This window comes from Eretmochelys imbricata, chromosome 6, assembly GCF_965152235.1.
Source record: "Eretmochelys imbricata isolate rEreImb1 chromosome 6, rEreImb1.hap1, whole genome shotgun sequence".
Taxonomy (NCBI): domain Eukaryota; kingdom Metazoa; phylum Chordata; order Testudines; family Cheloniidae; genus Eretmochelys; species Eretmochelys imbricata.
In genome coordinates this window covers 41,453,674-41,525,762 of record NC_135577.1, presented here as the reverse complement: position 1 = coordinate 41,525,762, position 72,089 = coordinate 41,453,674, and the positions used below count along the sequence as shown (strand labels likewise).

At 39.4% G+C, this 72,089-nt stretch overlaps 2 long non-coding RNA genes across 2 annotated transcripts; both read right to left on the bottom strand.

Moving 5' to 3' along the window:
• Positions 1-28,424: 28,424 nt before the first annotated feature.
• LOC144266682 (uncharacterized) lies at positions 28,425-33,474 on the bottom strand. The gene is made up of 3 exons (XR_013346490.1): positions 33,401-33,474; positions 33,211-33,265; positions 28,425-28,547 (listed from the first exon to the last, which is right to left on the bottom strand). It is a non-coding gene; the product is annotated as an uncharacterized LOC144266682 (long non-coding RNA).
• Positions 33,475-45,702: 12,228 nt separating this feature from the next.
• LOC144266681 (uncharacterized) lies at positions 45,703-62,703 on the bottom strand. Its single transcript, XR_013346489.1, has 3 exons — positions 62,634-62,703; positions 47,986-48,031; positions 45,703-45,848 (listed from the first exon to the last, which is right to left on the bottom strand). It is a non-coding gene; the product is annotated as an uncharacterized LOC144266681 (long non-coding RNA).
• Positions 62,704-72,089: the final 9,386 nt, after the last annotated feature.

The window sequence follows — 72,089 nt, the reverse complement described above, 5'->3', positions numbered from 1 at the left end:
TTCTTGTAATCAAAGTATATATTTAAAATCTGCTGCCATAACAGAGAATAGCCAAACTTGCACCCATCTTTTTTTTTAAAGTGCCAATGGTGATCCTAAAAGTTATACATCATGGGCCAGATCCTTGGATCTGTCTGAGCTGTCTGTGGTGTAGCCCTAAGGGTACAAGATTGGCTCTAAATTATCTCTAACTCTCCTGAATTCTGTGGCTGGCTGGAGGCCGATAAAGCCCCTAACATAAGTTAGAGCAAGTCAGGGTTTCTCTAAGTCAGTGGTCCCCAAACATTTTATATTGCAACCCCCCTTACCCGTAATAGAATCTGTCTGCGTCCCCCTCTCCACAGGAGCCGGAGCTGGGAGCCAGGATCAGAGCTGCGTTCGGGACAGAGCCACAGTTAGAGTCAAGGGCCAAGGCCGGAGCTGCAGCTGAGGCCATGGCCGGGAGCAGAGCTGCAGCTGGAGTGAAGCTGGGGGCAGAGAGGGGCTCCCTCCCTGCCCTCCATGGGGGCTGGCCCAGGCCCCCCAAATGTTTCTCTGCACTCCCCCAAGGGGGCATGCCCCACAGTTTGGGGGCCACTGCTGTAAGATATGCCATAAATAACTGCCCCATAGAAAAAATTCTGTGAGTCAAGATAACCGGGGGGCTGCAGTGTTAAGCCATGCCCCTTCCCACCTCTGACCTGCTCCCAAAAGCCTTCCTTCACCAGAAATGCCAGGAGTAGATGGTGTAGAGCTGGCCATACCAGCTTTGCATCACTCGAATTCCCCCTACACAAGGGAAATACCTAGAAATCTCATTAGGGCAGCTCTCCAGGTGCGTTCTGCTGCCTGAGCAGAGCAAAGAAACCAGATTGGGGAGGGCATTGAGAACCTGGCCCTGAGCAAGTCTTTGAGAAAATATTTGAGAAAATAACTAGAGACGTATGAATCCAATAAACTAATGCAACATGATAGAGACAAAGCAGCACAGCATGTGAAAGGGTGAGTCTGATAGATCCTGCCTAAAATGTCAGAATGGTTTGAAAATGTAAACGAAACTGTGAGTAAAGGAGAACTGGTGGTATAATTTAGGTGGACTTTACAAAGGTCTTTTGATAAAGCCCCTCTTCTATTCCCCAGAGCCTATTAATGAAATTAATTTGATTATAAATTCTTCCTGGCAGGGATTGAGACTTCTGATTCAGGGATGTGGGCACTAACACACTATAAATATTAAATAATAAACAACCACTGCCACCCTCACAGGGTGAGAATTAAAATACTATCATGTACTAAATCCTGGTGAAGACACAGGAAGCAAAGTATAGGGATAATGGACCAGTTCTCAGCACAGAGATTAAAAATGGGATTGTTCATGTATTTCTTTATAATGTGGAAGGGGAGTAAGTGTTAATTTTTAGGTGGTAAAATTTGCTGCCATCACAAAATTACATGTATTAGTAAAGACTAGGAAGAATATTCTGAGGATCTCCAGAAGCACCTAACAAAGCCATATAAGAGGGCAACACGATGGCAGGCAAATATCAACATTAACTAGACCAGCAACACACTTTGAGAGGAACAATTTAACTATCTGTACAATATACGCTCATTGGTTCTGAAATTAGTTGCAACCTTTCATGGAAGAGATCTAGGCATCGTTATGGATCATTTTAACGTAGGCATTTGCCCATTGTGCAGCCATCGTAAATTAAAATTAACAATACAATTAGGATGTATTAGAGAAGGAAGAAAATGCCATTATATTAATTGCTGGTTTATTTTCACCTTGGCCCCTCATCTCAAAAGACACAGAAGTTCTACAGAACTTTATGAATGGACATAGGATTTTCATGGAAAGAGAGATTAACAAGATTAGGACTACTGATTATGGAAATGTGAAGAGTAATAGGAGATGATACATATGGCCAGTTGGATACTTCTGCTATCCCTTCTCATAACTCATGAACAAAATGGCACAAGGAGAAATTAAAATGCAATAAGATTAATACAGATTAAAAAAATTAAAAATATATTGGATGTAGCAGTAGAACCATTAGAGGAAATATACCATTAGAGATTAGAGATATTACAGATATTTTTGATACCAATATCTTAGTAATATTTAAAACAAGTTTAGTCATTGACTTGAAGGAGAGAACTTCTGCATTTGCAATATATTAATCTGGATAAAAATTCAAATGATATTTTTGCTCATACTTTAGGCCACAAAGAGAATGAATTGAGTTCAGGAAAAAATTCCATCTCAATACAATATTGCATAATCGGATGCATTCTGGGAAATATGCACCTTCCACAAAAGTTTCTAAGGGTCACCCCCACAAGATACTGCACTAGATGACCTAGTCCCTTAGATCATCACAGAGTTCTACTGAACCTAGTTCAAACAGGAATTATCTCAAGGAAGTTCTGATTTGTGTTATGCAGGAGATCAAACTAGACAATCACAGTTGTCCCTTCTGGCCTTATACTTGTATGACTTGTAAGAATAAGGACAAAGAATTTAGCAATTTCATTCATTACTAATATGGCTCATTCTGTAGCAGATACCTATTATCAACACAATTATAGTTTACTTCATCAACTTTACTAGACACAGCAAACAAAATGTAGGTAGCCAGGTTCTTTACAGGCAAGTATCATATGAAAACAAAAAGATAAGGTCCTGGAGTCTGGAAGACATGGGATTTTTTTTAATAGAGAAAACACTTGAGAAAGTATGTTCCTTAAAAGCATAAATAAATAAGTTTCTGATACAGAATGGGCCACAGTGGAATTTGTAAGTTTGGTGTGTGCGGCCCATTAGAGTTCATGTAATGATCTTTATGCAAAATACAATAATGTAAGGGATATTGGTAAGCTTAGGTGGCTAATACAGTATGCTACAAGTAACTAAAAATCTATATAGGGAAAAAAAAAGTCCAATCCTACACCTGTTTGGGAAAATAAAATCCATTTTAGGTTACATGCTTTCTGGCAATTATTTAATTGAGTTGAAGATGGAATTAGTAGTTGATTTGAGAATATCCTTCTATGAACTCTTTTGTAAACTGCGAAGTGCAAATGATGGTTTGAACCCCATTTAGAAACAAAACAGAACAGCAAATCTTCAATTATGATCTTTTCAAGCAGAACAAGTGAAGAGTTATGGGAAGTTCATGGCACTTCTAAGATGTTTAACACAAGTACCATAATTGTCACTTAATGGGTCAGGAAACAAAGACAGACTTGTCTCCATGGTGTTGTCTGTTCTCTATAGATCACACTTATTTCACTTCCATATTTAGGAAATGTAATTATGTCTAATTCAAATTACAAGAGAAAATAACAACACAAAGCTATTCCTTCTTTACTGTTAATCCTCTGAATACTTTATTTGCCCAGTATACCATTTTCTAAAAAGAAAACATTAATTTATGTGGCCCATATGGAATTTAATTGTACTGTATTCTAACATGATTCATTGTAATTTATTACATTAATTAGACAGATTATGTGACAATTAACTCTCTCCCCAAAGGTAAAAGGTTTTTTCGAAAAGAAAATGTACAATGAGCCACTTTCCCCCAGTTGTAGGAGACAGCAGGGTTGAATCCAGACTTGCACCTATTTATATCAATGGCTCAGAGGTTTTCAAGAGCCCCAGTGTGTGCATCTTCATGAGATCACAGTCTACACTGAAAATGAATACTGGAAACATTTGGGAGTAAATTCTACACTCTTGATTTAAAAACAATGTACAGTACTCCAACTAGCAGGCAAAATGATATTTAAAGAGAATCCTTAACCACTCCACAGCTCAGTGTGTGTAAATCCTTTTTTGGAAGTTGGTCAAGGAACCAGACCAATAAGGAATTTCACAGAAAAACAAATTACTAAAAGTCTGATTAGAGAGAGAGATCACTATACTCAAAATGCTTCCCTTTGAGTGTTCTTCTTCTACAAAATACCAAGTAAGCCCCACTGCCCCGCGTTATCATTTCCATCTTCAGATTAAAGAAAGACTTTTTCTATTCTTTATAAAAGAATCAAAGCACTCCACTTCTTCTCCACGTTTGTCACCAGTGGAGGTCACCACGCATGGTTACATATAGGGAATGCTCTGTCATGTAGTCTCAGAAGCCAAGGCAGGAAAGATAACTCCAGCAGCAGCACCTGGACTCTTGGCAACTTCTGTATTCAGCTCTGGAGTTGTCCCTGGGTCTTTTGTTTTGTGTTTCACATTGGAGACTTTTTGTTTGTATGAGAATAATGTACTCACATAATATTTATCTGCATGACCCTTTACTATCAGGATGAGATATCTTCAGAGGCAAGCGTCTGCTTCCATGTTCAGAACTTTGAACTAAACACATTCCAGCAAGTGGCCTCCCTTAGTTCTCCAAATTCTCTCTGTGAGCTGACAGTGAAGTCCACTTTTGATGGCTTCAAAAAAATCACCCATTTTTTAGCCCAACGCCACACTAGGTCACACAGAACAATATTTTGTGATGAGCAGGATACAAGGCAACACACAGTCATACAGATTAAAATGCTGAACTACTGATGTGAATATGTATGCATACCCTGTATTGTACAGTATAACCTTGAAATAGTGTTTTGCCACCAAAAGAGTCACTACAAATAGAGTTTCACTATAACAGAAGAACCTACTGATTGCCGGGCAATCTCATGGACAGTGTCAGGGCCTTATTTTCCCCTTCCACAGTTACTAGGGGGCAACCATTTGTATGGGGAGGAGAGGAAAGAGAGAGAGAGAGGGTTCCAGAGGGATAATTTTACTCATACAAAGCAGCAGAAGTAAGACAGGCTCTTTAGCTAACAAGTAAATTTCTATCCTGAGTATATTTCCCCATGCATCACATCTCACCGAAGATGATATAGTTTATGGATACAGCCCAACTGTAAATATCTTGGCACCACTGAAGTTGGCCCAAACGTCAAAGGTCCTTGTTTAAATTAGTCCCTAAATATTATTTTAATATTTGTATTCTTTTTCCCCCGTGGTGGTAATGTTATACTGAGATCAGAGCATTGTGGGAAATCCTGCTGTGCTCACATCTATTTTTTGAGACTCAGCTAGCATCCAAATAGAAGTTTCAGATAATCCTGATTTTTTCACCTAACCATAATGATTATAAAAACATGTCTTAATTTTCAAAATAAACAAAAGAGGCTGACTTGCTACGACTTGTCACCATGTTCCCAAGTCAAATCTATTTCCATTTGTAGGCTTTGTACTTACAGGCTTACATGACGTTAATTACACTTAAAACATTTTGAAGTAACACCACATGGCTTGGCTGAAATTGTGCCAACATGTCAAGGTGGGTCAAGGTTTTATTTTTGTTTGCATTTCTAAGGACAATGGAAAGACTGTTAAGACATAAATGTTTACCTACTGTAGGTCACAGGCAGGCAAACCTCACACTGGCTCCACTGGGAGTTTGGCCAGCATTAGATCTATCAAATCTAGCACTAAATTATTAAAGATTATGAACATATAATTTAACCAAATCCCAAACATATATTATATACCACATCTGCATCTCATAATATAGAAACAAAATCCCAGCCCAAATTTGGCTTCCAACATACAGTTATATTTCCAAGTGTTGCACACACATACTTGGGGTGGGATGGGGTGAAATTTTACGGTAAACTGGTCATTTATGTTCTTTCTTTTATTATAAAATGCAGCTATGATCAATTTAAAATAACTGCACTTTTGAAATCTTTATAGTAAGAGTTAAATATAATCTTAACATATTACTGTAGTACTTTTCATTTCAACAAATAGTTAAAATATGTGAATCAATGTTTTAGAGCTCTGCAAATATAATGAACAAGAGTCTCATATCCAACTGAAACAGCAAGACTGACAAGAGATTCAGTTAGTCAAAATATAGTTGCTCAAGTTGGAATTTGACCAGGACATCAGAACAACTATCTTACTCTTCTGAAAAGTACCATATCATAAGCGACAAGTCGTAAGGGATTCTGACTTACATCTCATTGTCCCTAGCATCTTGTGGCATCTAGCATTTCCTTGGAAGTCTCCCATGCAAATGCTGGCCATCCCAACCCTGCTTAGCTTGTGAGATAAGAAGGTCACAGCTGAAAGTGGTCTGCAGGCTAATATGGTTTAGCTCTTGATGTAGTCAATTTTAAGTCTATCAGTTTTGACAGTGTGCCTTTAAGTAGCTGCTCTTGTTTTAATACCCCTTAGTCAAAGTCTGTAGAAGTAAACAGAAATGATGTGACAATCATATGAATAGGCAGATAATGTTTTCATCACCCTTTAAATGAAACATTCTTTTGTAAGGTCTCTCAGTTGAGAGGTACAGACTATTACAAAACATAATCTGTTTTGGCCACTGACTAAATTGCCATATGGCTGACACATCAATGTGCCACAGTCCTGACCTGGGGGAAATTCTTCTAGGGATCAAAGGGCAGTCTCCATGACCTATTCAGTCTGATCTCTGTGCTGAGACTGTAGTCAATGTGGCCAATTAGTCCTAGGGAATGGGCTAAAATCAAACAGCCATCGTGTGACAGCAATTTTAATTCACTACTCTGTATCACGTAATACATACCCTGAGCTTTCCAATTCAACAAAAACACTAGCCTGGCTTGTGCAACATGGGGGAAAACAAAGATCTTGACAGATTAGGATTTCTCATGAGTAACCCTAGAACATCAACCTGGACAACTGCTTTTCTGAGTACAATCACGCTGCACCCCACACATGCTACTGACTAGTGCTTGCTGCTCACTACTGCATACTTGCTACCTGGGGGTGAGGTAAGAGGCAAGACACCCACCCACAAATCTTCAGATCACATCCCCTTGTGAACAAGAATCACAAGACTTCATGTGAGCTTGCTCTCTCTTTGTATTCCTTAAGTACTAAGGTAAGAGAGGTCTGGCATGCTGTTTACATGCAAGAGGTTCCATGCATTTTTCTGTAGCATACCAGTGGGTATGATTTATATCATACTTTGAGTTACAGGAGTTTAAAAAGTCAAGAGAAATTCAGTTTCTCTGGATTGGGGACCCTAGAATGTGACAACTATTACACATACATGAGTTGTCGGGGGAAAGGGTTGTTTGTTTTAATATAATTTTATGAAAAATTCTTCCAGAGAAAACTTGTATGCCAAGTTTCAGGAGTCCCAATAATGGATTTTTAACAGAGTGCTGCTATAATTTTAATTGCGGTGACAATGAAGAACACATATTCTTTCCATCTGATACCATACACTTCAACACACTACTGACAGTCCTCAAAAGTTGTGCACTGAAATGGTTGTCTAGCTATATACTTAAAACAATTAAGTCATCATTAATTCAGTAAGTGCCATAATAGACTTTATAAGAATTACAAAAGAAGCCTGTCTAGAGCTGTACCATCAATATTGATATTTGTCTAACCAGGAGGTGTCCTTTTCATACAATGGTTTCAACGTTTTCTGAAAATACATGGTAACAAAATGCACAAGTGAACAAAGTTATCCTACTTAATTCTTTGACACTACAAGTTGGGAATTTCCTGACATGGCAAACTAATTAAAAATGCATTAGCGCTGACATAGGACCTTCCAATTCACCTGGCACCAAGGGGTTAATCACACACACTTAATATCCTATCTCAAACAGCAATAATTGTAGCAAGGAGCAAGCTTTTATGGTAACCTTAGTAAGATAGTGCCGCTTCTTCAGAACACAACAGTAAAAAAGCCATGCAAATGGAGATGAATGGAGCACAAGCCACTGAGGTAATTAAAAATGTATTTTCCATCTCCTAGTAATTGAATTGTGTACAAGCTGCAAGTTAATGAGGTCATCCACCTCGAGCACTGACAGGAAAGCAGGAATAATTATCTTTCAATTTTTTCTTATGTAGCAATTAATTTTAACCATTCGCCTGCACCCCACTCCCACTTCACTCATTCCAGTCAGTCAAAGTCATAGCTAAGCTGAATTGACAAGCAATTGATATGGTAGCAGCACAAAGCCGCTGAGGCGGGCAAGGTAATCAAGGGGCTGCAGCTGTTGAGGGCTAAGCGCTTCCAGGTGAATGTCACCTGAGATTTTGCATTCTGCCACTTGGAGGACTAGGGACATACAGTGGTGGCTGACAGCACATCTGGTGCCAGGTGGGCAGGGATGGGACATTGCTGATTCGGGAAGGGAACAGAAGGATGGACTAGGATTGATGAATGGACAAGACTCTGAATCAAAATGTCTTTTTTTTTTTTTTAAGGCTCATCTACTAGTGTCCATAGTATCCTCTTGGAAAATCTCATATCCTTGGCTTCGAATGAAAATTCAGGAACACCCACTAAACTCAAACTCTGCTTCTCCTGGAATTATGTAATGTGGCTCTGTAACGTAAGATCACTTTAAAAGATGCAGACTCAGAACAGGAGCCTGGGAAGTGAAGTTTGGTGGGTTCAACCTGTGAAATGCCTCAAAAGCTCTGAGCGTGCGCGTGCATGCCTGCTCGCACACACACACTTGGAACTGGCTTAGCAAGCTGTGCAGTTATTTTTTTCCCTCCCAGGCTGCTTCCATTGATTAGAAAGATCATTTTTGTTCACTACAAAGATGGAGAATCAGGCTTTCTTCCTGATGGTTATAACACTAACAGGTGTACAAAGTTATATAATTCAACTGTTTCACTGAAGTTATTGGAACTATATATAGGAAACTAAGTTTTAGACCAAATAGCATACAATGTAAATGTATTCTTGTTAATGCAATTCCCTCCTTTGCTCCCAAAACACATTACTGGAAACATTTTCAGCACATTGCAAGAAGTGGTGCACGATTCTTATTCATTAGGTGATTTCTGCCCATAATTCTCTGCAAACCAGAATGACAATTTACCAGTACTTTACAGTTCCCGTATTTAGCGCTCATAGCTTGCATTAATTCATATTTCTTCTATAACTTTCACTTATTTTGTTTTGATTTTTTACAACATGAATTAATCATTAATGGCTTTTCACTTCATGAGTTATCCAAGTGCTCATGTGTTAATCACTTTGCTCCGTCATATTCTCAGAAATGATAACTAGAGGTGAAATTCCTTTTCACGTTAAGACAATGGGCTACATTTTGTTCTCACTGTCCTAAATGCAGAGCAACTTTATCAAAGTTAGTGAAGCTATTTTGCATTTACAGTTGTGTAATAGGAAAAAAACAGTCCTTTGGGTTGGACTGCAAAGCTACAGCCCAGTCGTTGGTTTTCCTTTTGTTCCCAAGGGCCAATCCAAGTTTTATTGAAATAGACTTCAATGGTAATTGCCTCACGCCATCAGTAATTTGCAGTAACCTTATTTACAGGTGCAAGGTTGTGCTTTTTAAAGTGAAGTTTGGTGAAGAATGTGACAGCAGACTCAAGAGCAGCAGTTTGACCCAAAAAGCTCAATTTGATTAGGAATGCAACTTTGTGCTTTGTAGTTTGGATCAAATTCAAATTTAGTGTACAATTACTGGAAAAGGTCAAGGTGGCTTCGGTCTAGTACCCCACATTCAAACACTATTTTTCCTTGGGTGCTGTTAGAAGCTAATGGCACTGGGAAATTCTTATCCCAGCTAAGGTAAAGTATAATAGGCGTGGAAATGGAGCCAGTTTTCCCTGGAAGACAGAATTCTTCTTTTTAGTGGGATACGCCACCTTTCTGCCACCACCCTTTGGTGATTTCTGCTGCTTATGGAGATATGCATAGCACATAACTGCAGCATATGATTAGCTTTATAGTGCAGATCTAAGAAAACAGTCTCACTTCAGCTCTTGCTTTTCCCTTAATGGTAGAGCTGCACTCTAATGACAAATGATGACAGGAGGGTCTCACCTTAGTGATTCACAAATTAAAACAAAGAAAACTAATTTCTGTTTAATGTGTTTAGCCCATCAGAGGCAGACACTTTAGGGCAGTCATGAAAGAAAATCAGCTTTTGTTTGGGACTGAAAGAGGAAGCTTGCACCCAAAAAAGCACAGGCTGTCTGTAACTATCTTGCAATCAGGCGCCAACCTGAGATAGTTACTAGCAGAATGTCAGGAGTGACAAGCATAAATAGAAAGATCTCTAACACAGTTTTACAAAGATAAGCACATCCTCAAAACTAGTCTTCGTCACTCGTATTAACCACATTCTAAAATACTATACACATGGACATGGTGGAAAGACATGTATTGTACTACAAAGACAGAATCATTCTTAGTAGTTAGTTAAGTGTTGTCAGTCAATTCTAACCATACCTTAGCCATCTCTCTCTCTGTAATGGCAGATTAAACTTGGCAGATTTGATGAGGCATGATATACTCTATGTAGTTTCCACTCTTCCTGCAACAGCTTCTTGCAATGCTGGGGCATGTTCTCCCCTCCAGATCTACTTCAAAAATCCAGTATAAAAAAAAAAGGAGATCAGTTCCTATGTCCTCTAGAGTCTCTGCTAGTTTCCTTGGAGGCTAAAAGTGCAAGAATGTCTACACAAACTAAGAAAGTTACTTTAGCATCTCCTGTGTCTGCAGTAAAACTAATATAGCAGTGCAAAAATACAGGGCTAGTGAACAACCATCTGAATCTGAAGAAAGATCCCATTGTTTTAGTTTCTCCTCTTCTTGCCCTACTTCAGATTTAAAAATTGCTTTCTTACATTGTGCCTACAAAGTGTCCATTTCTGCTCTTCTAAAAGTGATACCAGCAACAGCAAGGATGAGACAGTTATCATCGGAACTCTGGATTCAATTAAGAGAACTCAAGAGAAACAGCTTTTTCAGAACATCTGATCCCAGCTGCTAGATCCATCTCAGTCTCACTTTCCTACCTTCCGATACTCTCTTCTACTACATCACTTCTAATCTAGGGTCCATCAAAAAACCACAAGGACAAGACAAGAAAAGCTAGATCTTCTGATGGGAGTCATGCAGAGATTTTTCAGTTTGCATAGGATAGGCACAGTCTGAGAGACGAGAGAAGGACCAACTCAAGAAAACTCTTGCCACCAAAGCTGAGGGTGTATACCTTGTCATAATTTCAAATACTCTGGCTGAAGTATAGGCGACGTCCAGCATGGACTGCAATGAAGTCTTAGCCACCAATCAGCCTTTGGTGACAAATCCCCCAAAATCCTCTCTCGAGGCATTGGGCAGCTGGTTTAAACCTGGCGAGGATATCACCAAGGAAATACTTAAACCACAGCTAACTAAACTAACACTCTACTAAGAGTACTAATTAACTATATACAACTAGAAAAATCACTAAAAATAGAGGGATTTTGAGGTGAAAAAAAATCACATAGAGCTGCGACTCCAGCCACACAAGGTAAGAAGGAACTGAAAGGAAAGGGGGTGGCACTACCTCATATAGCCAGAGTAGGGGCTGTGCCCACGAGGTGCGAACTCTGCCCCTTTATGGGTACTGCTAGGCAAAAGTCTCTGACTCTGGCACACTGGGTGCCCAGACACCTAAATGAAACACATGGCTCCATCTACTTGAAGAAGAAACTAAGCTAACTGCAAGTCTTAGATAATAATGCAACTGGCAAGATTTTAAAGTATTACCATTGCACATAAGAATTGCAGAGAGATAAGGCTTCCTCTACCTGCCTATTCATCAAATCTCTTGGAAAGTCCTAGCATCATCACCCACATAAACCAAGTCTGTAGGAAACTATATGAGAGGGCAAACAAATACAGCAAACTGAGCTACAGTTTGACTGTACATTGATTCTGTTACAGTTAATCCCTCCAGAAAAGGCAGTTCTTCAGAAATAAAACAATTTGTGCAAAATACTTTTGATATAAATTCTTTAGCTGCCAAAATAGTGCTAAATTTATGAAGGTTACAGCACTTTACAAAAAAAATTAGCATGACATTTGTCATAAATATAAAGGGAAGGGTAAACCCCTTTGAAATCCCTCCTGGCCAGGGGAAAGCTCCTCTCACCTGTAAAGGGTTAAGAAGCTAAAGGTAACCTCGCTGGCACCTGACCAAAATGACCAATGAGGAGACAAGATACTTTCAAAAGCTGGGAGGAGGGACAGAAACAAAGGGTCTGGGTCTGTCTGTATGCTGGTTTCTGCAGGGGATAGACCAGGAATGGAGTCTTAGAACTTTTAGTAAGTAATCTAGCTAGGTATGTGTTAGATTATGATTTCTTTAAATGGCTGAGAAAAGAATTGTGCTGAATAGAATAACTATTTCTGTCTGTGTATCTTTTTTGTAACTTAAGGTTTTGCCTAGAGGGGTTCTCTATGTTTTTGAATCTAATTACCCTGTAAGATATCTACCATCCTGATTTTACAGGGGGGATTTCTTCATTTCTATTTACTTCTATTTTTATTAAAAGTCTTCTTGTAAGAAACTGAATGCTTTTTCATTGTTCTCAGATCCAAGGGTTTGGGTCTGTGGTCACCTATGCAAATTGGTGAGGCTTTTTATCCAACATTTCCCAGGAAAGGGGGGGTGCAAGTGTTGGGAGGATTGTTCATTGTTCTTAAGATCCAAGGGTCTGGGTCTGTAGTCACCTAGGCAAATTGGTGAGGCTTTTTACCAAACCTTGTCCAGGAAGTGGGGTGCAAGGTTTTGGGAAGTATTTTGGGGGGAAGGACACGTCCAAACAGCTCTTCCCCAGTAACCAGTATTAGTTTGGTGGTGGTAGCGGCCAGTCCAAGGACAACGGGTGGAATATTTTGTACCTTGGGGAAATTTTGACCTAAGCTGGTAAAGATAAGCTTAGGAGGTTTTTCATGCAGGTCCCCACATCTGTACCCTAGAGTTCAGAGTGGGGGAGGAACCTTGACAACATCAGACAATATGAACATTAAATAGGTTGAATATGGTCCCCTTTTAAGTTTTTCAGAATCTAACAAAGTGGCAGCTGAACCCTTTAGCCAACATCCTTGCCTAGCTTACCTGTTTTTGGAATTTTAATAGCTAACACCATATTAATTAGGCACTGATCACTCTACAATTTATAAGAAACTAACAAACAAACTAATTATTAACTTTAAAGTTGCTATTGTGCCAAAGACGGAATATTACAGTTTAAAAAAACTTAAACAACTAAAAGTATGGAAATAAAAATTAAAGAAAGAATTATACATATTCAGAAACACAATTTACAAAATCTATTAAACAAATATACATATGTAAGGTATTACATTGCAAATTCCTAAAACAACCTTAATGATTCCAAACTTTAACCCACAAATCAGTAATCGGCTTACATCGACCCACCATACACACACACACATTCAACCACACACACACTTTAAATTGGGCTACAAATTTTCAGAAACCACAAACCATCCTCCAGTTCACTCACCCATTCTTAAACAGACATACCAATATCTTGCCTCTTATTCTTCAGATGCAGATGAGAGACTCAACCCTGCCCCACTGAAACTCCCTACTGTAGCAAAGGGACCACAACATATCACATCTTATTTTCCACACACAGTCTAGTTATACTCTGTTTACCTCAACCACTAGTCCACTGAGAAAATCTACTCCACCCCATTCCATATTATTAGAATACTACTGAGAACATTCCTAGACACCTTCCCATTTCCAGTCAGAAGTCCAAACTTTCAGGTAGAGGTTACATGCCAGATCTTCATCAGATATAAATCAATGTAGCTCCACTGACTTCTACAGGGTCATGCTGATTTTCACCAGCTGAGGATACAGTCTTTCATATTTATCTTCAGAAACTCCACTTTACACACATACTGTAGGCTGAAGACCTCAGACTAACCTGTTTCACCATCACAGAGAATGTGTCTGTAGATGTATTACATTTCCATTTTTAGTTAATGACTTCAAATGACTAAGATTTGTGGTGGTTGTTACAGAAGCAAATCTCTGATGAATGGTAGGTGCCTTTACTGGTACAGAATTAAGTTTGTTTTTGAAGTATCTTACACTGGTTCATTTACATAAGAGACTGTATGAACAGTATTTGAGAATGTGTCCACTCTTCTTTTCAATCCTGTGAAATGTTTAGTTTTTTAACTGAAACATTACTTAGCATTTATACATTGTAGCAACACTTATGTTAACTTTTTTTTTCCAGTTAATCTCTGTTTAAAATACGGGCTCATTTTGAATCTTAGGCAGTCCACAGAGTCCACCGACCCTCATTCCTTCCTCCACCTCTCCTGAATGCAGAACTTTGGAGATCCACATACCTCTACTCCCTACTGCTCTCCTTGATCTTTGGAATTTCAGAAACTCTGAAGCATCCTTAGCTCCCCCAAACATCATTGCCCTGAAGAGCTCTCGAGCTCCACAAGGTCCATAGTTTCCCCTACCTCTTTCCCTGCAGAGCTCAGTAGCTCTAAGATTCCCTGGATCTCTAGCATTTCCTGCCTTGCATTGTCCTGCCTTCCACAGTTTAGAAGGAATCCACAGGAGTTCCCATTTCTCTTTTGTTTCTCATTGCCTTGCAGAGATATTACGAGTCTCCTATGGGGCCATGCTGACTTTATAAAGTTTGAATTGCTGATTTTAAATTATTTTAATTACCATCTCCTCTAGATCTTAAAAAGATATTTAAGATTAAATTTAAAGATTAACTTCACACTATAAGAGGAGTTACACAAAGAGAGATTTGGAAATGAAAACATTAGGATGGAAGTCAACATTTGTGATGTGGCTGACTAAATCCAAGCCACACAACTTTAATGGTTTGGGTACAAGCAGAGGATGAATGAAGAGGACCTAGTAAAGATAGCATGGCAGGATAGGGTTGCAGGAAAGAGACCCTAAGGAAAGTCGAGGAAGCAATGCATGGTTTGCACTAAAGAAGATGGTAAGCAGGTGGACTTTAGTGCCAACTCGGACAGACAAAAATGGCAGATGCTTGCCTGACAATCTGACCCCAGTTAATGGTATAAGGGGAAGGAGAAAAAGGTTCAAGATTCAATTTAATGTTTCCATTCTGAAGGTTGCCAATGAATCATTTCTCTTTTTTGTTTTTTCAGCTTGCGGAACTCAAAAGGGAACTGGGAAAGACTAAGTAACTGGTCTATTTTAAAGTTATGAATGCTTAAAAATTATTTTGAAATTTACTCAAAGTATAGGAATTTTTAGGCATCCATAACTTTAAAATGAATTGACCAATTGCCTACAGAATCTCCCCCCAAATTTTTTAGTTTACCTTTAAGAGCAATTGCTCCTGTGCCAAGTTATAAGAGGAATGAATATGGAGTGAATAATGGAACCCAAGTTGCAACATTAACTATGGAGCCTCACTAACAAATCCGGGTACTTCAGACCACAGATAACTGCAATATAAACCTAACATGTACATGAGGAACTAGCTGAGGCTAGAAACATTGTCCAGCTTCAGCAACAAAACACTTCACTTCCTGTGCTAAATAATTCTTTGAGTTAGAGGAAGCTGATGATCCCTATAGCCTATTTGGGTCAATCTCTAGAGGGCAAGATCTCTCTCTCTCTCTCTCACACACACACGCACGCATACACACTCTGTTACCAAGTTGCTCCATATTCAGGAGAATTCATAAAGCAAATGTAATTCTCTTCATGCTGTGCAAATCACAAGCCACTACCACCTGAGCTAAGGGGAAATCTCTCCTGTAGTGCTGAAGTATAAAAGTCTCTAAACTGCAACCAGCCACCAGAGGCCAAATTGCTCATAATACACTAGAACAATTACTATTTGATATTAAAAGTGTTAATAATTCTGTTTAAATACAATCTACTTTCTTCAATTAAAGTCTGTGTACAAGATGTGAGGTGATTGGACTATGTGGAAAGTTTGAAGGGCATTTTTGAGCTGCCGGAACACAAAGAAACAGATACGTCAAAATGCAAATCAGGGTATGTGTTTTTTTAAATGATGCTGGGTGCAACCCCATAACTATATAGAGATTAATATTTTGCTAATTCTATTTTTTCTTAACAAGGCAATATCCCTATTTCTTTTGTTTGCCTCTTCTGTGTATGCTCACTGTATTTTCCTATTTAATTTTCTCTTCACTATTATATATAGTTACTGTGTTTCACACTTGTGACACCCATAAGACACTAACAGAAGTGACTTAGCCAGCTGGCTATCCAACCCTTTATTATATTGGTACTGTGGTAGTATCTAAGGGCCCCAGCCATGAAACACAGTCCCAATGCACTGTAAAATTGCATAATAAACAATGGTCCTTGCCCAAAAGAACAAAGTCTACATTTTATTTTAAATTAAAACTTTACATTAAACTTTAACTTCAACCTACCTACTGCCAAACTACTCTCATCCAACTTATAGTCTTGCTATTGACTTTCTAGCTAAAGCAGATGAAGCTTTTAATTATTAAATAACTGAGATATTTTCCAAATTATGTTCCTGAGCAAATTATGTTATGACAGTTAGTTTCTAATGGAATTTTATCAAGGAAATAATGCCCTTCATGGTGGCATTAATTAATTTTAACATATGTTATGGGATAACCCTGCAAACATTTACTCATGAGAATAGTCCAAGATCAACAGGACTACTTGAAAGAGTAAAGTTACTTATGTAAGTATCTGCAGAATGGGATCCTTTTCATTTCAGAATAGCTTGTTACAGAAATGTGTGTGTTCAGGAAAGATTTTTAAGCTGTACAATTACTTTTGTTTATCTAAAAAGCTCATCTACGCAGCTGGCTTTAGTCAGTCATCCATTTAATTATTGTACAACCTCGCCTTGATATGGCTTTACTGCACAGCGAGAAACTTGCACAGGTACACTGCACACATTGCTCCAGGTGTTTTTTTTTCCTTCAGAAGGATCACATGGGGCATCAGCATTAATTGGATTAAAATCTTTTCAAAAATTTAACATTTAAAAATTGAAGAAAAACAAATGTATTTTACTGAAATGCACCAACTCTCAGGAAGATGTTGACCACTTTCACTATCATGGCCTGAACATGTGGAAGATGCCACATGGAAATTCCAGGCTCATAAAGAGCCTAGAGACTCACACACCTATACTGGCTCCAAGCCAGTCTTTAGAGCATCCCTTGTAGGTCACTGTACACACAAAGTGGTATTCTGAGTGACTCTCTTTCCAAGCCAGGGGAAAGACAAAGTGATGCTAATGATATGAAAAACATGAAGATCAGATTGAGGCCCCAGAATCAAAGGGCAGAGAATAAAAATCAGAGACCCAGACTTTGTGAGAACTGGGTGTAGTATCTCTTGTGATAGCAACAAGTCAGGACTCAGCTGTAATGAATACAATAGTAATTCTTTACTAAAGCTGCTGGACATGTACAGACCTTGTAGTTCTCCCTGGCTCTAGTTTCCAGACTGACTAATACAACCTTTGCTGCTTGGTGTCACGGGATCTTGCCAAATCTTGAACTAAGCAGCTATAGACTGGGCTGCTGACTACACTACTCTGGAGTAAGAACAGCCATTTCCATTCAGCGTTGTCCATGGTTTTTTTTTTCAATCTATTATAATTCCAGGAGATTTCCATTCACCAGCTGGCTCATCGTTAATTTTACATCCATTCCTCTCTCTCCTCCCTCCCCCGATAACATGCAAAGCTTAGGGGATGTGCAGTAGTAAATGCAACAACAACAGAATGATTTGCAATAGATGATCAAGCAGCAATCTATGAAAACAGTGTGAGTTTTTGTCTAAAGCAATTGGAGAACTGTGTTTCCTCTGGCCTCCATGATTAAATCACTACATATTAATTCCAGCTAAAGTCATTTTCCCTTAAATTGAAAAGCACAATGTAATGGAATTTCATCAAGAATTTCTAAATTACTTTGTACCTTACTATATTCAGACTTGACTAGAGACCACATACTGTCAGTCACAACAAGCTTAATATTCTATTGAGGCTTCTGTACAGGTTTAGTTCTTTGCTAGTGTCTGATCATTTCTAGGCAAATTTCCCCCCTTTATATTGTTGCTTTGAGCCATGAATTTAGCATCAAGAAATACTTAGATTTTGGTAACGGAGTCATTTCTTTATAATTCCTGTACTCCTCACCCAAAATATTCTTACTTTCTTTCCCAAGACTTTGCTGTTTATCTCCGGTCTGATAAAAGAAAAATGATTATAGTTGGTACTGTACCTTTCCATCTCAGTTCCTGATATCTAGCATAGAGCCTGTATTACCGATCAAATCACATTTACTCAACATGAATGCCCCTTGTAACTCTGATCAACTTAAGTGCTATGTTACACACTTCTACTTTGTGTGTGTTTAGATAAACTATGGAATTTAGCAGCCAGCCATCTTTAAAAATACTATATTGTTCTTTTCTCTTAAAGATATACAATATAATGTGGTTTTTACAGTATTTGAATGGCTTGCTGCTTTTCCCTGACATGATTTCTTTATATGTTTATTCACAGATAACACCTAAATAACACAGTAGCATCAATATATTATTTCATATGGAGTGAACTCCATCAAAAGTGGTTATAAGACTTGCTGGAGGATTGCACAGGATAATTTGCCATGTCTGTCTCATAATCCATGTTATGCTTTTATCATAAGATTCCTAATAGTGGAGATGAAAAACTGAACTTGCAGTTCAGCAGGGCACAAGGTAGGCATCACAGAAGTTTAAAGGTTTTCAGTGAGACCACCAAACTTCTTCAGCAGCAGTCATGTTCTGGACTACAAAGATTTCATGTACATAACTAATGGAGTACTTGTGGCACCTTAGAGACTAACCAATTTATTTGAGCATGAGCTTTCGTGAACTACAGCTCACTTCATCAGATGCATACTGTGGAAACTGCAGCAGACTTTATATATACACAGAGAATATGAAACAATACCTCCTCCCACCCCACTGTCCTGCTGGTAATAGCTTATCTAAAGTAATCGTCAGGTTAGGCCATTTCCAGCACAAATCCAGGTTTTCTCACCCTCCACCCCCCCACACAAATTCACTCTCCTGCTGGTGACAGCCCATCCAAAGTGACAACTCTTTACACAATGTGCATGATAATGAAGTTAGGCCATTTCCTGCACAAATCCAGGTTCTCTCACCATGCACATTGTGTAAAGAGTTGTCACTTTGGATGGGCTATCACCAGCAGGAGAGTGAATTTGTGTGGGGGGGTGGAGGGTGAGAAAACCTGGATTTGTGCTGGAAATGGCCTAACCTGACGATTACTTTAGATAAGCTATTACCAGCAGGACAGTGGGGTGGGAGGAGGTATTGTTTCATATTCTCTGTGTATATATAAAGTCTGCTGCAGTTTCCACAGTATGCATCTGATGAAGTGAGCTGTAGCTCACGAAAGCTCATGCTCAAATAAATTGGTTAGTCTCTAAGGTGCCACAAGTACTCCATTTCTTTTTGCAAATACAGACTAACACTGCTGTTACTCTGAAACCATGTACATAACTGGCATCTGACCCAGAAATGTGCTAAGTGCCCTCAACATCCACTGAGCACCTATGCAGGATCAGACCATGGATGATTAGAACAGACCTGCAGCACATCCTAAAACAAGTTCTCATAAAAACAGACTGAGAAAAGACCAGGCTGGTAAGACATCCCAAACACATTTTTTTTCCCCCCATGATACTTCCATATACCTACATTTCTTCTTTGTTGGATGGATAACTGGTACAGGAGAAGGGATAGCTCAGTCTCTGTGGACCTTCATTTTTTATATCTGTGGAAATTTCCACTGTGAGGTCTAATTGATACTAATTGTGGTAGAGATTTTTGTGATAGGAACACCTGACCAGTAGCAGACTGACTGCTACACTGAACAACTGTCAGACAGGAACAGAGTCCTGGGCTAGATTTGAACTGGAACACAAGAGATAATCGCTCCTGTGCACTAATGAAACTTCTGAAATCCCCCAATCAAGGAAGCAATTAACTCCTTCAGGTTCACAATCATTATTGGGTTACTGTCAGGGTATATCTAGGAACTGAAAACCTTTTTGTAACTCATGAAACCTACAATCCCCGACACCACAATCAACCCAACACCTATTTTGCTAAAAATACGCACACTAAATTAAATCGTAAAAATGTAACAAGAGAAGTTAGAACAAATCTTCCTTGTTTTTCTTCCCTCCCTCTATTTTATGTGGCATAAACCAACCTGCAATAATCAACTAGAGCCATTTAGTGTATAGCAGTCTAGTCTTGCTGTGACTAATAGGATGATTGGTTGTATAGCTTCTTTATGGTTGTTCATTATATCACCCTTACATAAAGTAATTTAATTTCAGTGGGATAATTAGGGTATTTCTAATCTAACTGATAGTCTGAATGAAATGAGATTCTCAGAGGGAGATTTGTGTACCAGGAGACTGGTGACCTTCGGCCCCAATTTTCACACAATGTATTAAACTGACAGTCCTACTTTCAAGCCCTGCTGTACTGCATCTTCACAACTTCTGCAGATCTATGTGCTGTAGATAGCAACCTTAAATGAGGTTCCTTTATCCTAAAGAAATCCCATTATTAAAGGAAACCATAATATCTTAACTGAATTATAAAAAAAAAATAACATAGAGCATCATTCATTAACTAGAAAGGCTGCACCCAAATCTCAAACACTGTGCACTACACAAAGCACCCAGCTAAACACTCACTCTCAGGCAGTCCCTCACAAGTCAATCTCTAATATTCAACACTAGCATGGCTTATCCTGTATTTATTTCTTGCATATGTCTGAAAATCTGCTCTTTTCCCAATTTCTCAGAAAACAACGTATGAAGTAAAATAAATGCGTTTTCTATACCATTGGCAAACTGGATCAGTGCTATACTGCTATGTATGAGCTAAAAAGGAGCAGGTTTCAGTAATAATTACTGTACACTGTAGCTGTCAAGCAGTACAGAATATCTGCTTGATTTTAACAAATAAAGTTCTCCACAGCTTCATTCCTACTTACATATTAGCTTTCAATTCCTCCTACTTCCTCTCTCATTCTCCTATGCTCCGCAACTGCCAATGTTGTAATCGCCTACAGTATTTGTATCTTTCTAATTCAGGGCCCAATCTAGCTCTCACTGAAGTAAAAAAGAGTATTTACTTCATGGGCATTGGATTGCACCCTTAAAGTCAAGTCCTCTTCACTTTATAAAAGTACTTCCACGGGCTTCTAAATTCCTACCCTACTCATGTGAAACTGGATTTGGTCCTTGCAAGCTCCCTGAAGAGGCACCTTGTCTTCTTTAATGTTTCTAAACCACCATACACATTTGTGCAGTTCACCCCTAAAGCTCTGAAAAATATACTCCCTTTGATGAATAACTTGAAGTCCAATAGCAGAGTTTATAATCTAAATAGTCGTTTTAGAGGTCACAGTAAAGGATTTACAAACAGGAAAAAAAATCTTTATCCAATTTTTTTTTAGTTTTTAAGTATTTGGATTACTTAACACAGCCAGGGATTCACTACAGGTTATGTTATCTTTCCGACTATTTTGTACCAAAGCACCACAAACAGCTGCAACGAGGAGCTGAGAACATTCACGTTGACTTCAGTGAGACCAAGATTTCAGCCATACAGTATAATTAATTTATGTACATATAAAAACCAATTCAAATATTCAATAGATGGCATCATTTGACTATATACTTATTAAACGTAGTTATTTACTACTTTCCTTCCCGGTTCCACCAAAATTAAGAATAGTTTAAACAGACAATATATGGAGTTCTTCTCTAGCAGAGAAATCTTAACATTTAAGGTTAGGGGATGGGGGAAGTACATATGTTGATATTTAAGTATTTAAAGGTTATGTTCAGATGTCAATATAAACAGTAGATTTCATGCAGCAGAGTGTTTTTTTCTCTACAATGAGCACCTTCTTAACACAGATGCTTTAAAAATATATGCTTAAAAAACCCTAGCAAACTACTACATGTTACAGTTACCTGAAGGATCCATCTTCAATCTGCAACCACAAGAAAAGCAGTGAAGGATAAAATAAAGACAGAGAATCCCATTTGTAACTCATTGCTAAAAAAAAAAAAAAATTAAAAAGGCAAAAACTGCCAATTTAAAACGAACCTACCTTAATTTTTAACCTTCACTCAGAATTTCTTGGCTTAATGTTATTCAATAATAGTTATTTGTGTTTTTATTTTCTTCACTGCTGCTTGTATATTCTATCACATCAGACCTTTTACCTGGGAATTCGTTGTTAGCAAGTCACTAACCTGAAAGACGGTAATGGCTCCTTTGCAGCAGTAGCAGTCTTGTCAAGGCCTATTTAGGAGACTCTTTAGTTCATGGTTCACTGACCTGATAAAACGAAGAAGCCATTATAGTTTAATGGGCCAACATAGATCTTTCATATGAGAAGTAGAGGGTGTATGCTAAAGATGCAGGGCCATTTTCTGCTTTTGGACACAACACAAAGTTAAGTCTAAAATTAGTTTTTGGAAAGAAGAAAAGAAAGTGCTGATCAAAAAGCAGTTTAAAAAGTAAAGAAATGGTTTACAACGTATTTTTATTGATGGCCTTACTGGATGGTTTTCTGAAGGTCTGTCAAAATATTCCTGACGGTCAAAGTGAAAAATAGAAGAATGAGCTTCATGGATTCAAGGTTGAAATAATGTTTCACTATGGTACTATGACAGGATGTAGCAACCCCGCACTGGGCCAACGGGGCCTGACCTATCACTGTGGGTCCAGGAGACCATGCCCCTTTGCCCCTGCTGCGCATGCTCCAGGTGGAAGGAACAGATAAAAGGAGGCAGCCCAGCTCAGTCTGGGTTACCTGAAGAGGAGGAAGGACATGTGCTGCAGGCTCCCGCAGAGGAACCTGCGACTCTCCAGGCTGTTGGGACTGTGGACCTGGACTATGCTGCAGCCAACCAGCCGATTGTGGAGACTGACTGGGATGCCGAGCCACTGCCAGCCGAGATTGTCGAATCGTGGAAGTCAACGAATGGTTATACAAGTGGTATCAGAGAGAAGGCTTTGGATTCTTTGACCATAGGATGGTGTTCCAAGAAGGAGGAGTGCGAGGCAGAGATGGGCTGCACCTAACAAAGAGAGGGAAGAGCATCTTCGCAAGCAGGCTGGCTAACCAAGCGAGGAGGGCTTTAAACTAGGTTCACCGGGGGAAGGAGACCAAGGCCCTGAGGTAAGTGGGGAAGTGGGATACCAGGAGGAAGCACAAGCAGGAGAGCGCAAGAGGAGAGGGCTCCTGACTCATACTGAGAAAGCGGGACAATCAGCAAGTTATCTCAAGTGCCTATACACAAATGCAAGAAGCCTGGGAAACAAGCAGGGAGAACTGGAAGTCCTGGCACAGTCAAGGAATTATAATGTGATTGGAATAACAGAGACTTGGTGGGATAACTCACATGACTGGAGTACTGTCATGGATGGATATAAACTGTTCAGGAAGGACAGGCAGGGCAGAAAGGGGGAGTTGCATTGTATGTAAGAGAGCAGTATGACTGCTCAGATCTCCGGTATGAAACTGCAGAAAAACCTGAGAGACTCTGGATTAAGTTTAGAAGTGTGAGCAACAAAGGTGATGTCGTGGTGGGAGTCTGCTATAGACCACCAGACCAGGGGGATGAGGTGGACAAGGCTTTCTTCCAGCAATTAACGGAAGTTACTAGATCACAGGCCCTGGTTCTCATGGGAGACTTCAATCACCCTGATATCTGCTGGGAGAGCAATATAGCGGTGCACAGACAATCCAAGAAGTTTTTGGAAAGTGTAGGGGACAATTTCCTGGTGCAAGTGCTGGAGAAACCAACTAGAGGCAGAGCTCTTCTTGACCGGCTGCTCACAAACCAGGAAGAATTAGTAGGGGAAGCAAAAGTGGATGGGAACCTGGGAGGCAGTGACCATGAGATGGTCGAGTTCAGGATCCTGACACAAGGAAGAAAGGAGAGCAGCAGAATACAGGCCCTGGACTTCAGAAAAGCAGACTTTGACTCCCTCAGGGAACTGATGGGCAGGATCCCCTGGGAGAATAACATGAGGGGGAAAGAAGTCCAGGAGAGCTGGCTGTATATTAAGGAATCTGATTGAGGTTGCAGGAACAAACCATCCTGATGTGTAGAAAGAATAGTAAATATGGCAGGCGACCAGCTTGGCTTAACAGTGAAATCCTTGCTGATCTTAAACACAAAAAAGAAGCTTACAATAAGTGGAAGATTGGACAAATGACCAGGGAGGAGTATAAAAATATTGCTCAGGCATGCAGGAGTGAAATCAGGAAGGCCAAATCACACTTGGAGTTGCAGCTAGCAAGAGATGTTAAGAGTAACAAGAAGGGTTTCTTCAGGTATGTTAGCAACAAGAAGAAAGTCAAGGAAAGTGTAGGTCCCTTACTGAATGAGGGAGGCAACCGGCATCCCTTACTGAATGAGGGAGGCCTAGTGACAGAGGATTTGGAAAAAGCTAATGTACTCAATGCTTTTTTTTGCCTCTGTCTTCACAAACAAGGTCAGCTCCCAGACTACTGCACTGGGCAGCACTGGGAGGAGGTGACCAGCCTTCTGTGGAGAAAGAAGGGGTTCGGGACTATTTAGAAAAGCTGGATGAGCACAAGTCCACTATTTAGAAAAGCTGGACGGATGCACTGCATCTGAGAGTCCTAAAGGAGTTGGCAGATGTGATTGCAGAGCCATTGACCATTATATTTGAAAACCCATGGAGATCGAGGGAGGTCCCGGATGACTGGAAAAAGGCTAATGTAGTGCCCATCTTTAAAAAAGGGAAGAAAGAGGATCCGGGAAACTACAGGCCAGTCAACCTCACCTCAGTCCCTGGAAAAATCATGGAGCAGGTCCTCAAGGAATCAATTCTGAAGCTCTTAGAGGAGAGGAAAGTGATCAGGAACAGTCAGCATGGATTCACCAAGGGCAAGTCATGCTTGGTTAATCTAATTGCCTTCTATGATGAGATAACTGGCTCTGTGGATGAGGGGAAAGCAGTGGACATGTTATTCCTTGACTTTAGCAAAGCTTTTGATATGGTCTCCCACAGTATTCTTGCCAGCAAGTTAAAGAAGTATGGGCTGGACGAATGGACGATAAGGTGGATAGAAAGCTGGCTAGATCGTTGGGCTCAACAGGTAATGATCAATGTCTTGCCATGTCTAGTTGGCAGCCGGTATCAAGTGGAGTGCCCCAATGGTCGGTCCTGGGGCCGGTTTTGTTCAGTATCTTCATTAATGATTCGGAGGATGGTGTGGATTGCACCCTCAGCAAGTTTGCAGATGACACTAAACTGGGAGGAGTGGTAGATATGCTGGAGGGTAGGGATACGATACAGAGAGACCTAGACAAATTAGAGGATTGAGCCAAAAGAAATCTGATGAGGTTCAACAAGGACAAGTGCAGAGTCCTGCACTTAGGACGGAAGAATCCCAGGCACCACTACAGACTAGGGACCGAATGGCTCACTAGCAGTTCTGCAGAAAAGGACCTAGGGGTTACAGTGGATGAGAAGCTGGATATGAGTCAACAGTGTGCCCTTGTTGCCAAGAAGGCTAACTGCATTTTGGGCTGTATAAGTAGGAGCATTACCAGCAGATCGAGGGACGTGATTATTCCCCTCTATTCGACATTGGTAAGGCCTCATCTGGAGTACTGTGTCCAGTTTTGGGCCCCACATGACAAGAAGGATGTGGAAAAATTGGAAAGCATCCAGTGGAGGGCAACAAAAATGTTTAGGGGACTGGAACACATAACTTGTGAGGAGAGGCTGAGGGAACTGGGATTATTTAGTCTGCGGAAGAGAAGAATGAGGGGGGATTTGATAGCTGCTTTCAACTACCTGAAAGGGGGTTCCAAAAAGGATGGATCTAGACTGTTTTCAGTGGTAGCAAAGGACAGAACAAGGAGTAATGGTCTCAGGTTACAGTGCGGGAGGTTTAGGTTGGATATTATGAAAAACTTTTTCACTAGGAGAGCGATGAAGCACTGGAATGCGTTACCTAGGGAGGTGGTAGAATCTCCTTCCTTTGAGGTTTTTAAGGTCAGGCTTGACAAAGCCGTGGCTGGGATAATTTAGTTGGGGATTGATCCTGCTTTGAGCAGGGGGTTGGACTAGATCAGGAGACGGCAACCTTTCAGAAGCGGTGTGCCGAGTCTTTATTTATTCACTCTAATTTAAGGTTTCACATGCCAGTAATACATTTTAACATTTTTAGAAGGTCTCTTTCTATAAATCTATCATATATAACTAAACTGTTGTATGTAAAGTAAATAAGATTTTTAGAATATTTAAGAAGCGTCCTTTAAAATTAAATTAAAATGCAGACCCCCCCGACCGGTGGGCAGGACCTGGGCAGTATGACTGCCACTGAAAATCAGCTCGCGTGCCACCTTTGGTTGCCTACCCCGGACTAGATGACCTCCTGAGGTCCTTTCCAACCCCGATATTCTATGATTCTATGGGGCTTATGGTAGGAAATGACCCAGGGAATGTATTAGAAGCCAACGCTTGAACCCTTAACTGGGAATTTTCCAGCTTCATAGGGCTCTGGCTGGAACCCGGTGGAGTAGGGTGGGCCCGGGTTCTTCTACCCCCTCTGCCCTGCCGCACTTGCCACTAGACGTAGCTACTGGGGGTCCTAACTAGAGACTAACCATTTGTTCTTCCCCACCCCAGGGGCTGCAGACTCTTTGTTTACTCTACCCTACCCAATGGGTCAGAGTCCCCAACTCCTATTGTTTTCCCCAGCCAGGAGGCTAAGGAAGCATAGACTGAGTGTTTGCTCAGCCCCACCAGGGGCCCTGAGTCCCCCACACCAAAATTGCTTGTGCAATCTCATGTACGGGCATTTTACATGTACAATGGAAGTAACTGCTCTCCAGTCCTGTCAGCAAGAGTCTCTTTTCATGCCAAAGTAAGACAGCCTTTTACCACTGGTCTGCTGCCACATTCTGATGCTATTCTGATTTTTCCCTTCCACAAGCAGTACCTTTCATAAGATGTTTCACTGAAACCAACTGACTGTGCAGCTCCATGATGGCCAAAGGATCAGCTACTTTAGTAGGAGAATAAAAGATAAGCAAGAGGCCCGATTCAGCAGTCCATGGTTATTCAATCAAGCACTTAAGCATGCACTTAAATACTTTGCTGAATTGGAGTTTAGGAGTCCTGCATGTAAAATGCAGGCTAAAACTATGATTGCTTGAAGAGGTTGAAATATAATTGTTAAAACATTTGGCTAACAAAGCTGCGGTTGAAATATATGGTTTCTCTTATGTAAGGACCCAATCTTGAGAAGAATTTGATGCATAGTTTGGAGCGCCCTCAGTTCATAGGCACATTAATCAGGCCTGAAGGTGCTCCATGCCTCATAAAAAGATGTTCGCCGCCTTGCACAACTGGTCCCTACAAAGGGACATAGAGTCATTTTAATTCAGTAGCAGAAAATTACATTTTTGTAACAAGTGATGAGTATGTCTATCAGAATAAAGGACCAATTACAGACATCTTTCCTCCTTCGCCCCCCTCCTTTTTAAAAAAAAATAAAGCTTTTCTTTATTGTTGGTACAGTAATAGAGTGACAAACTGTTATGGTGGACATGGATATCAAGGAAAGGGAAGGAACAGCAACTTACAAATATTTCAGCATCATTCAAACCATGCCAGCATTAATGACGACATTCTTCAATCATTAAAAACCTTACCACAGAATCATTTTTAAAAGCTACAAAGACGATAACAATGTTATCTCAAAACTGTTTCATTACTTTCTTCTCACTGAGTAAATAATTTTTAATAATAAATTCAGTCTTTCATATGAAAGGTCTTGACCAATTATGGTTCTTTAAATATTCTACGGCACTTTTCTTCTCACTTCTCCATACCCCCTTTTTTGGAGGGGTGGGTAAGAGTAGGGATGCAAACCCTGAAGTTATAGCCAAATTCCATTTAATTCCATTCTTATCTATCAATCTTCCAAGATTTCCTGTGCATTTTCATTTAGATATGATAGAGCTAAACTGTTGTATAATATTGAAGTGTTCTGTCAGACAATTATCACATTTCATCTCAGAAGATAACTGCATTTCAGTAGTGAATGCAATTTCTGACTGTAACTTGTTAAATTCTTAACACACTTTGGGATTTTCCAGGATAAAATTGGATATAAATGTGAGATATTACTACAAAATTCAGTAAGTAAATTCTTGCATTTGGTTACAGTGTTTTAGCACATGACATAACTACTTGAGAAAAACATCATGCCAGGAAGTTATTAAACCACAAAAATTTAATCATAAAAAGATAAGTTTTACCATATTCTTATGAAAATCTATACAGCACTCATCTACATACATTTTGATGTGCTATTCTCCCACCATCTTTGGAGAAAATGAGAGATTGTTTACCTCTTTTCTGCAATTCTGTTGTTTCCACTGATTACTAGATTCACAGTCTAAGGGTAAACAAGGTGGAAAAAGTCTCATGTCCATTGTTCCACTCTCTGTCAGGGAGATTTGAAGCGAACTAGGCCTCACAATAAGTTTTCTAACCTGGATAAGCAGGCCTAAGATATCTGACAGTTGTTTCACGCTCTTCATCATCATCTGAAACAATCAGTACGCATTAGAGAGTACTTTTCCCTTTACAAAGGTGATAATTAGATAACAAGCTGAGATTAAAGTAATTACAGTTAGACAGCTGGCAAGGCAGCACAGTCATGTTGAAATATTGTTGATACTTCAGCATCTGGTTCTAATAACAGCACAGGCTAAAAGATTTTACATTAATTACAACACATAATTTAATATAAACATATTTAATTACAATTGATGAGCGATAAACTGTTCAAGAATTATTTAACCCCTTCCACACGTCAACATGATTGAAACTTCATGTGGTTCTTTCCATTGTAGGAGAAAGCTGAAGTCAACATGAAAGGTTAAGAATTTCTTGCCCTTTTTAACAAGTGACTACTTGACAAACTGCATTATTGATAAGTATCTGAAGCCAATTGCTAAACACATTTAAAATGATGGCATTCTATAGAATTTAGAGTCTAGAATTAGTGACAGTCACACAATGTGCTGTAAAAAAAATTGCTCTGGCTTGATTAATGCTCTTTTTATGCCTTTGTCTGACATCTCCTAAAATCAGTAAACTCCTGTTCCTAGTCATTCTTCTTTTCTCAGATACAAACACATTTTCACACTTGTATCTGGTGAAGCCCTTGTTTATTTTTGAAGTCAATAAGGTATCTTTTTAATCAATCCTCTGATTTCTAGGAATTTCTCAGGTGACAAAAGGAGACGAGTACATTAGGTCTAGCCCTCAGCATCATGATAATCGGTAAAACAAGTTTGAGAAATGTGTACTGAGTGTAGCGAGGAAAATCCAGTTACTGTATAAATAAACACAATCAGTATTAATTCTGACTTGCATAACCAACTGCCCCCTACAGTATTTCCAGCAGCCAAACCCGAGAAGGTGAGACTGTAAGATTAGCCAAAAGGACTCAGAATATATTCTACTACATATAAGAAGCCCACCTTTCCTAAAAATGTAACTTTGTCCTCTATAAAGAGACAAGAAAGAAATCAGTCTGCTCAATTTTCTGCTTCAGCAGGAGAGAAATAGAACAACTGGTGCTGAAGCAAAGGCATGAAGAGCACAATTTACTCTCAAGGCTGTCCTGACATCATAATGTCAGGTATACTTCAACTTTTAAACACAGTGTTCTTTATGTACATACTCATTCAATGTCTAAAACACACTGCCAACATGGCACCTAGATGAAATTAGATCAAAGTTTGTTTAGTTATTCACTTTACAGATGCAGAGTCAGCCTAAACTTTTTTGGCAAGCCTGCAAAACATTTTGTTGTGTTTCCCCATTAAAACAAATAAATAAACAAACAGCTCACCTTGCAGAGGTGCTCAGGATAACAAAGCCCTTTGGAACTGCAAGCCTAACTGAGTAGGCTGCAGTATGATCAATTCAAAGTAAATCAGGAAGAGCATAATTTTCTGCAGTCATTTCCTTACATTTTTCTAACCACTCATTTTGCATTTCTGGACTGAATAAAGTCAGTCATATTTCACAGACACAGCCAAATCAAATACAGTAAGTACTATCCACTTTGAATTCCTGTATTTAAAGGTGCTCTGTCAACTGGTTTTTTTCAATGTTTCATATTTTGTTTACTCTTTGGTGGACCTCATACCCCTTTACCAACTTGAAAACAAGATTCCTTTCCCTAGCAGATTTTGTCCTTGCAAACATTCTATTTTGTTGTGTTCTAGAGATGCAGGAGTCAAAACAGCTGTTTTTTGGTTTCTTTCCCTCTCTGGGCATCAGCATCATCAATAGCATCTGCAAAAATGTTTACAGCTAGCTAATTGTTAGGGCTGATACCTTTAAAACTCTTATCTGGAACAAAATAATCATATCACAGCACTGTGACATTTGAATTATAATAGCTTGTCACTGCATCATCATATTGTTATGGAATGCTAATATCACCTCATTGTAAAGTCCAGCATTGGCTGTGAAGACAAGAGACTTGTAATAACTTGAAATGTCCAAGCTTATAGGAAGTGGAACCAGGCCAGTTCATCAAAAAAGAAAGTGTCCATGAAAATCAGGTTAAGTATCAACTCTTCTTCAGTTTAGAGAAGTTAAGGCCCTCTCTCATATTGGTTTAAGTGATTGGTTTATTTTTCCTCTGTGGCTTCTTCAACTAGAATGGTGGATTAAGAAATCAAAACTCCCAAACACCACAGATATGTGGAAACCAGAAATGATCATCAACAGTCTGCAACAATTTTAAAGAAAGTCAAATTTCTGGCCTAAATAAATTGACAATTCCCCTTCAATTCCACCTATTTTGAGCAGGAATGCTTTTATTTACACTCCTTTTTTGCCAGATTCCCAGTGATTTCATCTCATTATATAAATTGATGTGCCCTATTACACCTAAAAGTTTGAAATTATTTAAATTTCCCATTTGAACTACAGCTCGGCCAACCATTGACAGACATTTCTGTGTTATAATAAAACCAAGGCCAGATTATATCTGTGATGTACAAGTATGGCCTGAAAAGTCTTTCCCCCACTACCACCCAAAGCCTCAGCACTCTCTTGCAGAAGTGAAACAGGTAAGGTCAATGTAGAGTGGGGTGGTTTACACCTTACCACATTACACAATGCCCCTTGTTGCCCTGAGCATAACCAGGATAACTCTGGTATGTAGTGCAAGGTTGCACTACTCCACTTTTGCCAGTGAGACTACAGAAGATAAGTGCCTCATACACTGCAGAATGTACAGCAACTACCCTTAAAACTTTTCAGTTCCTAAGGTCACTAATGCTACCTTACTCTTCCTTAGATGTTCTCTGTACTAAATAGAATGAAGTTTAGGCAATCCTGTGGTAATGTTGTCTAAATAAAAAGGCAAGATTAGAAAAAATATAAGTCTATCAAAATAGATGCATTCATCATCCACCAAACCTGTCCTCTTGAATTCTGGCCGCCTGGTCTACAAAAACATTTAGGTCCACTTTAGGCCCAGAAATAACCTCTGCTACTTCCTTGCAGCTTAATTTTCCCATCTGTTCCCTGAGGCTGCAAGGAAAGAGAAGAGGCTAAGAATAAAGTTCAGGCAAGTGTAAATTGAAAAACACAGTGGCCTCAATTTTCTTATTGGGGCCTGTGGTTATTCTCTAGCTTAGCAAAAGCACTTTAGCCACAATATAGCTATGTACTCATACCAATATTAGTTCATTAGAATTTAACTTTCTATATTTTAAAGCTTTCACAAATTATTAGTAAGATATAATTACTGTATAAAGTTTCATAAATACTCAAAGAATAGTTAAAAATCCATTTACTGCTCAAGAGAGCAAGATCATTCACATCTTTTCATATTGGTTCCTGGCCTTTGTACCAGCATCAGGGCTGCTGATTAGTCTCTGAGGATTGAGGCACCTGAACTGTCGGTTAGCTGTGCTATTCCGAGTCCCCACTGACCTTCAGTATACTTGGCTTTGTGAACACAGATATATACAAAGAAATTGGACATGTTCTTCTGTATTTCATGGTAGGTGATCACATTCCAATATAAAGATGATGCATAAACAAACTGGTTATTGAATTTTAAGTCTGCTAAATGAGCAAATCTTTATTTCTTGTCGTTTTTCTTGCATAATTTACATTATCTTTGTTTTATGATTTTGTAATACTGCACTTCACAATTACAAATATAATTTTATTTAATAAAGTTAGAATAATCCTGAACCATTCAAGGAAACTTTTCACTTATTTTACAAAATATTTTTTTCAGTAGGTTGAACTTTTCCCTATGCCAGAATCACTCCATGAAGCCCACAGTAATTGCTGTCCAGTCCTTTGTACAAAATATGTAATTGTATTACCACATATATGTTTAGTGATTTCTTGTTATATAGTAGTCAGAACAGTCGATTTAATGTATGAAAATCAGAATTGCTTAATTTACCCATCTGAATTTTTGTTGGCAGTTTCATTTTTTGAAAGCAGGAACTAACATCTAAATTATTCCTTTTGGTTAATTATGTCACTTTCCTAAGGTGTGCATCCCCCAGTGGCAGTACTATGAAGTTTTCAGACACATAAATCATGCACAGAAAGCAAGATTAGCATTTGCCTAATTTCCACGAGAGCTCCATGCAGTTCACCCTAGATATGGCAGTTACATAGAACAAAATGAGTTAAATACAGTCGGATTCCAATCCTGCAAAATCTTAAACACAGAACTAACTGACTTCAGAGGGATTACTTGTGTGCACATGCATAAATGTTGGCAGGATTGTTACCAAAATAAGGGTCATTATGAAAAGGCCCTTTGGCTTTTAACAAAAATCAAAGAAAGGGTTATAACAGCTGCTGCTCATCAACACCCTTGAGAAAGGACATGTAATACCTATATCATAAGAGGGTTTGACAGTGCTTCATGAGAAGACAAATGTTAGTGCTTGCCAACATCCACAAGAAAGGACATGTGCCAGTGCCTTAGCAATATCAAAAAAAGCCCTGTTCATCATCTAAGAGATGTTGCTACTAGCATATACAAACTACTGTGGGTTACAGAGAACTAACCAATCAGTTTACATATAATTTTTAAAGTTTATTTTCAAATACCAATTCCAACACAATTTTAATGCAAAAAAGATATTTAAGTGAATTATGTGTGAAACTAAATTTACTTCAAATACTGCCCAAGCGTTTAAATACCTGTGTCTTTGCTGCAGCGGTGTTTCAGTTGGAATGTTTGCTTCATTCTGGATCACTGAGGCATATAGGAGTAGAGTGGAAGTGCATAAATACATTTACCTACTTAATCCCAAAACTACTTCAAAATCACCCAGATGAGTAAATATACAAAGGAAGTCTGGGGACAGACCCTGAGGAGCAGCATACATACCTGATCAGAAAATGGTTGATTATAGTGTCGAAATAGCTGTAGTAGGCAGCATTGTTCACATGCCCATACTGATCATTGTCCTGCCATCTTGTCTGTATCGGTAAAAAGTAAGCATACATAGCATGTTGTCTGTAATGGTCCTCAGTGCTTGATTTTGCTGAAGAGGTAGCCACATAACGGATATTACTAAGCACTAGAAATCTTTGTGCAAGTTTCATGGTTAAAAATTCTATTTAAAAAACAAAAGAAAAGAAAAAAAGAGAGACAAACATGTTACCTTGGGACTATATTTATAAAACCAAACAACACATTTCTGAATCAAAAGGGCCTCTGCTTGATGGACAAATATATTGGAGTTTCATTTCTTAGCTGCTTGTTAGTTTTCTGAGGCCACAAAAAGCTGTGCTTACAATAGCAAGGGGAAAGCCAAAGGGTTCACAACATTAGCTTGGTTAGATAAACCAATCAGAGACTTTCATTTAGAAATTGGGTGAAAATCCCTAGTTAAAAACAACAAATGGGGGGGCACGTCCCCTCAAAAAACACACTACCACATTATTAATGTATATACGTTAAAGGGGCGCCTATAGGTCTTAGTTATAATAAGGACACCACTGTGCCAATTAAGCTTCAGTGTAAAGTATATAAAAAGCTTTAGGAACAGAGTTACATATTAATTAAAAAACAACACTACTCTCCTGTCATGATTCAGCCTGTACTGCTGTCAGAACATTCAGCAAACGAGCACACTAATTGCCAGAAGCTCTCAAGTTTATGTCTCCTGCACCTATATTGCCCACAAGGCAAACAATTTCCTCTGACCTCATGTACTCATTTATACACTGTTTTCATTATTGTGTTATTCAGTCCTCTCTCATTCCAGCAGAGGTGGGTCAATGTTCATTTTATCACCTTTCGTTTCCCGCATCCCACATGGGACATGACCTTTCTATACAACTATAGAAGCATATAGACAGACCACAAAAAAGGTCAATGATTCATTCAGCCTTAAAGTACATTTAAAATAAAAAACTCAGTTTCTACACATGTACTGGATGTTCATAACCCTACTCTTTTATAAAGTCTGCTCATTCCTCTCTCCTGCTTGCTCTCCAGTTTTCTTCACCTACTCCTAGCTTTTTGTGCCTTCTTCCATTCTGCCCTTTAATTTTGGAACATACATCCGAACAACATAAGCCAAATGTCCTCCCCCCACTTCTCCTCTTCATCCTTAAAAATTCCCTTAAAAACCCATCTGTTCCACAAAGCATTCCACTAATCGTTCAGCGATTGCTCTGTACCATCACTCATGCTTTTTTAGATTTGATAAGCTTCAAGGCCAACGTTCCTTTCTTTGTTTCACAAGTTTACCTATTGTAAAATACCATGCATGCTTACAGACCAACACATAAAAATTGGTTGTGATGAAAGTTCCAAGACACAAATCAAACATGAATTGGGTCATGGAGGGATGTCGGACTCAAACTCAGACTGATTTTGGGCGTATTTCAGGTTTGAGTTGAATATTTCACATCCATTTAATTCAAGACAACCCAGAGGGAAGTTACAAGTTCCTCAGAGACGAGCCCAAACCAAAACTGTAGATCTAAATAACCGTGAATTTTGAAAAAGTTCAAATCCAGATGGTACTATGTGTTCCAGCTCCATCGCTGCAGTAAAGGTGATTCCCTCATAAGGATGTTTATAATACAGAATGTTCCAAAACACGTAACCTTGTCCTTATACAAAGACAGAATTTTATTTTATTTCTTTGCACTTAAAATAGACTTAATAAGAGTCTTAGGAACCAGGTGGGATTTAAAACGAGGCAATATTTAAAAGTTAGCATCTCCTCATAGCCATTTTAAAGCAATTTGCATCCATCATTTGTTCTTACTGGTTACATATATGCTAATGTCCACCCATATAAACATATTCACAGTATTAAAAAAAGAAAACCTGCACGAGTCTGAAGAGTGTAGGCAGTTTTGACAGACATATGATCAAAAGGTAGGGAACAATTTAATAAAAAGTAGCTAAAAAGAATGGTCTTGGTAGGAGCTGTTGCACTATAGCGCTCTATGCTAACACAGTTTGATCTTTGATGGACATATTTTTCCTCCATTAGATCTCTGCTGTACGGTTTTCGCAAGAATAGAAATAGCACACAAAAACAGAAATCTCTGGCTTTGCTTTTTTACCGCTGCTGGAAAAGTGAGAGCTTATGGTCAATTTTTAAAATTGGAGACAGTGTTAGCAAGAAAACAGAAATTTCATGAAGCTATGAAAACATGCTTATTTTGGTAAATTTATACATAAGCTGAAATATAATAATACATTTTAAGTGTGTTTTTCTTTTACCTAATTTAATGAAAAAGTGTTAATCTTTCTGATAGCTGATAGTCATTTTTCTGTCACAATCAGACAAGGAAGTTGGAACTGTGCACTATTTAACTGAGCTGTGCAATCATAATGCAACGACTCAAAGCACAAAACCAGTGTACTGAAGTTTCCCACCTTTATTGTTCTTGATGTCAATTAAAATATAGCCTGCAATGTACCTAAACTTTTAATTCAGCATCATCTAAGTCAGTGGTTCTCAACAAGGGGTACACATACCCCTTGGGTACACAGGTCTTCCAGGGGGTACATCAACTCATCTAGATATTTGTCTAGTTTTGCAACAGTATACATGAAAACCACTAGCAAAGTCAGTACAAACTAAAATTTCATACAGACAATGACTTGTTTATACTGCTCTATATACTATACACTGAAATATAAGTACAATATTTATATTCAAATCAATTTATGTTATAATTATATGGTAAAAGTTAAAAAGTAAGCAATTTTTCAGCAATAGTGTTCTGTGATACTTTTGTATTTTTATATCTGATTTTGTAAGCAACTGGTTTTTAAGTGAGATTAATTTTGGGGTACACAAGACAAATCAGACTCCTGAAAGGGGTACAGTAGTCTGGAAAGAATCACTGGTCTTAGTAAATATGTCTTAAATTCAGTAAGTTAACTTTAAACTTATGAGTACTTTCACTGAAGTCACACACTTTAAAGCTCTACAAACACATGCTTAAGAATGTTGCTGAACGGGGCCTACAAGTTTAATCTAGCAATGAATTTGGAGGTAGATCTGCCCTCTGTTGTGCTGGTTCCTGAGAGTTGTAGTCATGGAAGAGAGCATAGGGAAGAGAGCAGAAGTTCTCCAAGAGAGCAGCATGAGGCAGCCTGATTAACATGCCTTCCCACCAACCGCATTCCCATGGAGTGCTTCTTAAGGGGGAATATTGAGTCCAGTCCTTCTAACAGCTGCAACACACACTAATCAGAGTGCACACTGCTCCCTTTCAAAGTACAGTAGAACTTCAAAGATACGAACACCAGAGTTACGGACAGTCCAGTCAACCAGACACCATGTGAAACCAGAAGTAACCAATCAGGCAGCAGTAGAGATATTAAAAAAAATAATAATAAAGCAAGTATTGTGCTGAGCCTATATTGCATCTTAAAGGTAGGCACATCTGGGCTGCCTGTCCCCACCCCACCCCCACTCGCGGGGCAGCCACTTACAGCAAGAGGCTGGGGCTGCCAGCCCAAGAGAGGTGGTTCTGAGCCAGCAGAGCAGGAGCAGCACTGGAGTCTCCACAGCTGTCACCCCACGCCATCCTCATCTGGAAGGGGACATACTGGTTTTACCCCCCCACTACCACCCCCCCAGCGAGGATGGGGATAAACTTGCAAACTCATGCCAGAGCTGGATCAGGTTGCTCAGCTGCTGCTGAATCCTGGCCTGGAGTCTCAGTTGCTGGATCTGCAGGCAGAACTATGCTTTCTTCAGAGTTATGAACATTTCAGAGTTACGGACAACCACCATTCCCGAGGTGTCCATAACTCTGAGATTCTACTGTAGCAACAAAGACAAGGTACCTCACCAAAGGCTCTTACGTAAATTAAGTTGTCATGGGATAAGAGGGAAGATCCTTTCATAGATTGAGAACTGGTTAAAAGCCAGGGAACAAAGGGTAGGAATAAATGGTAAATTTTCAGAATGGAGAGGGATAACTAGTGGTGTTCCCAAGGGTCAGTTCTAGGACCAATCCTATTCAACTTATTCATAAATGATCTGGAGAAAGTGGTAAACAGTGAAGTGGCAAAGTTTGCAGATGACACTAAACTGCTCAAGATAGTTAAGACCAAAGCAGACTGTGAAGAACTTCAAAAAGATCTCATAAAACTAAGCAATTGGGCAACAAAATGGCAAATGAAATTTAATGTGGATAAATATAAAGTAATGCACATTGGAAAAAATAACCCCAACTATACATACAATATGTTGGGGCTAATTTAGCTACAACTAATCAGGAAAGAGATCTTGGAGTCATCATGGATAGTTTTCTGAAGATGTCCATGCAGTATGCAGCGGCAGTCAAAAAAGCAAACAGGATATTAGGAATCATTAAAAAAAGGAAAGAGAATAAGATGGAGAATATCTTATTGCCCTTATATAAATCCATGGTATGCCCACATCTTGAATACTGCATACAGATGTGGTCTCCTCATCTCAAAAAAGATATACTGGCATTAGAAAAGGTTCAGAGAAGAGCACCTAAAATGATTAAGGGTTTGGAACGGGTCCCATATGAGGAGAGATTGAAGAGGCTAGGACTTTTCAGCTTGGAAAAGAGGAGACTAAGGGGGGATATGATAGAGGTATATAAAATCATGAGTGGTGTGAAGAAAGTGAATAAGGAAAAGTTATTGTTCCCATAATATAAGAACAAGGGGCCACCAAATGAAATTAATGGCTAGCAGGTTTAAAACAAATAAACGGAAGTTCTTCTTCACTCAGCACAAGTCAACCTGTGGAACTCCTTGCCTGAGGAGGTTGTGAAGGCTAGGACTATAACAGGGTTTAAAAGAAAACTGGATATATTCATGGAGGTTAAATCCATTAATGGCTATTAGCCAGGATGAATAAGGAATGGTGTCCCTAGCCTCTGTTTGTCAGAGGGTGGAGATGGATGGCAGGACACAGATCACTTGATCATTACCTGTTAGGTTCACTCCCTCTGGTGCACCTGGCATTGGCCACTGTCAGCAGACAGGATACTGGGCTGGATGGACCTTTGGGCTGACCCAGTATGGCCATTCTTATGTTCTTATGCCCAAAGGCCTGATCAACTGGAGTCCTAGAGTCTAGCAGCATCCATATCTTGCCCATAGCATCAACCAAAATTACTAATTCAAAAGAAATATTTCATATAACATTTTTAATTATAAAACTTGAAGAACTGTATTATTCTCCTGGTTCATGGCTGTTAAAATAATTAAATATTGGTTCAATATACATCTCTATCCTGATATAACACGACCCGATACAACACAAATTTGGATAAAACGCGGTAAAGCAGCACTCTGGCGGATCAGTGCGTCAGCGTGTCTGGCTCCGACACACTGCTCTGAGTGGCATGTTAAGGGTGTCGGGCCGGGGCCGAGGGGTTGGACAAGGGGCAGAGGGTCTCAGGGCAGTCGGGCAGGGCCTCCCCCACCAGGGTCTGGGAGGCAGGAGCTGTGGGGGATCACTTTTGGGGACCCGCAGGCCCAGAGTGGCCAGGGTTATTATTGGGGTCCGGGAGCAGCCCGCTCCGCTTCCCTCGCCCTGGCCCCAGACATGTCGCTCAGCGGAGGGGGTTTGGGGGAAGGGACTCCCCCCACACTCACCAGGAGCGGCGGAAGAGGAGCAGCCCGGCCCCAGCCTGCTCCACTCTGCCAGCTCCCAGCCGTAGCGCTCCACTTCCCGTTGCCAGCGAGTGCGGGGGGTTGTGGAAAGCGTTCTTTCCCCAACCTCCCCGCACTCACCGGCAGCAGGAAATGGAGCACCGCAGCTGGGAGCTGGAGGAGTGGAATGGGCTGGGGCCACATTGCTTCGCTTCCCACGGCTGCCGGTGAGTGCCTCTCAGGGGGCTGGGGTGAGGATAGGGGTCGGGGCAGTTAGGGGACAGGGAGCAGGGGGTGGGGTCCTGGGTGTGATTAGGGATGGGGGGATCCTCTGGAGGGGGCGGTCAGGGGACAAGGAGCAGGGGGACCAAAGCAAGTTGGATATAACACGGTTTCACCTATAACACGGTAAGATTTTTTGGCTCCTGAGGACCATGTTATATCAGGATAGAGGTGTATATTATTTTAAATATAATGAACTGTTTAACTAACACGAACTGAGGGAATACCCTTTCCCTCAACTCTTCTAGTTGGTTAATAAAATCTGTAAATTCAAAATAAGTAGGAATTTTACACAGCATTTCTCCACATTGAGAAAAGTGTTTTGTAGGGTAAATGAATATGAATGCTGCATAATCTTCATAATGGAAAAAAAAGGCTGTGAAGAATGCTATCTGGCTGGCTTTATGGAACCCAAAGGGTTAATTCCAGGGTGTTGCTTTACCCAGGCTTCCAGGAACCTATCAATGATTCTAATTCAACAGCCTGGTTCTCAAGTGCTCAGTATAGTGAATCCACTTTTGGAAGATTATCTCCAATTCCTTCTGGAGAAATGCATAAACCAGTTTGGTTAAGCTCAGAAGTCCTGCTCAAAATCTCAGGAGATCTTTGGGTCGGAACTTTTGGACAAAGGAACTTTGAAATGGATAAAGGACAGCCTGCAACCTGAAGGACACGCACCCTGACTCGGGGTCAGACTGTCAGAGAAAGGCAGCAAGTGCTGAGGTGCAGCCTGCCTCACCCAGCATGTTGTACATCACAGCACTGAGAGATATTTACAGTGCAAACAACAATAAGTTTATCATCAGAGGGTCAAGATTCAAGAGACAGTGAGAAAGGATAATGGAAACAACAGGGTTACATATAAAACAAAATCAAAACACACCTTCTAGAGATTAAACTTAACTTCTTCTGTCTAACGAAATTTATCCCACTCCAAATGTCCTTTGCAACTTCTCAACCAGGGCAGGTTGTGAACCCATATTCAGAAATGTAATCATACTGTCCCATTACTTTCTAAATGCAGGATAAAGGGGTGTCTTCCTTGCTTTCTCCTTATATCCTCCAAAGTTCATTGTTTGTACCCACAGTCAGGATAACCCTGTACCTTATTCTTCAGTGTGCTGCCTCTGTTGACTTCAAACCCCTATCCATTGATGCTGTATGAAAATGAGGCTTCTATTGTATTGGCTTACAATGCTTAATTTACATAATGACAGAGATAGGTGAATAAACATCTTTTGTTTGGCAGAAAACCTGTCAACTCTACATTGATACAGACTTTAGGAAATACATTTCACAACAATATTAATGGCCAGCGTAAACCTGGCTTTCATTTAAGACCTCACATGATATTCTCTGGTGAACCAGAATATACATACGAAGATCAGATACTCTTGTAACCTCGGACCCTTGCCAGTTGGCATTGAGGGATTCTTAGGGTCACATTCACACCAACTTATAAATATAAAAATTGAACATTATATATGGACAAAAAAAAGTGGAGAAATGTAGTAGCCTTTCACCCATCACCCAATCCTTATGTTCTGAGGTTCAAAATCAAAAAAATTAACATGTAAAGAGAACGGCTTTTCTAGACCCCAGTGGACATATATTGAGATTGTGTTTTTAGACATATCTATTGCACATGTCACCGTGATGTCTAGATGCCACAAACTGACAGTTTTTGCTCAGAAGAGTTCTAGGAGAACCTGAATAATTAATAGTGTTCCAGATTTGCATTGAGGAACATAGAGAGCCTCTGTGGGAAAGACCTGTTCATTCAATGACCACATCTGGGCATTCACTTTCATGAATGCTAAATATGCATGAAAAATTTCAAAGAATAAAATAGACAAAAGAAAACTTGAGAGAATTTAGAAGTAGCCAGTGCTGCATTAGGGCTTGTTAGTAGACAGCTAGGAAACCATAGGCAGAATTCTCTCAGATCCACACAGATTATCTCAGATTCATTGCTACTCTCACTTACACCTGCGTAACCCCCATTTAAAATAATGGAGTTGCACAGGTACTATTAAAAGCAAAATTTAGGTATTTGATATTTTGCTCTCTATACACTCAGAAAGTCCTCAGCTATACTGATGGAAACTCTGAACATGTAAGAAGAACAGAACACTGGAGTTAAGATTCACCATTTAGAACTGATAGAATTTTGCCAAAGTTATTACCCTATTTCCACATATTAATCCAAAATGACACTCCTAGAAAAAATTAATTTAGTTATTTACTGCTTAACTAGTATAGTCTCATCGCTCCTAAAATATGAAAGATTCATTCTGAGGACACAGAACAACATGCAGCAAGCAGGTCAAGTATCTCCACTAACTTTCTGCCTTTTTTCCCCTCTAGTTTTACTAGTTTGTACTAATTTATAGAGGTTTAATGTTATATTTTTTCCTATCATAAAATATACCCCGAGATCCATAACTAATTTTCAAATCCCCCCTTAATTTAAGAGGAAAAACAGCACATTTGTTTAAAGGCAAAAATAAAACATTTGCATTTCACTTCAAGAACATCCAATCTCCTCTTAAATTGAGATGCCAGAGCAACTAGATTGCCGTTTAAATCAGATAGCAAAATTAGTCCAGGTATAAGACAGTGGAGAGAATGTGGTAAATAGCTTATGAATTCAACTGCAGACTAAGGATCCCTTGTGGTTTCTCAGTTCCAACCAATTAGATAGATAAATGGTAGTTCACCTACTACACATCGGTAAACAAACATTTTTCAGCAAAAGCCTCTCCTATGCATTAAGCTGGGCCAGTTTAACAAACTATCAAGAGCTGTGGTGCAGTGATGTGTCTTAGTGTTAGAGTTCAGAATAATCCTTGGCAGGGCACTAATGAAAAAACAACTAATTCTGACAATTTACCATAGTAACTGAAGCATTCATATTATTAATGACAGCATGATCTAAAACTGAAAACACAGCCTTAGCAACACACAGTAACCTACAATGGAAGCAAAATTATTTTCTTTTCCGAAGCCTAACAGTATTCATGTTTTGAGTCAAACACTGAAATTTGTAAACCAAGGCTGATCTGAGCCAAAAGCCAATGCAGAGGAAACAACGAACGCTACAGAGACATCAACTATCATCCCAAACAGTGCCTCTTTTGTTTACTTTGTAAAGCATATACTTTTGGGGCTAAATCCTTCATGCCTTATTTTGGGCAAAATTCCAACAGACTTCAATAGCAGTTTTGCCTGGTTAAAGTTTCAGTAAGGAAGGCAGAATGTGGCCCTTTCCTGATAAACAATAGATCCTTCTTATATATAACCTGTTAACTCTATTGATTGCTATTTCTTGTAACAGAACAATTACGTTTATATGGTTTGGGCTCTCCTGTTGCACCAATGATTGTTTAGAGACCTCCCAAAACTGCAAATATGAATAAACAAAGGGCCTAATTGCATAATTAATTACAAGAGTATTGAACCCACTATATTTCTCATAATCAGTATTAGACTTTACAACAGGTCCTAGGTATGCCCATATACAGCAAACAATTCACTAAATCAGTATTCATCTGCTATATAAAGAGTGTTATTGGAATTCAGAAAATGTATACTTTTTAAAAAATATGAAAGAAAATAGAAAGTGAAAATAAAGTGAAATCCAAGAATAAAACTAGATTCTGAGTGTAAAGGCAGTAAGCAATGGTGCTGTCATACTGTGTGTACAAATCTCTGACAAAAAGATTTTTGAGAAACTAGATGCATACCAAGCTGTAATTTTCAATATTAAATACAAATCTGCTTCTAAACTTTTTCTTTCCCAAGGCACCAGGCTGAGATGTAGCAGTGTACACAAGTGGGGTGTAAAGTCAATGGGATTACATTTTCCTAATTATTTTCTGCTTGAGGTTTACATCATAAACACAAAATGAGATCAGCCGGGACTTGCCTCTCTAACAAATCACTCAGACTTAAACATTGCTCAGATAAACAAAAGGGGGAGGGGGCTCAGGCTGAGAAAAGACAGAGAAGTGCTTCTTCAATCACAGTTGCAAGGAACAAAAACCTGGAGGGGGAAAAAAGCTGTTGGACCGCCACCAAATCTCCCCCACTAGAGACAAGAGCCCATCTGCTGAGCTCTGCAACTTAGCTTTAACTACCATTCAACTCGCGTCTCTGCAGAGATCAATCTGCAGAGCTGGCAGATGGACCCCTGCTTCCCTGAGTGGCTGTATTATTTGTTTAATAAATTTAATTAATATCCATACTGCATTGGATTGCTCCCAGAAAAGGAGCTGAAGCTCTCTCTTTCCCCAATAGCTACATGATGAGTGATTTCCCAGAAAAGACCAGATAACAGTGCCCTTGGGCTACTGAAAAATTAAAAGTGCCATGTGCTTACATTGCTTAGCACGTATTTAATTTTTGCAGTGCACTAATGTGTTCTTGAAGGCTATTTTAACTTTATGAAAGTATACGATTTTGAAAAAGTCAAAATTCATTTTGTTTTATATCAGTTACAAAATTAGCTGGAATAAAAAAAGTATAAAATCTAATTACACCTCCCACGATTTTATCTATTTGCAAAAACAAGAAATAAATTCATAATGAGGAAGTCCCCTCTGGCCTACATATATTCTTACAGTTTTTGCTAACAAGTTACATACATTTGTAGTCACGTTGGACATGTTCTATTTTAATGCTTAAGGATGTGCTTATCTAAGATACATTCAGCCAATAAAAGTTAGATTAAAAGAACATTAAGGATGACACAAAACACTACATGTAAAGAATTCCACAGTTAAAGCTGTACTGAAACACTAACATATCACGACAGTACAATAGTAAGGGAAAGCATAGAATGCTCATGGTACGTTGAGAGTGAATTTTATTTACTTTTAGTATATCTAATATTTGCATTTTGATTTTCATCTTGAATATTATTTGTATTTCACATAAATTTTACTCCAAAAATTGCACTTTAATTCTAGAATTAAAAAAAAAATATGAGCAAGAGGAATGCCCACTCGGTAACTCAGGAACTAAACATTAACATATTAAAAGATTGATTTGTATTAATATTAGTCAAATCTAAGTAACTTGCTTAGAGTTGTGCTGAGTAGGTACATCAATGGTAATACATTATAGACTGAACCAATGGTGCTTAGTTTTCTTTTCCTACACGAGCCTTCTCCCCTAGGATTTCTCATTGTTGCTACTACTAGTTCAGCTTGTAGAAACTCCAGTAGACAGGATACCAGCAGCTACCACTGTTTTTAACACTCTAAGATCTGAACCCAATTTGAGTAAAAATCAGAAAACATGGCAGTAAAAATTACTGGGGTCACAGAAGCTCTGTCTACCTTCAGTGGTAACAAATGGTGATAAATGTTAGGGAATAAAGACTAGCATAGACACAGCCTTAAATCCACTGATGAATTGATCGTGAACTTTGTTCTAGTCTAAAGAATGATTATGTTCTAGCCTCAGGATTAAATTTACCTGTTGACAGAAAACCTGTACAAAGACTTTCAAGTAGCAGAACCCACAGTGGCCTTGCATGGAGAGATGAGCAAGTGAAACAGCTGATCAGAGTGCTTTAAGTACTCCCTGCACACTATGGAGATGGGCTTTGCATCAGCATATTCAGAAACCACTGCCAGCAGAACCAACCAGTGGATGCAATCCTACACAGAGCCAGTGCCTTGGAAATTCACAGAAATGGAAATAGAGACTGAAACAACAGCTCTAAGAGGATTAGAGCTGTCCTGCCCATGGCTTCATGATATGAAGAGCTCATTTATTTAGGCTTTATTGTGGGGGATTTGGTGATTAATTTAATGCAATGTGAATAAACTTTTAGAACACCAAAAAAGTTTGCACACATACTAACAGATTTTATGGAGGTTAGGCAGTTTGTTTTGTTTTTAGATAAATTATGTAGTTTTCCCTATAAAATATCAAAGCAATTATTCCACATTGTGAACTTATTGTATGAAATGTTTCATTTTAAACCAAGGATTTAAAAAAAAATCATAATAGCACAAGACAAACTTTTTTTTGTTTCTAACCATCTATGCAGAAGAAATTTTTATTGCACACTTAAACTTCTGAAATACATAAAGTTAAAAAGAGAAGACTGACAGACACAGAATCCTGGCTGATTACTAAGGCCCAGATTCTCAAAGGTATTTAATTGTTGTTAGCCTCTCTAATTGTGATTGTGTCACCAGAAACAAGGAGGAGAGGCAGGTCCTTTGGTCCAGCTTGATCTATGCAAGCCACCAGTAATCACTTGCCAGCTCGTCCATGCTACCCAAATCACATCCAGGGTTGCATTGGAGTGGAAGTGTATGAATAGGAATCCTGATGAGAAGTTGTGGTGGGCACAGAGATAATGGCAGGTTTTTTCAGGGTGGGTAAAATACTCTGATGTTCAGTTTCTCTTGGCAACCTTACAGGGGAAAAAGTTCTTTGTGAAAATCAATCAATCAATCAATCAGACTCATAACTTCTCCATATTTCTTTCCAAATGATTTGCAAAGTGAATTGATACTGCTGTCTCCAAAAGAGTCAGAAAAATCCTATTTCCTCAATCTACTGATGATTTTATGAGAGATAGAATTTATAATTTTCTTGTCAACATAAGGCTTTGATTTAACTTTAATTCAATTCAGTTCTGCTGTTTAAATGACACCTCAGTTTGATGATAAATCTCAATCAAGTAATGAAATACCATCAGCTTTTAGCACTTATTATATAATTGTGTATAACAAATATAAAATCTGATACAATAAAGCTTACACAAAAAATGTCATTTCCTTAATATAGTCTACATGCACTTTGAATCTGCAGCAGTCATATAATGGAAATTGTAAAGGTTGCATGTGTCACATAGCCTTCAACAAAATGGACAAAAGATCGGGGCGGGGAGGGAAGAGGTAAATTTCAGGCTAGGAAGCACATAATTATGTGTCCCTCTCTTCCTCTTTTTTAGTGAGGGCAAATCACTTGAGCAAGACCAGTCCAAACGACTCCAATACTCTTTCCAACAGATACTGACAATTGCAGGGGAAAGACAGGAACTGTTTCTGTTTTTTAAAATATACGTTTTTTTTGGTTTTCATTTTGAACCACAATGTTAACCACAGAGCAAGTGGCGAGGGGGATATATTCCATATGTTTCAGGCAGTACCACTAAGCAAAGGTCAATCAAACACACAGAGTGACTAATGAAACATTTTACAGCAAACAGGGAGTTCTCTCTGCCCTCAGGGTGGGGAGGAATCAGCTACGATGAAACATTAGTAAAATATTTGAGTTCAAGAGAGCAAAACATGCTTCAGGGTGACCTCTCATCATAGCATTATTACAATTAGAGAATTAATGTCTCCACACAAGGAAAATAAATAAAGGGGATTCTTTCATGGATTAACACCACAACTATGTAATAGCAATAAAGCACAAAAACTATAGTATGCTCTAAGGAACAATAAAAAGCAATGACAATGGCTTGACAAACATCAGACAGCATTTCTAAAAAATATTTTCAATATTAAATTGAGTTCCTGCAGATCAGCAGTCATTCAAAATAATCCAAATTTCCATGGCTAAAGTTCCATGGAAGATCCACCTCTTAATTCCATCATGCCTAAATGGACATTCTCTTATAAGACTGAAAGGGTCTCTTGCCCCCTTGAAGTATGGTTGACCAGGCGCCCACTCTTAAGCAGCAGCCTGACACTTGGACCATATTTTCAGAAGACAATACTGCATGTTGATAATACTGCCTTATCAGCCACAGAAGTCAAGATCAGAGTTCTAAATGTAATAGTCTATAATAGCACAGTGAAGGTCCTATCAGATGAGCCTACCTTCTCAAAGGGTGGCGGATTCATTCTAGATTGGGGAGTACTAAAGCAAAGAAAACAATGGATTTCTTTTTTTTTTTTTTTTTTTTGCAAAGGGGTCCCACATTCCCACATTCTGTGATCTTCACCCAGAGGACATAGGAGCTGACAATTCTGAACTTCTGGATCTAGTTAATGAAAGTTGATTATTTCTAAGGGAAGTTTTGATTGGTGTCTAGTCAGTGGGCACTGTACCACTGGGAGGCAAGTCATAATTTTACAGAACTCACTACAACTAATCAGGATGAATTCATTTAATAATGCAAACTGACAGGTTGATATTTCACTGTTATTGATTTTTGTGGTAACTCAATGACTTGTTTTCAAAAATTTTCTCCATACAGTAAATTACAATATTAACAAACATCTACAGTTCCACTATGTTGTCTGTGATCATCAACATAAATTAATGAGTGGCTGACTGTACATGTGACCATGAATTGGTTAAGAATTAAAATACAATATTAGAAAATATTATGCACCAAGAGATAATTGCAACTGGAAGCACATTGATTTGTGATGTGGTAGTCCTCCCAACGTAATTCCATAGCTTTTGACTAATAATAATGAAGGATCTCCAAATGTCATTGTATATGATGTACCTCACATCTAAAACTAAAACCAAATAGATGTAACACTAACTATTGATGTTCTAAACAAGTACCATTTTGATTAACTCACCTGTGGAATCTGGTCATTTGTCCACTGCTGCTGACTACCAGGAGGCCTGAAAATAAAACACACACTTTTTGAAATGAACAAGATAAAAAGCATTGTATTACTGGGATAAACAAAATAACACTCCATGTGCTGACTGTGAACATGACATTTTAATCCCATAAAACATTAAAAGACATTATTTTACAAAGATGGAAACACGGAGCGGGGTATTTATATTACGATCCAAGTTTTCAAAAGCAGCTTCTTATGTTGTTGATGCACATTTAGAAGCCTATCTACCTGATCAAACATCAATCTGGCCTTCTGTATTGGAGGGACAATTTTGTACATGCAGTCAATTGCACCCCAAATTTTGTAACTGCAATAAAATGCAGATGCAAAATTGTGTCAGTGATATTGGAAGCAAACGTGAAGATTGGTCAACCATAAAGATCCATTTATATATATTTAATTAAGGACTGACTGTGCAATGGAATGGAGAAATAGGTCCTATATTTTTTAAAGAGCTCTAAAAACCGACTAATGTAAAACTATATTTTGGAGGTCTTTCATCAAGTGCCCACACCTTGATGGGATCCAATTAGCATCAAAATATTCTAAATTTAAGCTACACTACAGAAACTCCAGACCCATCCACTTCAAAGAGTTAAACAAAATCAATGGGAACCCAAAATCTATAAATGTTCAGGATGTTCTGTGCCTTTAGAACCTGTGTATGTGAGCAAAATGTTCATCTAAATATCAATATTTAATGTTAAAATATGGCAGCATCTTATGAAAACACCTTAAACATCAATTTACAGTAAAGGTTATTTACATACCAAGAACATCTAATACATGATTGCCTTAGTCACTGCATATATTTTATTTGAAAATGTATCTGAGTATTATTCTTTTCTCATTTTATCAGTTAATTTAAAGCAATTATGGAAGATGTCACATTGAAAGCACTACAGATTTCAGATCATTGTTTATGCACAGATTAGGTACAGTATTGCATTGACAAAAGAAGCAGAAGCTTCTACTTATGAATTTCTAACTTGCCCGTCAGTATAATATTTATCCTGTATAACTGACCGACTAATGTGATATGCCTCAACCTAAACACCCAATATAATAAGAGTAGTTCAGTCTACGCTTATTCAGTCCTTGTTCTGTCTGTTGAGACTGCCAATTACTTCCAACTAATGCCAAGCATGGTGGTAGTTTTCATGATGTGGACACCTGTACACTAGGACATGGAGTAGGACCACCAACCTATTTCACATAGCCCTCCAAACATCCAGTAAATTACAAACTGAAATAAATGTATGACCTAAAGGTGACAGACCCATCACTAGCCTCATTAGTCACTCACTCCCTTTCCAGTGTGGGTTTCCATTTATTTAAGGGACAGTCAGTTTTTCATTTTAAGATGCTGTAGAGGCTGGATCCCTGCAAGCTTTCCAGGGAAGATTTTTAGCCAGTCAATGACTTGTAGCTGGATCTGTCAACTTGCATACTGTTTAAACAAACTAAAAAAAACTTTTTCATCACAGATAATATAAGCCCTGTGTTGCTTCCAGATAATGCAACACCACAATAAACTGAATACTCAATTCAAACATCTTTTAAACTGAATCACTTTTCTAAGCTTTTCATGCTGAGAACTACAATATTTGCATAAACCACTGTCAAATCAATGGGATTTTAGTCAATTCTAGGATGGATCAAAATTATCATATACTGAAACCTGAGTATTCCAGTATAAAATACTTATTTTAAAATAGCATTGGTGGGTGGATATTAGATCTTCCCAAAGGAAAATATTTTAGGTAAATAAAACATCTTTTGAATGATGGATGAAAACCACAGGACTGATCTTGGGGGTATAAATAATCTGTACAGACTACTGATCAGGGATCCCTGTGCAAAACTAGTTTAAGGCTCATCCTTGCACTTCCCCAATCCTCCTGCTGCTCTTTACAAGACCATTGCCCCATAGCCAATATTTGAGCAGTCTGACCTTAAAGACCTACCAGTTCTCCCTACATACAGCTTTGTTGCCTGGAATCATCAAATAAGATCTCCCTAAACTTGGTCTGGACTAAACAGTCATGGAAGAAACCATACATTGACCTCTAATTCCAACCTAGTTATGTGCCTTCTGACCTCTAATGTAGATCTGATTGTTGAGTGAGAGGCCAGATCCAATCCTTTGTTAAGCAAGCTGGTGTCTGTGGTCACTATACCCCAGTTTTCTTCTGCCAGAGTGGTTTCTTCTTGCTACTTGAGAGATTTCCTCAATCAGATGTGTAGTCTGAACCAAGAAAATAGGATGAAGAACCATGTGAAGAATCCCAATAGGTGACGATCAGTCCTGGAACTTCTGCCTCCATTGGAAAAAACATTTGAGGTAAAGGATTCAGAGTAACAGCCGTGTTAGTCTGTATTCGCAAAAAGAAAAGGAGTACTTGTGGCACCTTAGCGACTAACCAATTTATTTGAGCATAAGCTTTCGTGAGCTACAGCTCACTTCGTCGGATGCATACTGTGGAAAGTATAGAAGATCTTTTTATACACACAAAGCATGAAAAAATGGGTGTTTACCACTACAAAAGGTTTTCTCTCCCCCCACCCCACTCTCCTGCTGGTAATAGCTTATCTAAAGTGATCACTCTCCTTACAATGCGTATGATAATCAAGTTGGGCCATTTCCAGCACAAATCCAGGTTTCCCCCCCACACAAACCCACTCTCCTGTAATGTCACAGCTAACCTGGTGGCTGAACTTTGTGACTTTGTCCTTACCCATAACTATTTTACATTTGGGGACAATGTATACCTTCAAATCAGCGGCACTGCTATGGGTACCCGGATGGCCCCACAGTATGCCAACATTTGTATGGCTGACTTAGAACAACGCTTCCTCAGCTCTCGTCCCCTAATGCCCCTACTCTACTTGCACTATATTGATGACATCTTCATCATCTGGACCCATGGAAAAGAAGCCCTTGAGGAATTCCACCATGATTTCAACAATATCCATCCCATCATCAACCTCAGCCTGGTCCAGTCCACACAAGAGATCCATTTCCTGGACACTACAGTGCTAATAAACGATGGTCACATAAACACCACCCTGTACCGGAAACCTACTGACCGCTATTCCTACCTACATGCCTCCAGCTTTCACCCTGACCACACCACACAATCCATTGTCTACAGCCAAGCTCTGCGATACAACCGCATTTGCTCCAACCCCTCAGACAGAGACAAACACTTACAAGATCTCTATCAAGCATTCTTACAACTACAATACCCACCTGCGGAAGTGAAGAAACAGATTGATAGAGCCAGAAGAGTTCCCAGAAGTCACCTACTACGGGACAGACCTAACAAAGAAAATAACAGAACGCCACTAGCCGTCACCTTCAGACCCCAACTAAAACCCCTCCAACGCATTATTAAGGATCTACAACCTATCCTGAAGGATGACCTAACACTCTCACAAATCTTGGGAGACAGCCCCCCAACCTGAAGCAAATACTCACCAGCAACCACATACCACACAACAGAACCACTAACCCAGGAACCTATCCTTGCAACCAAGCCCGTTGCCAACTGTGCCCACATATCTATTCAGGGGACACCATCACAGGGCCTAATAACATCAGCCACATTATCAGAGGCTCGTTCACCTGCACATCCACCAATGTGATATATGCCATCATGTGCCAGCAATGCCCCTCTGCCATGTACATTGGGCAAACTGGACAGTCTCTACGTAAAAGAATAAATGGACACAAATCAGATGTCAAGAATTATAACATTCATAAACCAGTCGGAGAACACTTCAATCTCTCTGGTCACGCGATTACAGACATGAAAGTTGCGATATTACAACAAAAAAAACTTCAAATCCAGACTCCAGCGAGAGACTGTTGAATTGGAATTCATTTGCAAATTGGATACAATTAACTTAGGCTTGAATAGAGACTGGGAGTGGCTAAGTCATTATGCAAGGTAACATATTTCCCCTTGTTTTTTCCTACCCCCCCCCAGACGTTCTTGTTTAACCCTGGATTTGTGCTGGAAATGGCCCACCTTGATTATCATACACATTGTAAGGATAGTGATCACTTTAGATAAGCTATTACCAGCAGGAGAGTGGGATGGGGGGAGAGAAAACCTTTTGTAGTGGTAAACACCCATTTTTTTCATGCTTTGTGTGTATAAAAAGATCTTCTATACTTTCCACAGTATGCATCCGAAGAAGTGAGCTGTAGCTCACGAAAGCTTATGCTCAAATAAATTGGTTAGTCTCTAAGGTGCCACAAGTACTCCTTTTCTTTTTACTTGAGGTAAAGTGAGCCTGAAGTTTTCTTTTGAGGACTTGGCTACTGTGATTTTAGCAGCAGGCTTTTGCTGCATTGTGTTGTGGTGCTATCCTCTCTGGAAGGAGGCTCTCCTACACCTCATCTATATTACATCCAAAAAGTTCGTTAAAAGAAAGTTATTTAGTTGTTTACTATTAAGAACAGGTCTACTTTCTTTCACTACATTCGTAATTTTTTGCAAAAGGAGAAAGAGGTTTAAGGTTTCAGAGTAACAGCCGTGTTAGTCTGTATTCGCAAAAAGAAAAGGAGTACTTGTGGCACCTTAGAGACTAACCAATTTATTTGAGCATAAGCTATCCGATGAAGTGAGCTGTAGCTCACGGAAGCTTATGCTCAAATAAATTGGTTAGTCTCTAAGGTGCCACAAGTACTCCTTTTCTTTTTAGGTTTAAGGTTATCTTCCTTAACTTCTTCAGAAAACAACAAGAGAAAATGTAATTACTTTGCATCAAAGTTTTCCTGGCAGTCTCAGCTTCCTTCTGTCTAGGCATCCAGGTATGAGAGGAGACGTCCCCCGCATTGGGAAGTAGCTCACAAGATGTTGTTTAACTTGTGCCTGAGTTTCTATTTGTCAGGGTTGGGAGCTCTGGGATCTGCACTGGCTGCCAATTGGTCTCCAGGTAGAGTTTAAGATGTTGATTATGGCCATCTAAAAATCTTTAAATGGCCTGGCACATGTCTAACTGGGTTCGGGTCTCTCCCTGTGGCAAACATTTGCAGTTAGTGGAGGTAATGAAGCTGGATTACCCTCTCTATAAGAGTGTGAGGCTGCCAGCAGGCATTCTCAGTGAGAACCCTGGGACTGTGAAACTTGCTCACCACCCTGCTTTGTATGAAATAGACCAAATTTACTAAACCTTCTAGACACACGGCAAAAGCCATTTGCTTGAATGATTTTCGGGGAAGAATGCTCCTGGGTATAATTTGGGAGGTGGGGGGTGCGAGAGGCTTTTCTGAAGAATTTTATTTTTATTTTCTGCTGGCTGAGGAAAATCACTATCTCCTTTTGAATAGTGAAGACTGCTGGCTCATGGAGTTAATTCATTTGTATTTATGTTCCTAGATGATTACTGTATTTAATTGTCAGGATGCTCAGCACTTTGTACAGTCATTCTTTTATAATGTTAATCAATTTATAAAATTTATAAAATAAATTAAGTGCCATTCTGTTTAGTTACCCTGCAAATAAGTGAAGTCACCCAGGAATATATATGTGATATAGGCTTAAATGATATCGAACCCAACTGTTGAGTGAAATGTGGTACCAAGCCTACCATCTAGGCAGAAGAGAGAACTTTTAGTGGGCACACCACAGGAGATTTGTCTGCAGACTTCAGTGGCTGCATATGCCCATGCCTCAATATTAACCCACGTCTCAGCGACTCTCCGATGAACTTCTGAATGATGGAGCATCCTCTTGCCTAGTCCCCCTCTGAGGGCTTGCCAGTTTATAAGCCTTGAATCTTCACATTCTGTTTCTATAGTGTTTACACTGCAAACCTGGGAAACTTGTCTAAATAAGTATCAGAGGGGTAGCCGTGTTAGTCTTTATCCACAAAAACAATGAAGAGTCCGGTGGCATCTTAAAGACTAACAGATTTATTTGGGCATAAGCTTTTGTGGGTAAAAAACCATACATGGATCATGAAGAAGTGCATCTGAAGAAGTGGGTTTTTTACCCACAAAAGCTTATGCCCAAATAAATCTGTTAGTCTTTAAGGTGCCACCGGACGCCTCATTGTTTTTGTCTGAATAAGAAGCCCAGTTCCCCATGCTCCTGGGACTGAAGAACCTCCTCCACAGTGAAAATCAGGTTACTTCACCTGATGTAGAGGGGAAGCGAGTTTTGCTCTTAGCTTTCTTCTCCCAGTGGCAATCTTACACAACTCAAGTCTGAGTAAAGAATCTGTCAATGGCATACACTTGCTCCATGATGTTAGTTTTCACATGGTAAGCAGGTCAGAACTAGGTCAACAGTAAGAGGCCTATAAGGAACACGTAGGTGCTCAAGGATTATTGAGCTGGTGATTCAGGTAGGATCTGAGTCTTCACTGACGTAATAGTGTAGCTCGCTGTTTATGCTCCTAAAGATGTTAGGTTTTAAATGAGATGTACAACTGCAGTTCTGAACACTTACTCGGATTAAGATTCTAATGACTTTTCTAAAGACTAAGGATATTAACCCCAATGACCTAACCCAATTCCAATGTGGGTACTGCAGTTCGTTTCTGCATAAGTAAATAGCCACTCCATTTTCAACTGGATAGGTTGTTCTTCACTTCCTGTCCTAAACAGACATGTAGTTTTACTGTGCACTATTAAACTGCTTCTGCGCTTCACCACAGAGGTGGCTACATGTCAAGGGTGGATAAAGTGATCTTTCTATATCAATTAGCAATTACTGTAAAGTGCTTTGGGGTGAAATGCCATAAAGGATGAGAACTTTAAGTAGAGAATAAGCAGCAGGAGCACAGAAACTCATAAATGGCATAGATCCTATTTTTATGTAAATTGCCCTCATAATAAAGAGCAGGCAAAAGATCAGATAAACACAGAAGATATGACATATATGCAGAGTTCTCACTAAATAGAATTTTTCTTCCTATTTTCTATGAGACACCAGTGTGTCTTTAAGCCAATAGCACCCTCATCTGAGCACCAGCTAATTCAGCATCCATAATATTTAATCATGTAACACTCCTGGCTCTATGAACCTCTGAGCTAATTAATTCATCCTAGTGCTGTGTGGGATTGAAAAATCCTGCACAGCAAGACCAAAAAATTCCCACAATGTACAGTCAAGTCTCAAGAAACTTCTGGTCCTAATACGTTTACTGATATTGGAAGGATTTCAAATACAGATCCATCAACCTAGGTATGGAAGCACTGAAATCTAGCAAATTGCTCACAAAGGCTGAAACATACCTGAGAAGTCCATGTAATCACACATATTTACACTGCATATACTTTCCTGCAATTTGTGATATCAAGATACTGCTCAATAAGAATCTGATTTTCTCATTTGTGTCCTGCTATTGTAAGACAACTGAGCTTACAGATGCATGACAAGATATGGTACAGCAACTGCTCCACAAAACATATGCAGAAAAACAATTGATCGCTAGTGAAATCTAATATACATTTATCATACTATTAACATTTTGGATTCTAATTTAATTAGATGGCAAGAAAGAGCTGATGTGAAAAAGCGCTTCTGTTGTTTACATCTGAAGTTTAAAACCATTGAAATAAAGGCTGATCCCCTGAAACTTGGTTGTGGAAAAAAATTCTCCTTGAAAATTTTAGAAATGAGGTTACTTGAAATAAATTCAACTCCGGATGCCATTAGTAGTGATATTTTAATACAATAAAATCAAAATTATGGATTCCATGTAATTAGTAATAAAATTCTAATGTACCAATGCACCACCTCCTTTATTTTATTTTTCCTTACACATAACTTCTAATCAAATACCAACTAATGACATATCAAAATTAAAAATGTATGTTGCTTAGTAACGAATGTGAAATGTAACAAAATACTTCATTACTTTATATTAAACACTTCAAAGCTTTAAAAAGTCCTTAATTGTATTTAATACTTAGCTGACAGATACTTTCTGAGAAGTAAATGTTACAGCAATGAATACCAAACAGAGTAAGACAAGCTCCATTTGTTTGTAAAATAAACTCATTTCCTTTTAATCTCAGTGCAAAAATGACCCAATGCAATGTATTCCATTTAGCAGGATTTTTAGACAGCACATTATACAATTTCTAGATCATTAACTTGTCTTCCTATGTTTCCACGTCTTGCACTTCTGCTGGGTAAGCATTAGTTCATTTGTGTTGGTAAAAATGCTAACTTTATGTGTTTGATATTTTACTTGCTCAATTATTTAATGCACAGCTACTGGGGCTAGAAAAAGCTCTGCATCTTTTATACAGCAAAAACTTACTATTTCTTCTGTGGATTCAATTAAAAGGATAAACTGCCCTTTGCTAGACTTCATTTTAAACAGAAACTTAATCAGGATCCAATCATTTTACAGAAGAATTTCTGGTGCAAAATATCCTTGTGAAGTTCTGCATACATGAGAGATGAACATGAGTGAAAATACAGAAGCAAAATGACAAACAGGAAGGTGAGGAGGTTGTGTGGTTAAAACATGGGATTGTGAGCCAGGAGATATAGATTCTATTCCCAACTCTGCTACAGACTCCCTATGAGACCCTGGACAAGTCACTCAGCCTCTCTATGCCTCAGTTTTTCTATCTGTACCCTATCTCACTGGGATACTATGATGCTTAATTTCTTAGTGTTTATAAAGTGCTTTATGATCCCATAAGCAGAGGATGCCATGTAAATGCAAATTACAGTATTATGTAATCAGAAAAGTATCTGGAAATACCCAGAGTAGACCAAAAAGGATTATCATAGGACCACAGGTGAAATTTGTACATCCATAGCCTTTTTACATAGGTATATAAGTCTTTTCTTACATTTAAATAATACCTTTTATCCCAATGAGATTTAAAGTTACAACAAACACCCTTATATTATATATACGGTACAGCAACTGCTCCACAAAACATATGCAGTAAAATGATTGATCACTAGTGAAATCTAATATACATTTATCATACTATTAATATATATACTGTGACAAAGTTCCTCCTCTACCTTGGTGGGTCTTGCGCTTATTGGCGGATTGGCTTGCCTTGGAGCTTCACGGCAGCCCTCAGCTTGGCCGTTTTTCTGAACCCACAGTCCAGGTCGACTCCTCCTGTGTATGACTAGGAGTTGGGAGGTTTGCGGGGGAATCCGGGCCCGCCCTCTACTCCGGGTTCCAGCCCAGGGCCCTGTGGAATGCAGCTGTCTGGAGTGCCTCCTGGAACAGCTGTGCGATAGCTACAACTCCCTGGGCTACTTCCCCATGGCCTCCTCCTAACGCCTTCTTTATTCTCACCATAGGACCTTCCTCCTGGTGTCTGATTCATAGATTCATAGATGTTAAGGTCAGAAGGGACCATTATGATCATCTAGTCTGACCTCCTGCATAATGCAGGCCACCGAATCTCACCCACCCACTCCTGCAATAAACCTCTCACCTATGTCTGAGCTATTGAAGTCCTCAAATCATGGTTTAAAGACTTCAAAGGTGCAGAGAATTCTCCAGCAAGTGACCCGTGCCCCATGCTATATAGGAAGGCGAAAAACCCCCAGGGCCTCTTCCAATCTGCCCTGGAGGAAAATTCCTTCCTGACCCCGATAATGCTTGTACTCCTCAGTCCTCCAACAGTCCGCATTCTCACTCTCAGCTCCTAGTGCCTCTTGCTCCCAGCTCCTCACACGCGCACCACAAACTGAAGTGAGCTCCTTTTTAAACCCAGGTGCCCTGATTAGCCTGCCTTAATTGATTCTAACAGCTTCTTGATTGGCTGCAGGTGTTCTAATCAGCCTGTCTGTCTTAATTGTCTCCAGAAGGTTCCTGATTGTTCTGGAACCTTCCCTGTTACCTTACCCAGGGAAAGGGGACCTACTTAACCTGGGGCTAATATATCTGCCTTCTATTACTCTCCTGTAGCCATCTGGCCCAACCCTGTCACAATACATATATATATATATATATACACACACACACACAATAAATTTAGTAACCTCAGAGACTAAAGTTAAACCAATGAAACCATTTAATGCCAAAGAAATATTACACAACCGTGAAGAGCAATACTACTTCTAACGACAGTGGAAAAATTTGAGTAAAAGCATGTAGTTACTCTAACTGGCATTTGGTTGGGACACCAAGGTTACCATCCCTTATCACCCGCATACCTGTTAACTTCCACATAGTCAATAGACCTCTCCCTTTTGTGCAATTATCTAGAGCCAGAGACAACATACCTCACTGGGAGAGGACATTTCAGTCAATGCCCCTTTGACTGAGACCTTGAGGGTCCAGTCACCCTGCACCCTTCACCACCCTGTACCCTTCACCACTAATCGTAAAAGTTAAGGGGATCATTTTCTCTTGGGGTAAACTGCATGAAATGAGCCAAACAACAGTCTCAGACACTGCTAATCATCTAAAAAACAAGATATGTTAAAAAGGGAGAAAATTACAGTAAGATAAAATAAATGGTTTACGTAACATGTCTTTTGTATCCAATCCCTGAGTCTGCGCCAATAAAATATCAGCCGGGGCAACCCTACATCTTTTTCCCAAATTACCTCATTAAGGAAATATTGTACTATTTGAGTCACATGGTAAATATAGGCAGAGTGGCAGCTGCACAGGAAGACTTAGGCCATATCTACACTAGGGGCACTCAAGGGTATGGATTTTTCACACCCCTCAGCACTGTAGCTATGTTGACCTACATCTTACATGTAGATTAGTCTTCCCGGTGGAATTAAAGCTGTAGTTTTATGAATTAAAAGAGAAGCAGCAAATTAAGAGAAAGAACAAACAAACAATTATGCTGGAAAGCATATCAAAACTAAAATGGTATCTATTTAAAACATTTCTCCATTATCACCATGATGAAGACATACTAAGTTATCTCATCACAGTTATATGTTGACATTCTGAATACAAATTCTTCATTTACAATGAAGCAAAATAATACATGAACAATTGCCTGTATGTTAAGCAAATGGCACACCTGCAACTCCACAAATATTTGATAATTGTTTTAATTGATAGGTAGGACATATAAGAGCAGATGGTGCCATTTCTCCACTTCTCTAAGTATAATTGCTCTTACCTCTATCCTCTGCCCCTCCTTAATCCTCTTAAATCTCTCCTAAAAACCTACCTCTGCCAGGATAAGAGGGATTCTTTCTTCTGCCAACCTTTAGGCAAGTAATGAGCTGAGACTTTTGTTTTCATACTATAGTTTGTTTTTCTTTTTACATCACACCCCCACCTCTGTTTATCTAATGTATCCTAAATCCTAGATTGTGAAATCTCTTGGAAGAGAACCTCTGTTAATTGATTGTACAATGGGGCCATGGTCCTTGACTGGAGTTCCTAAATATTACCACACCACAAACAACTAATAATAGGAAAGCCTGTTTCATTATTTTTGTACCTCATGAAGAAATAAATTACTTTTTAGCTTGAGGGTGCACATTGCAGGTGTGGAGAACATATGAACATAAGAATGGCCATACTGGGTTACACCAATGGCCCATCTAGCCCAGTATCCTGTCTCCCGAGAGTGGCCAATGCCACATGCTTCAGAGGGAATGAACAGAAAGGGCAATTTATTAAGTGAGCCATCCCCTGTTGTCCAGTTCCAGATTCTGGGGTAGCATCCCTGACTATCTTGGTTAATAGCCATTGATGGACCTATCCTCCATGGACTTGTCTAATTCTTTTTGGAACCCAGTTATACTTTTGGCCGTCACAACATCCCCAGGCAACAAGTTCCATAGGTTGACTGTACTTGTCTGAAGAAGTACTTCCTTTTTGTTTGTTTTAACCCTGCTACCTATTAATTTAATTGGGTGACCCCTCGTTCTTGTGTTATATGAATGGGTAAATAACACTTCCTTATTCACTTAGACCACACCATTCATGATTTTATAGACCTCTTTCATATTCCCACTTAGTCGTCATCTCTTTTCTAAACGGACATGTCCCAGTATTTTTAATCTCTCTTCTTATGGAAGCTGTTCCATATTCGTAGTCAAATTATTATTCTCCTTCTCTATACTTTTTCCAATACTAATATATCTTTTTTGAGAAGGGGCGATGAAAACTGCATGCAGTATTCAAGGTGTGGGCGTACCAAAGATTTATATAGTGGAGTTATGATATTTTCTTTCTTTGTTATCTATCCCTTTCTTAAGTGGTTCCTCACTTCAAGGGAATAATTTTTATAATGGGGGTGCTGATGATGGAAACCATTTATTTGTGTTTGTTATTACTATTCAAGACATGGGATGCAGCAGCACCTCTAGTTCCAGCACCATTGCTAACATTATCATATTTTTTGACTGCTTCTGCATCTTGAGCAGATGTTTTCAGAGAACTATCCACAATGACTCTAAGATCTTCTTGAGTGGTAACAGCTAATTTAGACCCCATCATTTTGTATGTACAACTGAGATTATGTTTTCCAATGTGCATTGCTTTGCATCAACACTGAATTTCATCTGCTATTTTGTTGCCCAATCACCCAATTTTGTGAGGAGTGTTATGTGTATAAACACAAGGTAAAGAGTGATGAGAAGGATAAGGAGCAAAGGGTGAGCAGTCCTGAATTGAAAAATCTGCTGGATGGCTACCAAGTTACTCCTGCTTAGTAGCTGGAGAACTGTGCAAAAGTACTCTGTTTTTCGTGCAACTGGTTAGCAACACAAGTCTCATCTAAACCCATGTCTCCTCAGATATGCCCACTCCTCACCAGTGTTGCCCACACTCACCATAATGTGAGTGCTGTGATTTGGGGCAGATTGTTGTGGTGGCAATCACAGACCACTCAGGAGTTTTGCCAGAGTAGTTTCCCACTTCAGTCACTAGAGGATGCTGTATGAAAGGCAGCAGCCTGCCCTACCAAGTAGACTCTATGCACACTGAACAGGGCAGTCCCTTGGAGCAGGAACAGGATAGTGAAGGTGCCCCCACCCCACCCACCAAGCTTGTCAGTAGTGGCCTCCCCGTCCTCCCATCCCACACATTGCAGTGGAGAGAGGGAGAGTTAATGCAGGCAGGAAAATGGGAAAACTCCCTCTGCTACAGGGAGGGGAGGGTGTTTCTCTCTCTCCAGCTGAAGCCTACCAGTGGGGAGTATGACAGGTTTCAGAGTAGCAGCCATGTTAGTCTATATCCACAAAAAGAAAAGGAGTACTTGTGGCACCTTAGAGACTAACAAATTTATCTGAGCATAAGCTTTCGTGAGCTACACTCACGCTGTCGCTCACGAAAGCTTATGCTCAGATAAATGTGTTTGTCTCTAAGGTGCCATAAGTCCTCCTTTTCTTTTTTCCTTGGGGAGCAGGTGCACGGAAGAGCTTGGAGGTGGTCAGAGTTGGCAAGCAGATAAATAGGGCAGCAAGAGAAGGCTGTGGATTAGAACGGCAGCGAGAGGAAGTTAGGGAGCGGGAACACAGGGCAGCCGGGGCCAGCATCTGCATTTGTGTGTGGGTATATTGTATACGTTTAAGAATGTATTTTCAAATCAAGTCTCAGACACAGGCAGGGGGAGTTCAAACAAAAGGAGACCAAAAGACATGGTTTATTATTTTTAAAAGAAATCTCATGACTTTTGGGTTCTAATGCATGATATTTTCATTCTTAGGATTGGCAACATTATTCCTTTCAAACGTGCCCTCTCCCTCATGTGTTTGAGAGTAAAGAAGCAGGCACTACTATCCCTTTGTGCATATAAGCCTAGCATTAACTTTAGGCCTGCGCAGCTTCCATTCACACTTCCACAACACCTGCACCCTGCTTCACACTACACAAGGACTTGCATGATCAAGGATTTTAAGTATAATTTTTAAAGAAACTTAAGTAAATACTCATGCAATTTTGCTAAAATAAAGCACCAAAAGCCAGGTCAGAGCATAATGCTACAGTACTTTATACACACTGTACTGCAGAAAATTAAAGTCCATCAGCTGTTCCTCAGTACAATGACCTTCCTAAACTACGGAGACCCAAGACACATTTATGTTAAATGTGTGGTACTAGATAGGAGAAATACTGATCACTAGCACAAACAGTTAATATTTCCCTTTAAATAAACGTTTAGTGTGCTATTTCCCCATTACATGGAACATAACTGGGTAACATACATTACATGGCTCAGCAGACATAAGACATGACTCATGTTAGTTACACAAAAAAGTATTTTGCATTTCTAGGAAAAGCACACAGAAGGTTTGGCAGTCATGCAGAATTTAGAAAAAACAGAGGTGCCTTAAACTAGCAGTGTGGCTGTCCAAAATCAGCAACTTCTACATATGTGGCACTTCCAAATGTTAGTCAAAACACTACAAAATTATTGCATATGTTTAAATGGTCCTAGACCCAAGCATCCTAAACTACACTGGTTGTAGCAAAGAAAATTTTTCCATTGTTTAATATCATCACATACACTCACCAGTCTTCAAATGCAAGTTATATAATTTTACAGTGCTGTAGTTGAAAAACATGTTAGCTAACATATCCACTTATGAGAAAAAAATATAACATTTAATTATAGATGCATGTATGAAATTCCTAGCGATGTATATTTATAAATATTAGTGGCTTACTCAGATAGTTATTTTCTTCTCTTGTTCTTTTCCCCCAGGATCCCTGTCCTCAGCTACACTCCAGCTTCCTCTTCCACTGATTGCTAGAATGGGGTGGAGGAAGGGGAGAAATAGTCATGACATTAAAGATTCATTAGTAACGTTTTATACATTTTTAAAATCCATCCTATGAAAGAAATCTAGATGATCCAGGGAAAATGGTAGTCTAAGAGCTTTAGTCTGCTCCGATAAATTGGGCACTTGATGCCATAATGTGTGACCCTCACCAGAATGAGCTGCTGCTTAATTATTGTGGTTTGCCCCCTCCTCCTGTGAGCTCAGAGACAAGGCAAGGCAGGAGGCAGCTGGATATCCCTGGGCACGTTCTCTTCACTGTTTAAAAAAAATTACAAAGCATGAGATTTAAGTAAAGAGATACATTCTTCACTATGTAGAACCACCTCCTTTTCTCCCCAATATATTATTTCAGATTCTGAAGCCAGGAGGACAGAATATCCACTGATATGTTCTATGCTTGGTTATAAAACATAAAGGAAACCCCATGACTGTATTTGAAATGCCAAGTTTTCTATGGGTATGTCTACACTTTAATTAAACACTCGCAGCTGGCCCGTGCCAGCTGACTCAGGCTCCCAGGGCTCAGGATATGGGGCTATAAAACTGTAGTGTAGATTTTCAGGCTTGGGCTGGAGCCTGGGCTCTGGGACCCTCCCACATTGCAGGGTCCCAGAACTTGGGCTCCACCCCCAAGCCTGAATTTCTTCACCACAATTAAATAATCCTGTGAAACTGAGTCAGCTGCCACGGGCCAGCAACAGGTGTTTAATTGCAGTGTAGACACACCCTTTGTATACACATAAATTGTGCCCCACGTCAGTCCACAAAGATCAAAATACAATGTGCATTAAGTACCAACCAAGACATGCTAAAAAAAAAATCCACGGAGAAATAGGATTTTTGTGTGTAGGAGTCTAAAAAATAGGATAGAAAGTGCTTTGCTATACAGACAGTGGGCAAAATTCGGGCCCCACTGTAGTCAGTGAGAGTTTTGCCATTGACTTAAATGGACCAGGATTTAACCCTCTGTGCACAATCAAATCACTTATTCAAATTTGACAAAACTATATGCAATAACCTTAACGCTAATCCTATTCTTTCATGCGTTACCTCAATATCTATAGACAACATAACACGCTTTTGAAAAAAAGCTATAAAAATAGCTTACTCCATAGTTAAGGCTGCAGCAGAGTTTCTGTTTAAGAGCAATAGGAATTATTAACACAAGGAGTCTGGTGGCACCTTAAAGACTAACAGATTTATTTGGGCATATGCTTTCATGGGTAAAACCCCACTTCTTCAGATGCATGGAGTGAAAATTACAGATGCAGGCATTATATAAGGACACTTGAAGGGAAGGCAGTTACCTCACAAGTGGAGAACCAGGGGCCAATTCGATCAGGGTGGATGTAGTCCACTCCCAATAATAGATGAGGAGGAGTCAATTCCAGGAGAAGCAAAATTGCTTTTGTAATGAGCCAGCCACTCCCAGTTCCTATTCAAGCCCAAATTAATGGTGTTAAATTTGAAAATGAATTTTAGTTCTGCTGTTTCTCTTTGAAGTCTGTTTCTAAAGTTTTTTTGTTCAAGTATAGCTACTTTCAAATCTGTTATAGAATGTCCAGGAAGATTGAAGTGTTCTCCTACTGGCTTTTGTATGTTACCATTCCTGATGTCCGATTTGTGTCCATTTATTCTTTTACGAAGGGACTGTCCGGTTTGGCCAATGTACATGGCAGAGGGGCATTGCTGGTACTTCATGGCATATATAACATTAGTAGATGTGCAGGTGAATGAGCCTCTGATGGTGTGGCTGATGTGGTTAGGTCCTCTGATGGTATCACTAGAGTAGATATGGGGACAGAGATGGCAATGGGGTTTGCTACAGGGATTGGTTCCTGGGTTAGTGTTTCTGTGGTGTGGTGTGTAGTTGCTGCTGAGTATTTGCTTCAGGTTGGGGGCTGTCTGTAAGCGTGGACTGGCCTGTCTCCCCAGTCTGTGAGAGTGAGGGATCGTTTTCCAGGATAGGTTGTAGATAGTTGATAATGTGCTGGAGAGGTTTTAACTGGGGGCTGTAAATGATGGCCAGTGGTGTTCTGTTATTTTCCTTGTTGGGCCTGTCCTGTAGTAGGTGACTTCTGGGTACCCATCTCGCTCTGTCAATCTCTTTCCTCATGTGGATATTGTAGTTTTAAGAATGTTTGATAAAGATCTTGTAGGTGTTTGTCTCTGTCTGAGGGATTGGAGCAAATTCGGTTGTATCTTAGGGGTTGGCTGTAGACAGTGGATCGTGTGATGTGTCCTGAATGGAAGCTGGAGGCATGTAGGTAAGTATAGAGGTCAGTAGGTTTCCGGTATAGGGTGGTGTTTATGTGGCCATCACTTATTTGCACTGTAGTGTCCAGGAAGTGGATCTCTTGTGTGGACTGGTCCAGACTGAGGTTAATGGTGGGGTGGAAATTGTTGAAATCCAGCTGGAATTCTTCAAGGGCCTCCTTCCCATGGGTCCATATGATGAAGATGTTATCAATGTAGCGCAAGTAAAGAAGAGGCACTAGGGGACGAGAGCTGAGGAAGCGTTGTTCTAAGTCAGCCATAAAAATGTTGGCATACTGTGGGGCCATGTGGGTACCCATAGCAGTGCCACTGACTTGAAGGTATAAGTCGTCCCCAAATCTGAAATGGTTGTGGATGAGGACAAAGTCACAAAGCTCAGCCACCAGGTGTGCCGTGGCCTCATCAGGGATACTGTTCCTGACAGCTTGTAGTCCATCCTCATGCGGAATATGGGTGTAAAGAGCTTCTACATCCATGGTAGCCAGGATGGTGTTTTCAGGAAGATCACCAATGCATTGTAGTTTCCTCAGGAAGTCGGTGGTGTCTCAAAGATAGCTAGGAGTGCTGGTAGTGTAGAGTCTGAGGAGAGAGTCCAAATAGCCAGATAATTCTGCTGTAAGAGTGCCAATGCCTGAGATGATGGGGCGTCCAGGGTTTCCAAGTTTATGGATCTTGGGTAGCAGATAGAATACCCCTGGTCTGGGATCTGGGGATGTGTCCATGTAGATTTGTTCCCGTGCTGTAGCAGGGAGTTCTTGAGCAGATGGTGTCGTTTCTTTTGGTACTCCTCAGTGGGGTCAGAGGATAGTGGCCTGTAGAATGTGATGTTGGAGTGTTGCCTGGCAGCCTCCTGTTCATAATCTGACCTGTTCATTATGACTACAGCACTTCCTTTGTCAGCCCCTTTGATTATAATGTCAGAGTTGTTTCTGAGGCTGTGGATGGCGTTGCATTCTGTACGGCTGAGGTTATGGGGCAAGTGATGCTGTTTGTTCTCAATTTAAGCCTGTGCACATCTGCGGAAGCACTCTATGTAGATGTCCAATCTGTCATTTCGACTGTCAGGAGGAGTGTGCACAGAATTCTTCTTTCTGTAGTGTTGGTAGGACAGTTCCTGTGGGTCAGTGCACTGTTCAGTGGTGTGTTGAAAATACTCCTTAAGTCAGACACAACAAAAGTAGGCTTCCAGATCACTGCAGAACTGTATCATGTTCGTGGGGGTGGTGAGGCAGAAAGAAAGTCCCCAAGATAGGACAGACTCTTCCGCCGGGCTAAGCGTGTGGTTGGATAGATTAACAATATTGTTAGGTGAGTTGAGGGCCTCACTGTTGTAGCCCCCTGTGGCATGTAGGAATTATTACCATATCTTAACCCTCCCTATCTAAATCTGCCATTTTCTCTGTGCCTAAGCTCCAGTTCAGCAATCCTTTTAATTTGGTCCAACACACAACACTGATATTCGCAGCACCATTGATCTAAAGACAACCTGTTGGCTGGAAAAAGCTAAGGCAGGAAGTTAGACAGTGTAATCTCCCTGAAGGGCATTTTCAGGAAGGGATCAGAGGGGGGAGTTAGCTGTGTGGTGTAGGATGTGTCACCTTAATGCTGCATTTTTTTGTTTCTCTAACATTTATGTTTAGATTTTTTCTTGTAACGTTAATTTTCTTGCAAGGGGCACTTAAAGGGACCCTAACACCACATTTCCTGTTTTTTCTCCTGAGGTTTGAGTTTGAGGAATTAAATTCCCATGTTCTGGAAGAGCGCAAGGAGCACAGGGCAGTGCTGAGCATCTACAGTCTTAACTCTGCATTAAGATTTTGCACATCAATATAACTTAATAACCCACCTGAGGCTGATCAATGCAAGATCTTAACAAGCCCCTGGTGATTCCCTCTTTCGTCTTCCTCAGAGAGGGCAGGAAAATCTCTGTGGTTCCTGACAGTAAATCCCTCATCAAGCCCTTGCTCCAGTTGGTGAGAGGAGGCTCAGGAGGAATGAGTATATGCAGAGAAATGGCTAACTAGGAGTAAAAAGAAAAGGAGTACTTGTGGCACCTTAGAGACTAACAAATTTATTTGAGCATAAGCTTTCGTGAGCTACAGCTCACTTCATCGGATGCTCAGGAAAGCTTATGCTCAAATAAATTTGTTAGTCTCTCAGGTGCCACAAGTACTCTCTCTCTTTTTGCGGATACAGACTAACACGGCTGCTACTCTGTAACTAGGAGTAGTAGAGAGGATGCTGAAGGGAGGCAAGGGGAAGAGAACAAAAAGAAAATGGAGTACAAGTGATGGAAGGACACAAGGGAGAGCAGGATAAGGGATGGATAGGTTTGGAGGGGAAAGGTTGGTGTGGATATAATATGTTTTTTGAGTTGCAAAAAACTCTACATATGCAAGCATTGGTGCCCCAAAGGGCAGTTCTCACACATGCTACAAAAATGTGTAGGACAGTCGTCTGTCATCTGTGCTGATGTATATTACTCAATAATTCCTACATTTTACCTCAGATATATTTCTGTGATGTATGAAGTAATCCTATAACTGATGGTATATCTGTTATATTCATAGAGCATTAACCTTATTTAAATGCCTCCTGAATTCTCAGTTTTTCCACAACCTCTACAGAAGCGAGTCCAAAATATTCTATTGCTTTTTTCCCCATCTTTGTCTAAACACAAACTAATAGAACCACGAAGATATGCATGTGCCTAAACTGTGATGATATCAGTGTAAACCTCATTTCCTCTCATGCCATCCCCTCCACATAGTTAGCCCCATTCATCAACTCACATCTACAACTTAGAATGCAATTTCTTTGGGGCATAGACCATGTCATCCTATGTCTCCAGGAAGACCCTCACACACTTTTAGGCACTATAAAGTGAATAAGTAATTGCTAAAGCTCTTTGGGATCCTTCAGAATTTAAGAAAATATATACAGTAAATGTAAGATAGCATTAGATTTTGATATTCCCAGCTTTTCAAAGTATTAAAATGTTAAATATGTAGCAAGTGATTTTTAAGGTTAAGAGAATATACATCTAAAAGGTAGCTATATATAATCATTACCCATTGTATGTTATGCTGTTTTTAAAAGATCAGTGTTAATCAGGCCAAAGTATTTTCAAATACTGTATTTATTTTTTATAAGCAGGATCAAATGGTTTGATCCAAGAATAAAGTAAGTTAAATAACTCAAAACTACTCTTCATTAAATTTTCTTAAATGTATTTTATTTCAGTAACCTTTCCACTATAATATTAAACGTCTGAGCTGCAAATATTTAAAATTTGATAATTTATTAAAAATTCAATCATAAAGCTCCACCAAGTGGAAATTCTTAAAACTACACTAAGAAGCCACTGTCTATCTTATATGCCAGCAATTCAAATGATATAAATTAAAGGCAACAAATGCACTCTTAACTTTGACTGATTTCAATGGACAAACCACTCCCCATCATCTTTGCGGGATATAAATACAGCCACTGATTTGGAAAAAAATAGTGATAAAAATAACAACAGAATACAGTAAAATTCCTTCTGATTGTATTTGGGTGTTTTCAAAATGCTCCTTTTGCTATTCTTGATATGAACTAAAAGGATCTGTGGACAATGATTTACTGCTTCACAGAAATCACCCTTCTGGCTCACTGGAAATGCCATGGGCATCATTTAATCCTTTTTTTAAATAGGCAATCTTGGTTATTTATTAAGAATTAAGAGGCATGATCATTCTGTGTGGCATCAGATTCTAGAACAAATGTAGTTTGTTAAACGGTTTGCTCTTTCTCACTATTAAAATATTTATTATCTGTGTAGTTTTAACAACCTGATAAAAACCATTAAAAGCATAGCTGTGCGGCCCAGCAGGTAATGCCATTTTTAATGAAACCATAACTGTCATAAATAAAAAATAACTGACTTATACAGTATTAATAATGTACCTCAACTTCCATCAAAAGAGCGGTTTTGGTTTGGAGGAGTGAGGACTGTAAAACATGCCATAGTTCTTTTGATCAAGTAAAAGGGATTTTTAAGAACTCACCCTCCAGATATTCAGAGCCAAATTCTTTTCTCAAAAACATATAAATCTGGAATAACTGCACTGAATACAACAGCTGTCTATGTTTAACTAAAAGTGAGGCCCAGGCCCTAAACTCCAGTTTGGCACGTTTTACAATTATGTGTTCCTCACCTACAGTAGGAGGCATAGGCTAGGTCTACACTACAAATTACTTCAGTATAATTTACAGAATAATCCACATTCCTAAGTAACGTAAATTACACCGACCGAAGCACCAGTGTGGACAGCGCTATGTTGGCAGGCGACATAGCAACTGCCTCTCATGCAAGCAGGAGTTATTAAGATGACAGGAGAGCTATCTCCTGTCATCTTAGAGCGCCTTCATCTGAAGCACTACAGTGGTGCAGCTGCATCAGTGCACCTGCGCCATTGTAAATAATGTAGTGTAGACATATCCATAGACAAATGGCCTTCTTCATAAAGTGACATATCTTTCCTTCTGTGAGGAACATACTGTCCCAGTAATTCGTGCAGCAGTTTGATGTAGACAAGAACATTATTTATCCAAATGCAATGGAGGGCATTAATTATGTTCAAATAATCAATGCAGGATTCAGTTGGGTTAATAAAACTTGTCCCTCTTTTGGATAACAGGGAGTTTTGGATAATTCATGCTGTACTGTACAGCCTGAATAATATAAAGTTAGTCTAGCTTGGTGGTCCCAACTCTTGTGATTTTATCACAAGTCTCACACTATTTGGCATTTTTCTTTAAACCCCAACTCTTAAAGTCATGTGATTATAAGACATTCTCTGCTTTCACTTAAAATTGGCAGTCCTGATGGTTGCTGAGAAAAACTTAAAAAACATGAACCTTGAAAGCTCAAAAAACACCCGGAACTTTAAGAATGTGAAAACTGTCTTTCAGAGTAAAAATGTGTCGAATTACCTGGTACTGTTGCTATTAAAGAGCAACTATTTAAATATCCTAGCACTGGCATAGGTCAGATACTCAATAAGGATAGTAAAATTGTTAGTTGTAATGCAGAAAAGGTAGAAGAGTTCAATAACATTTCTGTTCCGTATTTGGAAAGAAGCAGAATGATATACTCATATCATAAAGTGGTAAGGAAATACTTTCTATGTCTTTGGTAGCTAGGAAGTATGTTAAATAGCAGCTATTAAAGTTAAATCTTTTTAAACCTGCAGGACCTGATAACTTGCACTCAAGAGTTTTAAAAGACTTTGCCAATGAAAAATCAACATTAATGGTTCTGAGGTCTAACAGATCTTTGGATACTGGGGAAGTTTCAAAAGAACAAAAAAACGATCATGTGGAGTCAATATTTTTAAAAGGGTAAATAGGACGACATGGGTAGCTGTAAGCCAGTTAGACAGACATTGGTGCTGGGCAAAGTCATGGAAAGGCTCATACGGAATGCAATTAGTAAAGGATTAAAGGATGGCAGTCTACTTGGTTTTACTGAAAATAGGTCTTGGCAAACAAACTTAATTTAATTTGGTTGAAAAATGTAACTGTGTTGACACAATCATAGAATCACAAAAATGAAGGGCTGGAAAGGCCCTCAAGAAGTCATCTAGTCCATCTCCCTATACTGAGGCAGGATTAAGTATACTTAGACCATTCCTGACAGGTGTTCACGTAACCAGTTCTTAAAAACTTCAATGACAGAGATAATCTATCTCGATTTCTGCAAGGCAGACTTAGTCCTGTATAACAGTCTGATTTAAAAAAAAAATCACTACACAAAAAATCAACATAGCACATATTAAATAGATTAAAAACTGGTTAACTGATAAGCCACAAGAAGTAATGTTAAATAGGGAATCGCCACTCACTAGTGATGTTTCTAGTCAGGTCTTACAGTGATCTCCTTTTGTGCCTGTCAGGGTTCCTTCCCCACTCTGAACTCTGGGGTACAGATGTGGGGACCCACATGCAAGGCCCCCTAAGCTTATTTTTACCAGCTTAGGTTAAAATCTTTCCCAAGGCACAAATTCCACCTTGTCCTTGAACAGTATGCTGCCACCACCAAGTGATTTAGACAAAGAATCAGGGAAAGCATACTTGGGAGTCCTATTCCCCCAAAATATTCCCCCAAGCCATAAACTCCCTTTCCTGGGGAAGGCTTGAGAATAATATCCTCACCAATTGGTACAGGTGAATACAGACCCACCCTTGGATCTTAAGAACAATGAAAAATCAATCAGGTTCTTAAAAGAAGAATTTATTTTTAAAAAAGTAAAAGAATCACCTCTGTAAAATCAGGATGGAAGATAACTTTACAGGGTAACAAAAAGATTCAAAACACAGAGGATTTCCCCTCCAGGCAAAACTTTAAAGTTACAAAAACAGGAATAAACCTCCCTCTTAGCACAGGGACAATTCACAAGTTAAAACAAAAGATACTCTAACACATTTCCTTGCTATTACTTACTATTTCTGTAATATTAGATGTATCACTTCAGTGAGAGCTGGATTACTTGCTTGGTCTCTCCCTTTGTCTCCGGGGAGAACACACACAGAGAGCCCCAAACAAAGCTTCCCCCCAGATTTGGAAGTATCTTCTTTCCCCATTAGTCCTTCTGGTCAGGCGCCAACCAGGTTATCTGAGCTTCTTAACCCTTTATAGGTAAGGAGGGATTTTATGCTACCCTTAGCTGTATATTTCTGACAGTGCCAAAGCTATTCAGTATCTTTATCAATGATCTGGAAGAAAATAGGAAAATACAGAATCATTAATGGCAAAATTTGCACATGAACAAAATTGGTGGAGTGATAAATAGTGATGGGAACAAGTCAGTTATACAGACCAACCTGGATTGCTTGCTGAGATGAGCTCAAAATATGTATTTGAATACAGTCAAATGCAAGGTCACATCTAGGAACAAAGGATGTGGGCCATACTTATAGGATGGGGGACTGTATCCTGGAAAGTAGTAACACCGAAAAGAACTTAGGGGCAATGCTAGATAAGCAAGAGAACACGAGCTCCCAGTGCAATGCTGTAAC